Genomic DNA, 71,537 nt, shown 5'->3' with positions numbered 1-71,537 from the left:
TAGTTTTTGGTGGTCAGAGAATCGGTGATTGGGAAGAGGGGATGACCAACGCAGAGTATGGATACAAGTACTTCAAGATTTAAAATTGAATCATCTATATATTTGTTTCTAGAAGTTCTTTACTGTTGAAGGGCTTGGAGACTGACAATTTTGGAATATGTATTTTACTGCTTTGCCTGTACACCATTTATCTGCCCTGTAATTACATCTTCCGTGTGTTAAGACTTAAGAGTTAACAAGTTAGACCACGTGCTCAAAACAGTATATTTCACTCATTGTGCTTTTTCTTTTTTTAATTAAAATATAAAATGCATGAATTAAGGACAAGAAATCCAGCATGATACAGACAATCCAAATGGGTTAACAGCACAAATCCCCAAGACTTGACACTAGATCCCATAAGAGGGTACAACTGTACAAGGAAGGGCCCAAAGACAATAAGCTCAAAACCAAAATGAAGGACTAAGGCTTAGTTTGTGATTGCTGTGACTTTTAAAAAAAACTGGTGCTGCTGTGTTGTGAGAATAATCAGCTGTGAATTAAAACAGTTTCGTGTTTGGTAAATAATATTTTTAAAAGTGCTGTCACTACATAAAACAACTGCAGAGTGTTTTGATCCACAGTAGCTTCTAAAAGCAACATTTAGGTTACTTCTAAAATCTGCTGCCAGTAACATTTAGGTTACTTCTAAAATCTGCTGCCAGTGACCTATAACTTTCAATTAAAGCTGTTTTTTATTTATTTACCAAACACAATAAATCTAAAATTTTGAACAAAAGCTGATTTTTTTAAAAGCGAAGCAATCCCAAACGAGGCCTAAAGCCCATCTCATTCTCAATCTCTACAAGCTCCCTCCAACGGTGATAGTTATCTTTAGGCCTGGGAATTCCAAACCGAGATCCCGAAACCGAAACCGATCCCGTCCGATCCGAGCCAAAGCCGATCGGGTCGGTATGATGAGTCGTTTCGCCGGAATCCCGATCCGAACCATACCGAAACCTATGTAAACGGGTCGGCACCGATATGGGTCAAAAGCATACCGTATTCACGAACCGAGCCGAAACTAGATCATGACCGCCGGAGCTCCGCTGCCCGTGGCGGTTCTGTCTCGGATTGAGTCGTTGGGATTCGTGGTGAGCCATGGGTACGGGTTGACGGAGACGGCGGGGGTGGTGGTGTCGTGCGCGTGGAAGCCCGGGTGGAATAAGTTGCCAGCGCTTGGGGATGAAAGATGGAGATGGAGATTAAGAAGGTTGGTCTTAGGCTTCAGATCCAACTCCAAAAACAAAACAAAAAAAAGCTACCTGAATCGAATGCGCTTCAGATCATTTCCTCCTTGGAGCAGAGAAACAAAAGTGATGAGCACACCAGGCTCCACTTGCGCTTCCCATTCCTTAGGCTCATCATCCTCCATCAACACCACAGACTCAGTCCTCCCACTCACCGACGCCGGCGTCCTTTCGCCCCTCGAAAGCGCCTTCAACCTGCTGTCCATCTGCTTTCAGAGGCGGGTCTGTGATGTTGGGTTATCTGAAAGACCCAAAAGGCACAGCCAGTTGCATGAAAGATGGTTGGTTTTACACCGGCGAACTGTTGAAACCGATTGGTACCGAAACTGTACCTAATCGATCGGTTTCGGGACCAATCGGTATCCCTGACAAAATTCCGGCATCCCGAACCGATCCAAGCCGACTATAAAGTCGGTATCGGTCTCGGTATAAGCTCATTCCTGAGCCGAGCCAAACCGATCCCAGGCCTAGTTATCTTCATAGCTAAAAGTAGCTAAAATTAAAATACTCCAACAGAATACATGAATCCCAAGTTAAATTTAAGTTTTAGTTAAATTCTCTCTACTCTCTAGCTAAATATAGCTAAGTTTCAAATTTTCTTTTTTTAAAAAATTAAGTATTATGTTAGAGATGTCCTTAGCCTGATTTGCGTACCACCAATAGAGGAGAGTTGACAAGCTTCGTCGGTGTCATTCGATGGATTTTTGGATACAATACCCGTTTCTTTTTCTCAGCCCGAAAGAGGTTTGAATTATTGTAAGAGTGTAAAGAAGATCTCAGTCTCTCGCCAGTAACAAGGCTTCAACTCTATGGTTGTTGTGATGATTGACAAATAGATCGGGAACATATACAACCGCTCAAGAAAAAGAAGAGAGGAAAATGCAATTGACCATCCAAAAGAGAGCTTGGGTGGTGGAGGAAGACAGTGAAAAAGAATGTGGTTTTCATCTGGTGAAGATAATGGGAGAAAGTAAAAATTGGATTGGAGAAAGTAGTAAACAGAAAAGAAACAATTGTGATATGTGCTTGAATAGGGAAACCACCCTCCTTTGCAAACTGTTGATTAAAATCTTATCGGACAGAGAATGCTAGGTGGGGGATGAATGCTATTTTTTTTCTTTCTTCTTCTAGATAGAGACATGAGGTTCTCTCTCTCTCTCTCTCTTTTTTTTTTTTTTTTTTTTTGAAAGGATTTGATTTAATTAGATATCAAAGCCATAAGAAACAGGCCAGAGTCTAACAGAACTTACATAAGAAAACCCGGGACAAACCGGATAACCTATCTAAGCCACTCTAAACTCATTAAAATCTAAAGGGACGCTCGCTGAACAGCAAGCCTAAAACTAAGCAAGAGTAGTCTCGCTCTCCAAGGAAGAAATATTCATCTAGTCTAATCTGCCAGTACGCAATTGTAGTACAAATATCAACTAGAAACGTCTTAGAAAAGCTTATAGAAATTACCCCTACTTCAAAAGGCTTGAGTCCAGAATGTCTAGAAGCTTGGAGGACTTAAGAAAGCGCGAGTCCCTTCCCCGTAGGGTTGGAACTAGCACCATCTGCAGCCTCCTCAGTAGCCAACAACCTCGGCATCAGGTTGCTCCTTGAGCTCTTCTTGAGGGTCTGTAGCATATTGGTGTCTTTTTCAGATTTAAGCCACAGAGGCCCACTCCTTGCCTTCAGCCCAGTCCCTGCCTTTGGCCCATTTCTTGGCCTAGGCCCAGTCTTTGCCCCAGAAGCAGGCCCAGTCCAGCTCGGAGTCAACCCTAGGTCAAGACTAGGGCTTCCCTCCATTTTTTCCGGACCGTCTTCTTTCTTGCGACGTACCGCCGCCCTGATCTCCAGTATAATGACCGGCTCAGTCATCACCGTCCCTCCTGCCGCCTCCAAGAAGTGCGGCACAGTCCCAGAGCCAGAAGCCACCGAACTCCCCAGCAGCCCCGACTTGAGCCCAATCTCAGTGCGCTGACGCCGCCATACCAACGCAGATCCTAGTCGCCCAGAAATCTGCCGGCGTCGATACCAACGACGTGGCTTCGACCCGATCCGGCCATCCACATTCGTAAAACCACCCTCAGTCGAGTCTTGACTCAACCGGAGCCTTGGAAAAGCTTGGTCAAGGTTCCAGCGCCGTTTCAGAAAAGGCCACGGCCTCTTCAAGCCCACGCCGCCGTCCACCCGCCTCTGTCTGGTCTGGAGAACATGGCGCTCCCCGCCATCGTCGCGAAACCTAAGTTTCGCCTGCTCGGGTCGCTCCGGAAGTTTCGGAGGCCCTCTCATCAGTTTGCCGTTGTGTATTCTCTCTCTCTCTTATATCTAACTGATCTTTCAAAAGAAATCTAATTGAATTTAAGGAACTATGGGGAACATTTTTGTTTTTGTCTAAATCCATACCATTTTTATTTTAAAAAAAAAATCCATACCATTTATGACATGTTATGTGAAACAATGAAATTCGTGCATCAAGTTGAACTCATGAAGACGGGTGGGGTGACTAATTCACGTTGGTTAAAAGGACTTACGCACATACAAGCACATGCATGATGGCTAGTAATATAGAAATGGCAGAATCTTTTAAATTTTGATTGTTTTCTTACTTATTATATATGAAGAATATTAACTTCTGTAAAAATAACAGATAAATGACTTTCCGAAGAATACATTTTACAGGGTTTCTGTAAACTTGAAGGGAAAAAACAGAAAAGATTAAAATGTAAAATCAGTGAAAGAAAAAGAAAAAGAAAAAGAATCAAAATCAAATGGTGAGAGCGGCCTCTTTCTTTGAGTTTGATCGAGCAACCGACAATGAGATATATATATTGTTTCGTGATGGAGTGATGGGCCATCCACTCTGGGAAATGAAATTGAATTGAATTTACTTACCGCGACAGTAACTTCCTTCCCTCCGACTTTAATTATCTTCTAAGAATACTCTATTACGCTACTGTTTTCCCGTATTTTCAGTTTTTCTCCTTTTAGTTTTTATTTTACAAAAGAAAAACAAAAAAGAAACTTGAACAAAGACGCAGAGTCACCAAGGAGGAAGTAGAAACTAGAAACTAGAAACTAGAAAGAGAGAGTTGCTTTGCTTCAGCGAAGAAGAAAGAGAAAGAGAAAGAGAAATTTGAAAGCAAGAAGCATTTCCAGCCAGCCAACCAACCAATACCAATGTACTTCCTCTCCTCTCCTCTCCTGTAAGCTTTCATTGTCCTTGAACAGCTTTCTTTCGTGTCTGATCTATATTCTATTTCATCATCCATTTTTATTCAATTAAATTCATAGAGATCTGGACTGAACAAGAGGAAACGGGCATAATCGGGATTTGAATGTCTGGAGACGAGAGCTGTTATCGCTACATTTCTTTACAGAAAATTCGACCGTAAAGAAATTTGCTAGGGTTTCTTCTGCTTATCTTCCGTTCCGTTGCTCATGACTACTAAGCGCGCTTACAAATTACGTATCCTCCTCCTCCTCCTCCTCCTTGTTTTTTTTTTTTTTTGATTTAGTTTTAGTTGTGGTGATGATTGATTGCAAAATTTGAATGAATTAATGAATGCCCAGGCAGCTGTATTAGTATTAGTATTAGTATTAGTTTTAGATATGGAAGAAGAAGATTACATGGAATAGTTTGAGCCTTGACCTGGTTTGTGTCTCAGAGGAATTCGTAGCACATACTTCCGCCGTCAATTGCCTCAAGATTGGCAGGAAAACTTCCAGGGTTCTTGTTACTGGCGGAGAAGATCACAAGGTCAATCTTTGGGCCATTGGCAAACCCAATGCCTTACTCGTAAGCTCTTCACTCTTATCACTTAATTCATACTCGTCCCATTTTTCCAACAACATTGGATCTCTATCACAATTAATTAATTAATTAATATACTCTCAACCTGCAGAGTTTGTCTGGACACACCAGTGGCATTGATTCAGTAAGCTTTGATTCTTCAGAGGTCTTAGTAGCTGCAGGTGCTGCAAGTGGTACAATTAAGCTTTGGGATTTGGAGGAGGCAAAAAGTATGCTATCTTATCTTTATTCTGTCATTTATACCATTAGATTCATAACAACAATAGACCACCAGGGTCTACATTTTTATTTTATGTTGTAAAATGGTCTTTTAGATTTCATTTTATGTTTTGATTAGTTGCTTTTGCAATATGTCTTTTGTCTAGTTGTTCGCACCCTTACTGGTCACAGATCCAATTGTATATCTGTCGACTTCCATCCTTTTGGAGAGTTCTTTGCATCTGGCTCCCTGGACACAAATTTAAAAATATGGGATATCAGGAAGAAGGGGTGTATTCACACATACAAAGGCCACACACGAGGAGTCAATGCTATCAGGTTTACCCCAGATGGACGTTGGGTTGTTTCTGGTGGAGAGGACAACACTGTGAAGGTTAGATTTTTTTTCTTTTTCTTCATTTAAGATATGAAAAAGATCAGATTCTATCTTCGTGGAACATAAGTACATAACACATGTCAATTGTCAGATAATCTGTAAATAGAGAACTAAATAAAAAATGTTTTCTCTTTTTTTACAAGTATATAAATCCACATCTTATATTTAACAGTTGTGGGATCTGACTGCTGGAAAGCTCCTGCATGATTTTAAATGTCATGAGGGCCAGATACAATGCATAGACTTTCATCCCCATGAATTCCTGCTAGCAACAGGTTAGTGATACTATTTCTTCTCGGCTAATCGGTTCTGTAGTTTTTCTGGCATTATTGGCTAAATATTGCAGTGTCATTATTTCCTTTGTCAACGGAATTGGGTTAGTATCTTTGTATACTGATACTACCTAGAATTAGTGGATTATTAGTTATATGTTAAAGCATCATTTTGTCATCCTGTAGCTGAACATATTCTAAGTTTTATCTCTTATCTTACTTGCAGCTAGTATACAACTATTACTGTTTATTTTGTGGTTTAAGTTATGCATGTAGACCTTTTAGAAAATCATGACGCATTCCTGTGTTCTGTTATGAGGTGAGAAGATGTCTTAGACTCCAGAAGGGTAGGCAATTTAATTAAAGTTGACTTCATCCATCGGACTGTTTTATTCTCTATTTTCTTGTTACTCTTAAAGTTTCTTAGTAGATGTACTGTTTCCCAAGTTATAAGCTCAATCTTTCTGAAGCTAAGGCTGAATTTGGAGAACAGTACAACATTAGCTTCTTGCTAGTTCCCACTCTTTAGCATCAATGCAGAAGAGTATCTGACTTGCCTTATATTTTCATATGTTCTTTATATATTCAAAACATTCAGATATGCCTCTGAAGTAGTAACGTGCCTCATCCCTTTCTACATAAATTCTTAATCCTTTCTGCTTTAGTTCTATAATTGTTCATGTAATTAGAAAATCAGTATTATACTCTTCGACATAGATTTGTTTGCCTTAAGATTTCCATAGCAGGGCTTAAAGTGGTGTATAAATTTGGATCCACTAGCTTTTATAATGGTCTGCTTTTTAATGCTCAGTGTAATCTATTATCAACTGAAAAATTTATGTGGATTTAAAAGAACATGTTTGCCCTGGTGTTTTTGAGGTGCATCTAAACACCATCCAAGTGCGTTTTCTTGCTTGTATCCTATTTGAATGGGATCTTGATTAACACCCAAAGTTCCCAGAAATGCTGAGTTACTCCTCAAAATGTGTGCTTTAAAAAAAAAATGTTTATAGCATGCTGCTCAACTCATACAATGTAGTAATGTACTTATGACATCTGCTTCTGCTATGACCTGGAAAAAAAAAAGAAAAAAAAAAGCCATCTGCTTGTGCATCACGCTCTAAAAATGAGTTATCAATTAAAAGTGCACATCTCAAATATATTACTCTCAAAGATAACTCACTTCTTTTTTCTTCATCTTTGCTTTCAGGTTCGGCAGATAGGACAGTTAAATTTTGGGATCTTGAAACCTTTGAGCTAATTGGCTCTGCTGGACCTGAGGTACTTATATGTCCCACTCAGCACTGCTCTTGGTTCTTAACTAATATAACTAAAGTTCCATAGCAGTGTCTTAAATTCTTTTGGACTTTATTTCTTCAACTGTAATATCTGTTTAACTTCTGAGCTTCTAAATCAGACAACTGGAGTGCGTTCGTTGACTTTTAGTCCGGATGGGAGGGCCCTACTCTGTGGATTGCATGAAAGTTTGAAGGTAAGCTCGTGCAATCCTTTATACCAATTATAAGCCATAAAATATGCATACCTACATTTTTATTATGTAGGTATTCTCGTGGGAACCAATAAGATGCCATGATGCCGTGGATGTGGGATGGTCGCGATTGTCAGATCTTAATGTTCATGAGGGGAAGCTTCTTGGATGCTCCTACAATCAGAGTTGTGTCGGAGTGTGGGTTGTAGACATCTCGGTATTTCTCAGTTCATCTTTGTCCTCACTTGGGGATTTTCTTGCTTGTACCTGGTGGTAGTAGATATCCATTTAAAACTGATGTGTTTATTGGCAGCGCATTGAGCCATATGCAATCGGTAATGCTAGCAGATTGAATGGGCACTCGGAATCAAAACCATTGTCTGGTGGTAATCTGTCAGTACTCAATGAGAACGCTGCTAGATCTAGTTTGGGCCGGCTCTCTGTTTCCCAAAGTTCAGATTCTCTAGTGAAGGAAACAAAATCTCTTGGAAGGTTATCAGTTTCCCAAAATTCAGATCCCGCCAAGGAGCCAAAATTTTTGACATGTAGGCAGCTTTGTAACCCCTTAACTTTTTAATTTCTTGTTGGAATATTTCTGTGTAATTATTGTATTTGAAATTCACATATCTGTTTTATCACAAATTTCCTCATGGCTCTTTTACAATTATGTTTGCTATTAATTCACTCTGATGTTTAGACTTTTTTATGCATCATTGTCGGTCCTGTATGAAGCCACTGGAAGTGTTCCTGGTACTCCTCAAAGGATCAGTCTGAACTCCAGTCCAAAAACTGTTGTCGCTAGTTCAGTGTCAGTTCCTAGTGCAACAACCCTGAAAAGGAATTCTGTCAAGACCAGTGTTCCGACCTTTAACAAGTCGGATGTCATACCTGTAATTGTGCCTAGAACTAGTGTCAGGTCAGAGCTGACAGCCGAGTCTAGAAAAGAAGCCAGTGTTGCTGGAAGAACAATGCCATTCTCTTCGCAGTCAAAGACGAATGATTTCCGAAAGTTTTCCAATACCAGAGAAGAAGTGGATAAGCCAACTGTCTCTATAGTGTCTGAATCAACTACTTCTAAGGCTACTGAGTTAAGCAGTACTGTGGATAGGAGCGGTTTCTCAACAGTTATAAGCTCAAGCCAAGGAATAGATACCGAAAAAAACATGAAGGATGACAGATGCATTGGACCTGGGAAGCAGGAAACAAGTTCACTGATGGAGCCAACTGCTAGCTACCAGCATGAAAGTTGTATGTATCTAATCTCTAGTCCTACACTTTCCACTCATAGTTTTTCTAAAAGAGAAACATTGACGATGTTTATATTCCTGACTATACCCCATAGCTACAATAAGATGTTTTTAGTCTCAATTGGAACACAGGATTGCCCTTATTTTTCATGCATCAACTACTTCATTTGTTAATTGTTTGTTGGACTGAGAATGACATGTAGCATATGTACATCTACCACAGGCCATAGGACGAAACCTAACAAATCAAATATAACTCATGAACCTGAAAGATGACAGATTTGTTGGACATGAGAATTTTTTATTACAGAATTCTAGATTGGGAATTCTAAGACTTGTACTACAATATATAAGGTGTTGAGCCTCTCTATCTATTGCCAATTGGTTTTAAGAGTGAGTAACCCATAACCCATGTGTTCGGCACCTCACTTATTTAGTTCTTCCACATGTTTGACTCAGTCATATCAATCGGGAGGGAGGGAGAATATAGATTCTATTTTTGGAATTTTACACCTTGCGACATTTGGTCATAGGCCTCTCCACACGTGGCCAATTAATTTTGCATCGGGTTCTCTTCAACAAGAATGTTGCGTGTACAGTTGTTTATAGGCTGGTGTGGTGGTAGCCTGGTAGTAATGTCAGTTCATTTAATTTCATTCCTCGGGTCTCACCAGGGTAGTTTGTTATTGAGTGATTACTGGGGTATATATGAAAGTTTATCTATTTCTTATCTGAATATTACTTATGAATTTGTTTTTACATTTAGCTCCTTTTCTTTCCTCCTTTCATCTTTGCTTTTTTCTTACTTAGCTGAAACTCGAGGGCATAAGGTGATGAGAGATGCATACTCTGCTGAAGGTCAAAGGGGAGGTATAGCTCTTTTCAGTCATGCTTCATTTCTATGACTAGTGTATTGAAGTATGACCCAAGTTATATATGGTGTATCTAGGTAGAATGAGGTCAATTGCTGTAAATTTTGAGAGAAGAGATAGATATTCTAACTATGAGGGACCTACCTCCGATTCTACCATGGTAACAGCATCTGCAATGAACCCTTTGAATGCGGTATGGCTACATTTCATATATCTGTCATACTTTTTTGTGCACCTTTCTTTCATTACATCCTTTATATAAAGCATTTAAGAAAATGGTTCATGATTGTTATTTTCTTTTTAAGGATGGCATCTGCCATACGTTAAATTTAATTGCAAATTCATTGCCCATTTCTCGAAGTACCTTTTCCTTTCCCATAAGATTATTTTGAGCACTGATGATATACCATAAACCGGCCTATGATAGAAATTTTAATTTATATAATTTTTTATTTATTTTTTGATTGAAGTTTAAGCAGAGAGGCTATCCTACATCTACTGAAAAAGAAACGGTATCTGCTAGTGATGAGGATGCTATTGCAGATCTTTTGGAAAAACATGACCAATTTGTTAGCTCCATGCAATCTCGTTCAGCCAAGTTACAGGTTATCTTTATTGATTTTGGGATGCTTAAGATTTTGTGCTGTGCTATTTTTCTCGTCTTTCTTTATAGGGCCTTTAGGCATCTTTGAATTGATGTGTAGCTCAGTGCAGCAATTTTTGTTAAGTGGGGTAGTCAATTGTGCTTTGATGAACTTCTTGTCCCTTATTTATTGGATTCCATCTTTCTTTCTTGTAACAAGTTCTAATTTCCTATATCAAAGAAGCACATGAGTTGTATTTCAATATTTCTTTTCTTTTTTATAATTAGGTTTGTTTGAGCTTTTCCTGTTTGCATCATTCTGGCTACGAAGATGCAATCTCTTTTAAATTGTGGTAGAAGTTATAGAAATGTTTTTGATGCTAGTGTTAAAGATGAGAGAAATGGAGGGGATGAAAGCAGTGTAGGGTTTGAAATTAATTGTACTACTCTTTGAAGTGTTGCTTAGTCACAACAGTATTTTTAGACAGAATATGCCTAATTAATTAGTAACCAGTAAATTGCTGAAAGTGGTGAGTAATTATTTGCAGGCAGTCTATAGATATTGGCAGAGAAATGATGTTAAGGGGGTAATTGGTGCGATGGAGAAGATGTCGGATCATGCTGTAAGTAATTTCTGTCGTATTGTCTGAATTTGTTTATTTATTTTCTGTTTCTAAACTCTAGAAATTAGAATGCGGAACATATGGCCTTTTAATGTTAATTTTTACTGAATTTAATTTTTTTTTTTTTTTTTGTGCTGTTAATCCAGGTCATTGCTGATGTAATTAGCATTATGGCGGACAAAATTGACATTGTCACCCTGGATGTATGCACTTGTCTTCTGCCACTCCTCACTGGCCTTCTAGAAAGCAACATGGACAGGTAAGAACTGATAGGATTCTCCTTCCTTTTTTTTCTTCAGTTTTGTTGCTCCTAAGCAGTTTAAAGCAGGAGTTTTATGTAAGCAACATGGATAGGTAATTGATTGCATTCTCCTTCCTATTTTTCTATAGTTTTGTTGCTGCAGCACTTTAAAGCAGCAGATGTATGTTTGTTTACTTGCTGCATGAAACATCAAAAGTCCACAACAAAAACAAAAATATTAATTTTTTAAATTGGCGATCTTTGCTACCTTCTAGCATAACTTTTGTATTTCTTAAGTTGAAGTTATGGTTTCCCCAACCCCAGTGCTTGCGCAGAAAATACCCTTGATGATTTGTTGTTGTGTCTTGTTAATTTGATACGCATCTTCTTGGCATTTTCTCAGCACACACTTCCGGGATTGTGGTGCTTATTTCTTATAATTTTATAAGTTTTGACCTTCATTCATTTTTTTGTCAACCTACATTGTTTGGAGACATGCAGATTTTTTATTTTTGTCATTTACTTATCACTTGGAATTCCATGTGGTTTTCCAGTGCTGTACGGGCACCATATTTGTCTGGCCGAATATTGACACGTGACACACCATGTGATTAAAATCATGTCATGTGATAAATTTGTTTGTAAGATTTAAAAAGTTAAGATAGTACCTCGTTGCAAGTGAAATTTCACCTTACGAGAACAATAGCGGTTGCCATTGTTGAATTTTTTGTTTAGGTTTTCTTTCAACTGCAAGTTTTCTTCTCATTATATGACTAACTGATCGTATCCAGGCATTTAGGCATTTCTTTAGAAATGCTGCTCAAGCTGGTTAGAATATTTGGTTCTGTTATCTATTCAACATTATCAGCATCATCATCTGTTGGTGTAGATATTGAAGCCGAGCAAAGGTATGCTTTGCCTTGCTCTGATGTATATTTTTCTTTACAGTTCTTATATTCTTTTTTATCATCTTTACCTTTATGTATTTAGATTTTAAGCACTAATCAAAGGTACATTTATTGGCTATTATAGGCTGGAGCGTTGCAACATGTGTTTCATGGAGCTTGAAAAGGTCAAATGCTGTTTGCCTGCTCTTACCAGGTGCCCTTTTTGTAGTTTTGTGGGCTTGGACCACTTCTTTTCTTTTCTTTTTTTCTCATTTTCTTTGCAACTACTCTTTGCTTTGCATTCTACTTCATTTGCCGGAGATGCCAATATCCTTTTGTTCATTCTTTTGCCCATAGAAGAGGAGGATCAATTGCAAAGTCTGCACAAGAGTTGAATTTAGCTCTTCAAGAAGTTTCATGACTGAGAGTACTACATAGTTAATTTATGCTGTTTTCGAGGGGGTTGCATTTTGGAGCAATGAACCCATCTTCTTTCAACACCTGATGATTCGATCCTTTGTCTTGCCTGGCCCTGGCTTGGGCACACCCTTGCTGTACATTAGTGCTAACTACAAGCTGGCTCTAACTATTCACTAAAAAAACGAGAGGCTAATTGACAAGTCACCCTGCATCCTGTTTGCGCAATTTGCAAATACCATTCCATTTCTGCTCGTGGAGAAGAGACTACCGATCCATTCCTCGCTATTTACAAGTCCGCTAAGTTAAATTGTATTTTTTGGCCACCTTTGTCTTTCAGTGTAAAATATTTATGTCCTAATGCGATAGATCTGTGGGCAGTGTAAGATATTTCTGTCGGAGGTATTGTATAAAACCTTCTGGTGTTCACTGTTCAAGGCTTTGAATTTGATTTTTTGAAGGCCTTTTTTGCTTTATATATAGATACTAGCCGCTTGACACGCGTGCATGGGAATCTAATGGATTAATTGTTGAAATCATTGAATGAAGTCGTATATTGGTAAAAGTCTTCAAATTTTAAAAATAAAGTTCTCTTTAGAACGGGCCTTATATAGATATAGAGAAGCACGCATGGCTCTTCTAGTGAGGCCATGAGGGATCTCTTTTTTTAGGTCTTATTGATCATGTTAATAAGATTTAAACTTGTTACCACAATATTAATTATACATTTAAATAGGGAATGCAAGTAAAAGGAAAAAAAAATAGAAAAAACAAAATTTGTGGAACAAATAGGTTTGTAATTATACTATGTACCCCTAAACAAATCGTACAAGTTAAGCATGAATATTAGAAACAACAAAGCGAGTCAAATTTCGGTTTTCATATAGTAGAGTGGAATGAGTTGAAACCCTAGTTTTAGGGATTCACGCAAATTAGCGGCGCTTGATTGACCGTGTTTGACGCCGGTCTAGGTCAGACGAGGCTCTGGGTGTCATTCTCGGTGCGTGAAGTGAGGTTGAGGAAGCTGACTAGTTGTTCTCTTATTTTGATTTGATGAGTTTGGGATCTTGGGTTGTGGTGGCTTGTGGAGGTGGTCAATTATTTTTGGACCCCTCATTACGGCAATTAACTCCGTAGTTAGTATGGTGATAAATATCAATCATGAAAGCGATGCTTATTGCGGCCTTAACTACGACAATAACTTCGCGCAATAAATACGACTATGAATACGCAATGAATGATGGAACATTTACGACAGTTATTCATTACGCATTCATAGTCGTATTTATTGTGATAAATATCGGTCATGAAAGCGATGATTATTGCGGCTCTGACTACGATAATAAATACGTGCAATAAATACGACTATGAATGCGCAATGAATGACCGTCGTCAAATGTTCCATGATTAACCGCCGGTAATGCAACAATAATTATCGTCATAAATGTGTACGTAAATGCAGCCATAAAAGCGAAAATAATGATGGCTTGTCCCCCAAGTAAGTCGTCGCCTATATAAAGGAGGATTGTCATCCAGGTAAACCATCTCATTCCAACTCTTTCTACTCTACTCAACTAAGAAACGTACAAACTTAAGCATTGGAGGGTTTTCTGCAGGTACCCCCCTCCCCCCTCATCTTGGAGCTGACGGTCAAACTTCTGAGTCAACGCTCAAAGGAAGATTCTCGATCATTCCTAGTCAGCTCCCGCTCCAATCCGCATTCATTGGCGAGTCGAATTCCCCTTTGGATTTTTTCGTCGCCAACAAGTGGCGCTGTCTGTGGGAACCACTTTTCCCTAAAAAGTGATGGCGGGAGCTGCACCTCAAGAAATCTCATTTCTGTCACTAAGGACTCGGAGTGACGGATTAAAAGCCCCAAAGAGTCCGGGTAACGTTGACTAGCGTTCTTTCCTTTAGCAATCATTTTTATGATTTTCACTTCTTTTTGCATTCAAAATATATTTGTGGCTGGGTTTACTGAAATGTATGTGTAAGGTTGGTGGCAAAAGTAAATACCTAAGGCTGGTGGCCAAAAAGAATATAACGTTATTTATTAGATTCAAAGGGAAATGAGGGTAATTCCATGTTTCATGCTGAAAATGACTCTTCACCTTGAGGAAAGAATCGAGGTGGCAGGGCCCAAAGAAAGATTCAATAGCGGCCAGGGACCAAGGAAAGAATCGGGGCGGCTAGGGCTCGGGGAAATATTCGAGGCAAGATTCGACGCAGCCAGAGATCTGAAAATTTCCTCTAGGATGAGTGTCCAAAGAGAAAATTTGGGGGCATTGTGGGAGTGGTCAATTATTTTTGGATCCCTCATTAAGGCAATTAACTCCGTAGTTAGTATGGTGATAAATATTGGTCATGAAAGGGATGATTATTGCGGCCTTAACTACGATATTAACTACGTGCAATAAATATGATTATGAATGCGCAATGAATGACCGTCGTAAATGTGTCATGATTAACCACCGTTAATGCAAGAATAATTGTTGTCATAAATGTGTAAGTAAATGCAGCCATAAAAGCGGAAATAATGGCGGCTTATCCCCCAAGTAAGTCGTCGCCTATATAAAGGAGGCTTGTTGTCCATGTAAGCCATCTCATTCCAACTCTTTCTACTCCACTCGACTAAGAAACATATTGACTTAGGCATCAGAGGGTTTTCTGCAGGTACCCCTCTTATCTTCGAGCCGATGGTCAAACTTTCGAGTCAATACTCAAAGGAAGATTCTCGATTGTTCCTGGTCAGCTCCCACTCCAGTCCGCATTCATTGGAGAGTCGAATTCCCCTTTGGAATTTTTCGTCGCCAACATGGATATTGATCATTAGGTTGGTTTTGTGAGTGATAGGATCATTCACTATTCCTTCTAGGCTTTCTCTTCTTTAGCCCACTAGTATGTATCGCGTTTAGCCCAAGTGTTGGACCCGTTTTGTTCTAGATGATTAGCTGTCAACAGTGTTCAGAACATAACATACTTTTGTAATCATATATATGTTATCTTTGGAACTCTGTTCCGGGTATGAATGAAAATGATGTATTTTTAGCTTTTCCTCTGTTTTTCCTTTGCTCTTGGTAAACTGACTTTACCAACTGGTATCAGAGCATGGCTCGAACCATGCAAGCTTCCGCTCCCTCCTCCACCCCAGTCACCTCCGCCTTTGTTCCACCACCACCCCTTCCACCATTTACCCATCTAGCCTCTTCATCTTATCAGCCCACTGATGACTCAGAACCTTTACAATGAGCAAAATTTCATAATTCCTTAGCTCTTCTTCAAGAGGAATTTCACCAAGCAATTGACACAGTCAACCATAACCATACATCCTTTCAAAATCACATTACTGCACAACTTGCCGCTTTGCAAAGCACTATGGTGCAAGGTTTTACTAGACAACCCCAACCCATTCATTCTGCATCTCCCTCCACTCCAGCTTCAACTCTATCTTTTTCCTTACTTCTACCACCTTATACACCGGCCAACATTCCGCCTATAACGTTTGGTTCCATTTCAACACCAACCACTGCCTGGCAAGGTTTGAATTCTTCTACTCAATTTCCATCTCTCACCTCTTCGGTATTTGCACTTCTCGAGTCCTCTCCACATACACCTCCCCCATTGCAATCTGCACCACCACATTACTCCACCATTACATCATTCCCACACCTCACCCAACCATCATCCCATTTTCCACTACCAATAACGTTCCCCGAACCTAAGCTCACCACACATATCAGTACGACCCCCAATTCTTCAAACCCCAAAAATCGACTTACCTTGATTTACAGGTGATGATGCTGTCGGTTGGATCTCCATGGCCGAAAGGTATTTGCGAACCTAGCGAATACCACCATCGGAAAAGGTGGCCATTGCAGCTTCACATTTCGGGCCCGATGCTTGTTTTTGGATGAATTTGTTTGAACAACGACATCCATTGATTACTTGGGAGCAGTTTGTACCTGCTTTCTTGACCCATTTCGGCGCCGGTGCGAATCATGATTTCAAGATAGCACTCTCACACCTGCAGCAGACCTCCACGGTGGAACTCTTCATCACCGCCTTCATCAAATTGTCCTACAGAGCCCCAGACTGGAACGATGATCATCTTCTTCCCATGTTTTTGGGCTGCCTGAAACCGACACTCTGCCATGATGTCACGACCTTCAACCCTCTCACATTAACCGAGGCACAACGGCTAGCAAGGTGCTGTGAGGCTAAGCTTTCTGAATACCAATCGACCTCCGAACTCGGTCCCAATCGAGTTTTTCAGCCAAATTAGTGGTCCCAGTCCTCTCGCTACAACAGCACCACACCATACTCAACCACTTCCCCAATTCCTTACCGTGCCAACCATACCCTGTCTTCACCTACTAGCACCCAAACATCTACCCCACACCAAACACAACTCAACAAAACTCCACCCCATCGCAATCACATAATCCTTTCAACCTCGGAACAACGTGAGAGAAGAGCAAAAGGTTTGTGCTTTAATTGTGATGAGCAGTACACCCCCACCCACTCATGTAAGCAACCATTCCTAGCCATATTGGAAGCATCTACTGTCATAACCACTAAAGAATCCTCTGACACTCTGGATTTTCATGATTGCCCACCCATCTTAGATGAAACCAATCCCGAAACAGAGGAAGCCTACCCACTTCTAGCCATTACCCATACTGGAATTAGGGAGATGATGCGACTTACCGAGTCAATTGATAATGCCTCCATCAAGGTGTTCATCGATTGTGGCTCGACAGGCAACTTCCTTCATCCTGCCATCGCTCACCAACTCCAATTACCATTATCGAGCACAGTGGGGAGTCAATTCCACTCGGCCTCCGGCGAACCACTCCGCCATGCGGGTATCGTTCATAACGTGAAGGTCTCGATCCAAGATTACTCTTCACTAGCTTCTTTCTTCTCTTACCCGTGGCAGGTTGCGATATGGTATTGGGAGCCCAATGGCTCAATACTTTGGGCTTAATAGCTTGGCACTTTCAAGAAAAAATCATGGGCTTCTTCACAGATGGACACTTTCATGTGCTAAAAGGCCTCACAAACACTCACCAATCAGCCCAAACCCATGAGCTTTTTGCCCTCATTTCATCTGCCAAATGGGATCCCACAGCCCAAACACTCACACCAATAAGCCAACCCCAATCTGAACCTCACCCACCCCCCATTCAAACCCTACTAAACTCATTCCATGACATCTTCTCACAACCAATGGATTTACCTCCGGTAAGAATCATTGATCATCGCATCAACCTTCTTCTTAACACCAATCCAATCAATGTACGTCCCTACCGTTACCCCCATTCTCAAAAGGCCGAGCTTGAGAAACAAGTAGCCGACATGTTAGCGAGTGGATTGATCCGCCCTAGCTCTAGCCCATTTTCTTCCCCGGTCCTCTTGGTCAAAAAGAAAGAGGGCACATGGAGATTTTGTGTCAACTATTGCTCCTTAAATGTGGCGACCATCAAGGATCACTTTCTTATTTCGGTTGTAGATGAATTATTGGATGAGTTACATGGAGCTACATATTTTACTAAACTTGACCTAAGGTCCGACTACCACCAAGTGAGAATGCTCGAATAAGATATCCCAAAAACGGCTTTTAGAACACATAAAGGCCACTTCGAGTTTGTTGTGATGCCATTTGGGCTTACAAATGCACCGTCCACCTTCCAAGCTCTAATGAATCAAGTCTTCAAACCATTGTTACGCAAATGTGTGTTAGTTTTTTTCGACGACATTTTGGTTTATAGCAAAGACTTGTAATCGCATATGGTGCACCTTGTGGAAGTATTTGAATTGCTTCGCAAGAATTCCTACAGCTCAAATTGTCTAAATGCAGGTTTGCTACAGCCCAAGTCAACTATTTGGGCCACGTGATTTCAGCTCATGGGGTTGTTGTTGACCCAACAAAAATCTAAGCCATCAAAGCTTGGCCCAAACCCACAACGTTGAAAGGTCTTCACAGCTTCCTTGGTATCACTGGCTATTACCGTCGCTTTATTCAGAATTACGGCATCACAGCCAAACCGCTAACTGAGCTACTCAAGACAGACAATTTCAAGTGCACACCGGCAGCGGAAACAGCCTTCAAGGAATTGAAACACGCTTTGATGACAGCACCGGTGTTGGCCTTACCAGATTTTTCAATCCCCTTTATCGTCGAAACCGACGCCTGTGGACTGGGTATAGGCGCCGTCCTTTCCCAACGCAAACATCCGATTGCTTTCCTCAGTAAGCCTTTCTCTCCTCGCAATCAATTGCTCTCTATATATGATAAGGAGATGCTGGCAATCATGCAGGCCATCGACAAATGGCGTCCCTATCTCTTGGGCCATCAGTTCACCATCATCACTGATCACCAAACACTCTAGCACCTCTTGGATCAACGCATCTCAACTCCTTCTCAATACAAGTGGCTGGCTAAACTGATGGGCAATCGGTGTACAATTGAGTACAGACCGGGAAAATTGATTACAATACCGGACTTGTTGTCTCGCCGCCATGAACTATGTTCAATTCAGTCAATCTCAACCCTAGCGTTCGATGGTTTGGCACACATCGCACAAGCCTATCTTAAAGACCCTGATACTCACACCATCATCGCCCAATTACAGTAGAACCTTCCCAGCAAGAAAGGCTTCACCTTGCATAACAGTCATCTGCTATATAAAGGCAAGTTCTTTGTCCCTGCATCCTCTGATTGGCGTACAAAACTACTATATGAGTTTCATTCGTCTCTCCAAGCTGGACACTCAAGTTATTTGCGCACATACCATCGCCTCTCACGTAATTTTGCGTGGTCCGGTATGCGCAAAGCAATCAAATTGTTCACTGCTGAGTGTGATCATTGTCAAAGACAAAAGTATGAGACCATCAATCCTCCTGGTATGTTACAGCCACTTCCCATTCTCGACAACAATTGGCTCGACATCTCAATGGATTTTGTGGACAGTTTACCAATTTCAAAAGGCCATAATGCGGTGTTGGTTGTTGTAGACCGGTTATCCAAATACAGTCATTTCATCCAGGTATCGCATCCTTATACTGCCACTCGAATTGCTGAAGTTTTTATGAAGAAGATCTTTAGGCTCCATGGCATGCCCAAATCCATTGTAAGTGATCGAGACCTCATCTTCATTAGCTACTTTTGGGAAGCATTCTTCAAATTGCAGGGCACCACACTTTATCGAAGCTCAGCATATCATCCCCAAACGGATGGCCAGACCGAAGTGGTCAACCGATCACTCGAACACTACTTGAGATGTTTTGTAACTGATAAAGCGACATCTTGGAGTTATCTGCTTCATTGGGCAGAGTGGTGGTACAACTCCACATATCACTCTACCATTAAGATGACACCATTTCAGGCAGTATATGGCACACCACCACCGTCAGTTGCAGCCTACCTCCTAGGTTCTACTTCCGTAAATGTTGTCAACTGTGCCTTAAAGAGTTGTGATGATCTCATTCAATTGCTTAAGTTACATATGCATCAAGCTAAGAATCGTATGAAGAAATATGCGGACCGTACACGTACAGAGAGGGAGTTCAACATAGGCGATTGGGTGTTCTTAAAGCTGCACCCTTATAGGCAGCGATCCTTGCTCAAGCATCCTTCTCATAAACTCAAACCAAGATACTATGGTCCTTTCCTAGTTCAAACTAGAATTGGTATGGTTGCTTACTGCTTGGCACTTCCCCATTCTTGCTGGCTGCATCCAGTTTTTCATGTATCACTTCTCAAGAAGCGCGTTGGTGAGGGCACACCGCTTACTACAACACTATCGGAATTTGATGACAAAGGTGAACTGCTATGGCAACCGGAGCGTGTGTTAGACATGGCAGTTGTGAAGAAAAACAAAAGGAATGTCACCCAATGGCTCGTTCAGTGGCTTGGCCTCCCTCCTGCAGATGCCACTTGGGAGGATGCTCACACCATCAAAACTCGCTTCCCTGCATTTGGTGCCTGAGGTCAGACCCCTTCTCAAGGGGGAGGAATTGATAGGATCATTCACTATTCCTTCCAGGCTTTCTCTTCTTTAGTCCACTAATATGTATCGGGTTTAGCCCAAATGTTGGACCCGTTTTGTTCTAGATGATTAGCTGTCAACAGTGTTAAGAACATAACATACTTTTGTAATCATATATATGTTATCTCTGGAACTCTGTTCTGGGTATGAATGAAAATGATGTATTTTTAGCTTTTCCTCTGTTTTTCCTTTGCTTTTGGTAAACTGACTTTACCAGTGAGTGGTGTCGATCAGATTTTCTTGATCTGCGAAGTAGATTTGATTTGGTGTCGACATTATGGTTTATTGATCAATGCTCGACTGTTGAAGGGAGTTGGTACAATTCTGTCATATGGTGCAATCACTTCTGATCGAGGCAGATTCCTTGGTTTTGTTTTGGTCAGGTGGTTTAGTGGTAGTGGAGATGGCTGACTGAGGTGGTTGTCCTCCGAACTTGGTGACGGTGATGCGTACACAAGAGGCGATGCAAGTGATGACTTTCAGGGCTATTGCGTTTGGGCCTCGAGATATGGGCTTGGGCCGTGTGGCATGGGTGCATCGTTTGGGCCCATGTGAGTAGGTCTGGTTCTTTTAAGAATTGTGTGAGGTCGGAAGGTGTCTTGCCAACCTCATTTATTACTTAATACTTTGGGCTGGCGTGGCCCAAGGGTTTGACCTACTTGGGCGGTTTTTGGGCATTTTTATGGTATCTAAAGGCTAGTCTTGATTTGAGATTCCTATAGAGTTGGTAATTATCTTGAGTTTGACTGGTGCTGTTCAAGCAGCTTATGGATAAAGAGTTGACACCTATTTGTTTGCCGGGAACCACAATCAAATGTAGGCAATTGGAGGGCTAGTCGATAATTTTTTTCTAAAAGACACAGAATTATTCTTTGTTTATAGATTCGCTTTTAAAAGCGAGCTCAAATGGATTTGTAATGAGTTTGCAGTGCTTAGATAGAAACTTAATTGCATGTTATGTCGCCAATTTTTTTGTCTTTTTAAGTATTTGTAAATTGTGACCTTTTGGCTGTTGATTTAATAATATCAACTTCTCCTTAAAAAAAAAAAGGACAATACAAGTAACATTTCAGCTTATTTAGCAAGAAATAATTCCCAAACTATGTAACATAATTTAATTAAGTGGCAAATCTCTATCTTGTCCACTGATGCACTCGTTATCTACCCTGGTGCGCCGGCATTCTGATCTCTTGCGCGCTCATTCTCCAACTACATGGTATTTCTCTGTGCGGTCTGATCTGCTTACAATCTGGCTGCTGCGGTGTGACTCACTGACTCTAACACTCTGCTGCAAAATGGGGTAAGCTTATTGAAGAAATCGAGACTCTGCTGCAAAATGGGGTAAGCTTATTGAAGAAATCGAGTTTCGGAAACATTCAGAAGAGAGCGTAACCAATTTGTTACATATGAATTGTTCGAGCTTGACTCTCTTGTTAAGAGCTGAGACGTAAGCGTAATATGGACACTTTACATTTTTATAAAAATTTTAAGAAAATACCTTTTCAAGTGTTGCTGGGTGCCATGCTTGCAGAGAAGCGTTTGCATTCCCACGTTCTTTGTACCTCGTCAGCCTCTTTCGGCACCATTATAAAATTTATCGAGTCTCCTCTATCTTCCATAAAATAAATTTTGACTCGGATACACTTTCTATAACTGTGTTGAAAAATTGAAAGCAAAGGAAAAAGACAGATGATGCAATAATGAAATACATCTCCGGGTTCGTGCATAAAGTTAAAAAGAAGGGATTAAATTACTGACCTCGTCAACTTATGACCCAATTTCTGGGTTGAGACTTGGGGCAGAGAAAGAGAGAGATGGAGACTCGGTGAAGCAATCTGACCATATTATTGAGTGTCGGATCGATCGATGATAGCCAAGGGAATAGTCTATTCTCTGTATTCTAGCTTGATCGAGAAAGAAAGCACCGGACTCCGATCATGCCATTGCCATACTCTCCCTGGGACGTGCCTCTGCTTTCTGATCCCAACAAATATTCCAACTTCCAGTGCTTTCTTCAAGCTGTTACTCCCTCAGTCCCTACTCGACAACTTCCCAAGGTATGTAATTCTAACTTTCCGATTATTATTATTAGGTACCTATCTTTATTTTTATCAAAACATCTGCAGTCGTTTGCGTAGATGGTTGTACTTCAATTATACATCTATTTGGGAATTATGAAATGCCTAAAAGCGTTTTTTAAATTTAGTAAAAACATAATTTTTTTTTTTTTTTGATGAAATATGACAACTCTTTTCTTGATAAGTGGAATCATACATAACAATTTACTCATGTGGGGTTGACAAAAAAATCACTACCTAAACAATTCAACCTTTTTAAGAACAATGGAGCACATTCAAAAAAAATTCTAATTCACCCATGAATAATCAAAGAGGCACAGACAAACGGAACACCCTTAGCGTCATATTTCAAGCAGAAAAAGAGGAAGGTGCATTAGCTAGTAGCATAATGTCACTTCCCTCATTTACCTCTTCCATAGCTTTGGCAAAAGCTTCCTCAAACTCACCAATAGCCTTAGATATTGCTGCAGATGCATCTGCTTTCTCCACCAAGGCCAGCGCCTTGGACTCCACTTCCCCTTTAGGGAACCTTGTCTTGAGAGGCTTGGGACTCTTTGTCTTATATTTGTTCTTACTACCTTTCGGGCGTCCTCTCTTCTTTGTGGAAGAGATATGGATCACCCCATTAAATGATGAGGTACTTGACAAATGCATCTCTAAACAATCCCAAAATGTGTAATATAATAATGGATTAAATTCAGTTTACCCCCTTGAGGTTTGGGGGTATTTTTATGTTAGTCCATGTCCTCTCAATTTAATCAGTTTACCTCTCGAATTCTTCAATTTTCCTCAACCGTGTCCAATGTCTCATTTTCCGTCCAATTTGGACGTTAAGTCTGACAAAGAAGACCACTTTAGGGGCTAAACTTGTCATTTCATGCCAAAAAAAAAAAACACCATGACCATATTTGACCCCCTCTCTCTTCGCCCTCCTCCTCTTCCTTCTTCTTCTTCTTCCCCATTAACCCTAAATCAACACTTAAACAATAAGGCCAGTTTCCAACTTTATATCTAAAACCCATTCTAAAGAACCAAATCAAGTCACCAACAAAGACCCATTTGATTTCTCACAATTCACAAGCGGAAAAACCCAGAATTGCTTTTGCTTAAAGTTCACATGTAAAAACAAAATATTTTTGCAATATACAGATCCAAAATCATCAGAGAAATTCAAAACCAATCAGAATACTTAATCAGATAACCAATTAAGCAAAAAAAAAAAAGAAAAAAAAAAAGAGAATCAACCTAGCAGGGCTTGGTTATCTGATCAAGTATTCTGATTCCTCCTCTTCTTCCATTAAATTCCACTTGCTTCACTCTGTCACCATCATCCACCACCAAGCCTAATCCATATCCATCTCTGCGACGAACAAGAAGAACAAGAAGACGAGGCTGAGTGCAGAAACATGAAATAGCTACACAAGCAATCAAGCGTGAATCACAGGAGAGCTGAAGAGATCCCAACCTCCCTAGCCTCCTCCTACTCCACCAAAGCCTTTAAGCAACCCACATCTCTCCCCAGATCCATCAACTACATCTTTAAAAAGCAACACCTCTTCTTCATCCTCATTGGCATTCTCGTCGGCTCCACCTTCTTCATCCTCCAGCCCACTCTCTCCCTAAACCCAGATCAAGTAGTATTCTGATTCCTCCTCTTCTTCCATTAAATTCCACTTGCTTCACTCTGTCACCATCATCCACCACTAAGCCTAATCCATCTCCATCTCTGCGACGAACAAGAAGAACAAGAAGACGAGGTTGAGTGCAGAAACATGAAATAGCTACACAAGCAATCAAGCGTGAATCAGAGGAGAGACGAAGAGATCCCAACCTCCCTAGCCTCCTCCTACTCCACCAAAGCCTTTAAGCAACCCAAATCTCTCCCCAGATCCATCAACTACATCTTTAAAAAGCAACACCTCCTCTTCATCCTCGTTGGCATTCTCGTCGGCTCCACCTTCTTCATCCTCCAGCCCACTCTCTCCTGCCTCTCCCTTCTGAGCCCAATCCCTGCATCCCTAGATCCTTCTCCTCCGTTCACGACAGAATCAACACCGCCTCCTTCTCCACCGACCTCCCCCACAACGCCGGCAGGGTCCCCGCCAGCCTTGGCAAGTGCAGGCTTAAGATCGTCTTCACCGGTGGCGCCAACTTCATTGGGTCTCACCTCGTCAATAAGTTACTCTCTAGAGAGAACGATGTGATTGTCATCGACAATTTGTTCACCTGGAGGAAGGAGAATGTGGTGCACCATTGAGAAGAGGTGGAGGAGTAGGTGGTGGTGTGATTAGAGAGTAGCCCATGAAGGCTGAGGTGAGTTAGATTCTGGGTTCAAGTTTGCATCTTTGGGATTTGGGGATATGAGACACAGAGAGTCTGAGAGTCTGAGCTAGCCACAGAGAGAAGATGGTGGGCAGGTATGGGTTCGTGGAGGCTAGGAGAAAAATTGGATTTAAGGGAGGCGGTGATTTTGGTAGCCGGAGATCGAAGAAGAAGAAGATTGGGTCGAAGAAGAAGAAGAAGGAGGGCGGAGAGAGAGGGGATTGAATATGGTACTCGTGGTTTTTTTTTTTTTTTGCATGAAATGACAATTTCAGCCCTTAAAATGGGCTTTTTCGTCAGATTTAACGTCCAAATTGGATGGAAAATGAGACATTGGACACGATTGAGGAAAATTGAAGAGTTCGAGGTGTAAACTGATTAAATTGAGAGGACAATGACTAACATGAAAATACCCCCAAACTTCAGGGGGTAAACTGAATTTAATCCTATAATAATATATGGAATCCTAGCATATTCTTGCACTATTCCATGTTTTGTATTTTGTTGTATGATACCCTATGTGTATTTTTTATGTTTTATTTATTTTAGGATATTATTTAAGTTTTGTAATACTATTTTTATCCTAAACTAAACTTACTTTTTGAGACATAAATGTTTTTATTTAGGTATATATTTTCAATAAGACAAAATTACGTGGCATTGTTTACATTTGGAGGAGTGTCATTGAAATGTTCAATAAATTTTTGCTCGACTTTTTCCCAAGTGCTACTACCTTTTTAACTAGTACCCTTCACAAAAATTTTGTAGATTTTGATATACACAAGCCGTGTATCTAGAAATATATATTCTATAACTGTTACTCAGAAATAATGAGTTGGATTTAAAATAAGAGCTGGTGCGACTGCTTTTAAGTCTTGATTGATGAAACTGTTGAATACAATGGGGGAATATAGTGCTTAAACCCCAATTTACAGTACACCTCAAGAGGACATCTCGAATAATAGCAAGAGTCTCCACTATTACTATGTATCCAAACATGTATCAACTAACAAAAAGTGTCATATCGACTACTCAATTTACTTACAATAACGGTGGCATATCAAAAAGTTAAAGCAATGCCATAAAATCAATAAAGCAGCTTTCCTAATATGTTGGTGATTGGAAAGAAATCCGACGACACGATGTTTCATCCTGCCACTAGGAGGTTGCGTCCATTTTACTATAGAAATAGTGCGTGATTCAGTAGGGCAGACAAGGCACTGACAATGCACACATAGGCAAACAGGCTGACTTGTCCTACTATAGTAAAGCAGGGACTTATTGCTAACATAATGAAGCAAACTAAAAACAACAAATAAAACTTAAATACATGTAGGGGTGAGCAGTTTGTACAGAAAATGCAGTTACCGCCCTGAACTGCATCGAACTGAAACGGTGTCGTTTTATGCCCACATCGCATTGAATTGCATAAAAACAGTTCGGTTGCGGTTTCAAGTCATAAACCACCCGATTTAAACCAACCCGCACCGAATTTATTTTAATTACATTTTTTTATTTATTTTTTATTTTTATTTCTCCACTGATGGAACTGTTGGTTTGTAATATATAATAAATCCATTTCTATTTAGGTTTGCAGTTTGCAAGTTGCTATGTTTGCTTGATATTGATATATATATATATATATATATATATATATATATATATATATATATATATATATATGTGGGTTTGTTAAGTGTTCAAATATGGTATTTCTGCTAGTTTCTTGATATTTGGGTGACGTTTGCAGATTTGTGTGGACTCTAAATGCATTGAAAATTTGTTTATGCCTTATTGAAGTTGTTTGGTAAAAATAAACCTGACTTTGGGCCTCATTTTCTAGTTGAAATAAATAAATCGGTCCACACCGAACCCGACCTGCACGGCACAGAAAAATGGTGTAACCGAAACAATCGGTCAAACCCTTTTGCAATGCGATTGCGGTTTGAAATATAGCCCAATCGAAAAAAACGGTTTGGGCCTCAAACCGAGCCGAGGCAAACCGCACCGCGCCCACCCCTACTAACAGACCCCCAACAAGGGCCCAAAGGCATAGGCCCAAACCAATCTTTATTCTCCCCTGTAATGAAGGTTTGCAGTCCTCCCGTGTGCCACCATTGGATCTGAATCGCCGTCCTATCATCACGCTGCAACTAGCATATGAAATCCGACTGATGACGGCGACCTGACCAATAAGCACACCATATCCAAATCGGATCCGAATCGCACCTTAGGTCGGGTAATCAACCACTCGTCAGAACTCCTAGACTCCCTCATAACGACGAGAGAGAAAGTTGCAAAAAGTTTCCATACCAGCGGCCACCGAACCCCTCAGCTATGAGTGGCTGCCAACATTCGATCTGTACCTACGCTCATCCGCCACGCGAGTAAACCTGATTAGAAACAATCTACACAACCCGCCACATGTAGCCCAACGCCTCCAATCCATTCGTGCATATACCAATCGACCCCTCTAGCGATCCTAGCAACCCTACATGCCTGTTCGACGACGACGTCACAAGAATGCAGCAGTTATTTTTTGCAATTTGTAACACAGGCCTTCGAAACACCAAGTACTTTTCTATTCTTATTTAGTAAATAGCTTTTACTTTTGAGTTAAGATTTAGTATTAATGTGGAGCTATAATTATGGTGTAATTTTTGGTTATTTCGGTAGTCTAAGGAATGCTCGCTTTTAAGCAAACTATTCTAATTTTAACTAAGAAAAAATCGGCATCTAGCCTCACCTACCAGCACGCAGTTGTGGTAAACACGAAGCCAGCACACAATTGTGGTAGAGACGGAAACTAAAAACATCTTATGGTTAGAACCTGCCTTATCTTCAACAATCTCAAACTTCTTAAGTAGATTAGTCCTTATAATCTTTAAGCGCATTTGATTAATAAGTAATATAATTTAGTAGAGAAAATATTTTATTTATTCATTTGAATGTTTGATAACAATATTTTCAAGTTAAAAATTTTGACTCCTTACTCTTCGGTTTGAATTTATAAGCGTGGTTTAGTTTGCGGAAAATAAATTTCTTTTGAGAAAGGAAAACTAAGTGAAACAACTTGCAATCTCTTGATGAAACCCTAGGTTTCGTGTAAGCGGCGACGACAAACTCGGGCATTGCTCCAACCAAGCTGGTGGCGTTCTCAGCGCCGTGTCTCAGAGGGCGGCTCTTGGGCTAGGATTCTGGTTTCTCACTCGCGATTGTGTCAAAGAAGAGGAAAAGAGGCTTTACGGTAGCGCGGTGGTCAGGGGCTATTTGTTGCGGTTGATCTGTCGCTACTTTTTCTCAGTGGCAACGACGGTGTTTTGATGGAAGAGCTTTTGTTGTAATAGGTTGGCCTGGTGGCGGGGCCCGCCACGGAAAACTGGAAAAGATGTTTATGGTAATGCTATCAGGGCAGGAGGGTGGATCTGGGCTTAGTCTTTGGGCATGGCTCAAGAGTGACCCATTTGCTTTGGTCTGACCCAGTTTAGGTGGTGAGGAAAAGGGTTCGGCCTTTAGGCCTTTGGGCTTATAGGCTTAATTTCTTATCTTGCCAGTTTCTTTTTTATTTTTTTGTAGGTTTCTTTCGGCATACCTTGGACTTTTTGAGGATATGTGTGTGGCAGGCTCAATACGATTAAGGTAGACGGTTTTAGACGGATGTACTAGTTTTATTGTTTGAGTCATGCATGTTCAATTAGGTCAAGGTCTTTAGTTGGTTAATTTAGTAGGCATTGAATAAATGTGCATGCAAATCTAGAATGAATTGTACTAGCTTGAGTGAGTAGTTCTATTAGGCCGACTAGGCAAAAAGCACTAGTTGATGCTTAGGAGTGGTAGCTCTGGTGATTGTACCCTTCTGGTAGTGACCTAGTAAGTGATAGACTCAACTGGGGACAGAAGGGATTTGGGAGGAATTCAAAAGATAAGCATTTTCATTTCATGCCTCAAATGGTTGAGCTGGTACAGCTTTTAACTGAGATAGACATTGTCTCAAGTTTACAAAAAGACAAATGACTAGGACCACAATCCATGTCATCTGGGCCAGTAGGCCTTTGGGCTAATCCCAATACATAATCCTACTTCTATTGATAATAAGCAATGCTAGACTTAAGGGTTAGGGATGGTCCTAACAGTAAGGTTGCAATGAATATATAATTATATATTCATTTTCTTCTTTTAAAAAATTGAAAATACATTAGTTTTCCGTAAGAGTGTGTTTGGATGAGGGAAAATATGATGGAATTTAATTGAAAGTGAGGATTTCATAATTCCTACCAGCTAATTCCCTCGTTTGGCATTATCAAACTGGAAATTTTAAATTTCTCTGTGGAAAAAAACGAAGGAATTCATCATTTAAATTCCCCACTTCAATTTCCACCAAAATAGGTGTCATTTACGAATTCCCTTGCAGTATTCAATTTTCATTTCCAAAACAAGGTTTTTTTCTATTTTATTTTTTTATTTGTTTTAAACTTTATTAATTTATTACACATTTCAAATCCTAAATGGATACAACCAAACAACAGAAATTGCAATTAATGGAATTTTAGATTGATGGAGTTAAAGATTCCATCATTTATAAATTCCTATGGATTTCATAATTTTCTCATCCAAACGCACCGTAAATAGATTTTAGTATCTCCTACTTATAAAAGACAAATTATACAAACCCCTATTCAAAAAAAAAAAAAGAGAGAGAGAGAGATTATATCAGATCAGATAATATCGGGTTAAAGTATCAAAATTGCTTGAGTAGTCGAGTGACTGGAGTCTTAAGATAGATTTTTCTTTATCGAAATAGGTCAGCCATTTCATTAAGTTCAGCAAGTAGTACAAAAACGAAACACCTCTATGAGGTCGACATAAAAAATCGTTTCTTAGAACCTCCTGAAATCCCTATTCTAAAAGAAATAGATGTTAAAATCGATTTAAGTATGATATTCACGATATATTTTCTTTAAAATGAAAAAAATAGAAAAGATTATTTAGAATAACAAATATCACATCAAAAACTCATAATTACAATAATTAGTTTTCCGTGAGTCTAATTTATAAGCTCTCACTTAAAAAGCGAGAACTTTTTCTATTTAAAAGGAAAGAGAAAACTTCTGGATTATTTTTGCCTAATTATCTGTTTTTCTGTTTAATTTTATATTTTAGTCTACTCTGAATGAAAGACGATTTTGCTTAATTTGTTTTGACTATACAGCCTGATCAGCCAAGGCAAAATGGGTTTCGGCAGATCTTCTCCCTAAGTGACCTCTGGAGAGTTTACAATGAGTGGAGTTGCTTTGGCGCTGGCGTCCCTATTCTCTTGAACAGCGGCGATAGTGTCTTGCAATACTATTCTCCATCCTTATCAGCTCTCCAAATATATACTAGGAAACCCAATGATCAATCCAGGTAATTATTGTTCGTCTCTGTCTCTGGTTAATTGATTATGTACACCGATTTGTTCTGGTTTTCAAGGTTGGGGATCGGCTGCACAGCTAAACCAGAGAGTGACTGTTGGAGTGACGATAGTGACAGCGATAAGAAATCTGTTTCTTTTAGCAATACTACTGCCAGCACATATGCTACTTCAGATGATTCTGTTTCTACCAGTGACCATGAGATTGAGGCCGATTGCCTTCACCACCTGTATTGCCACTACAACGAAACATCTAGTCCTCATGATAGAGTTCCTTTGACCCTCAAGGCAAATACCCCTCTATTTTAACACAAACACTTTTTTTTTTTTTGTTTCAAACTTGTATCACTCTTTTTTTTCCTACAATCACATTCAACTTTTTATAATGTTTATTGATCATATATGCAACGAAATGCTTGATCAGATCAATGAATTAGCTCAAATTTATCCTGGTTTGATGAAGTTTCAAAGCTTGGAGCTCTCTCCTTATAGCTGGATGGCTGTTGCTTGGTATGTACGATTTATTGTTTTTGTTACTTTTCATTTTCAACTGATCATTCCAGAATTAATCAATATAGAGTATATTGCTGTTTTTGTGCACCATTACAATGTTTCTTAATAGCTTCTATTTCCACCTTGCCATTCTTGGTCTTAAACTCAATAAAAAAGAGATTTTCAAGAAGTTGTTCCATAACTATAATCCATGTTGAGATGAATGTAAATCGCCTTTGTAAAGAAAGAAAGAAAGAAAAAAGCGGATTAAGTAAAAAGAAATTAATAAAAGATAAAACTGAAATAGATTTTTCCATATACTACAAATACTGGAGTCAACTGGAGTTATTCGTTATCACTGCAGTTCATAAAAAAAAAAGTTCATTCAATTTTTGTGCCTCAAGTTAGTACATTGCAAGTTCAACTTGCTTAGGAGTCGTCTTTAATGTACAACGAATATTCTTACATGATTTCCGTAATTTGTAACATGAAGTATGTCTCATCATTGTTGATTTCCTTTGACATTTTGTTTTGAGAGACAAATCCAAGAAGTTTTACAAATGGTTCTTCACTGTTTATTAGGTATCCTATCTATCAAATTCCAGTTACAAGGAATGTGAAGGAATTATCTGCATGTTTCATCACTTATCACACATTATCATCTTTTCAAGGTATAATGGCTACTATTTCTTCGTCTCCCTTGTTTGGTAGCTATTGATTTTAATTTCTATGAACCTTTGTTTACTTTCCTTGTTGTGCATTTTTATTTTAACTTTTCGCCTTACAATCTACCATGTTTATGGGGTTATATAATCTTTGGTTCCTTGAAGTTATGTGAGACATCATTCTTCTCCCGTTAATTTAATCAATCAATTTTTAGCATTTCTTCATTTCATGAGTTACACTGCCAATCAAGAGTTGCTCGATGGGGTAGCTAAATTTGAAGTACAGTGCTAAAAAACTGGAATATATATGTGTGTGTGTGTGTTACAAACTCATTTAACCATCCAAATTCAGTTTCTAAAGTACTATAAATGGCAATATAATGCACAAAGAGATTGTTGGATATCTAAAATGTATTTACAAACAGTATATCAGAATAAAATAAAAACTAGTAATCCAACGTTTAGCCTGCAGAACCGAATGTTCAATCCTACATTCATAGAAATTAGCAACCCAATCACTGGTTTCTCCTTTGATGAGAAATCTCGTCCAGAGTGTGTATTTTCCGATTACCACAGACCCATCTTTAATGTCTTTTTACTTGGGAAACCCTCCTTTGATATATATATATATATATATATATATATATATATATATATATAGGATTTTTCTCAGGTGCGGACGTCCGTACCGAAATTTCGGTACGGATTTCCGGTTTTCACCAACTTTCCGATCACATATTTTGATCTTAACCGTTCAGTTTTTAGGTCCTAATGTATAGATCATCTCTGCAAAATTTCAGCCAATTTGGTGATCGTTAAGGCATCCAAAACTGCAATTTACACGAACGAACCGAATCTGTCGAACCGGAACCGTTCGTGTACATTGTTGTAATTTGCAGTTTTGGATGCCTTAACGATCACCAAATTGGCTGAAATTTTGCAGAGGTGATCTATACATTAGGACCTAAAAATTGAACGGTTAAGATGTGAAAATGTGATCGGAAAGTGGGTGAAAACCGGAAATCCGTACCGTCCGCACGGTACGAACGTCCGCACCGTAGCCGGACTGATATATATATATATATATATATATATATATATATATATATATATATATATATGATAGTGTTCTAGCACATTATGTTGCGCGACAGTAAATGTCACATTACAGATTAAAAGATGAATCCATCTAATCAATGGTACAAATTGACGATTAGGCAACATAGCATGCCAGACTGTTTGGAAGAGACAATTCCGCTACAAGATTTAGTTTCTCATAATGTTTCTTTCACATTAAGGAAATTAACATCCACACAAGAATATGATGTGATATGGTTCTACTGAAACTTGTCTGCATTCATGATTGAGAGACTATCCATCAGTATGTAGCGCACAAAAATTATTTAAGATAAAAGGATAACGGCAAACCCAAACTTTGAAAGGAACCCTGTTTGTGTGTTCGATTTACCTATTTCTCAGAGCTCAGATAAAAAGATTTCTTGGCCGCTCCTTCATGTTCTTAGGATCTAATACAGATCTTGTCCCTATTTTTATGTGTTGACTTTGCTCTTAAGTGTGTACAACATTCTCTTATATTGTTACAAATTTGTCTCTTATAACTGTTGGTGTTGACGAAGGTTCATGTATTTATAGAATTTCAGAAACAAATTCATTTCGTCAAAACCTTCTTAATGCATGTGCTGACAAAGATATTAAATGAAAATTACCTAACATGCAAACCTTACTCCAGAAACTGACCAAGTTAACATAAGAAATGATTTTGAACCAAAATGCGATACAAGTTGTGTGGTAATAGGACACGTTAAAATGGTCTTTAAATTATCTATCAGTTCCAAATTGTGCTATGCTGATTTATAGAGTGATTTACAGTAGACCTTAGGGCCTGATATAAACAGTAAATTGTAAATTTATAGAAACACAAATATTTTCTTACTCATAGTTGATCTTCCCAAACTGTTGGATGGACATATGTAATGAGTAAATGCTAAGAGCTATCTTTCTCTCAGTAAAGACTAGAGGATAAGTAGATGAATATTAGGCAGAAAATGGCTAGTTAGCCAATTAAGGAAGATGCAAGAATGTAAACATTCTCTCAGTGTTGGTCTAACTGAATCAGTGCAAACTAGTTTCTATGATATATATGTCATGAACTCATGATCTTACTCAAAAGTTTTAATCTGTTCATCTAATCAACTAGGATAATAAGGCTCGCGTATTACCTACCACTGACAACGGTAACTTCTTATAAGTTGGCGATAAGGATCGAAGGTAATTGGTGTGTTTGAAAATCAATGGTGCGAGGTGTCCAGTACGAATTGTATGAGCATATTTTCATTTCTAATGAAGCTAGATTAGTTGAGTTTCTTTATTCGGGGTATTGTTTGTACTTGAAAAGGTGGGTTTATGTAGGTAATGGCTCTTGTGACAGGCATGCCTGGGGATGGTCATTATGTGTACTTGTTGAGTTATTAATGAAGTGATATGTTCTCTCCAAAAGTGTCCAAATAAAGAAAATGATGTTTGGATTGTATTTATTTTACTCAGTTAAAGGGTTTCTCTAGCACAAGTTCTCTTTTCATCTGATTTGGTTATATGTGATATTTGTATATAATCTCGATTAGAATGCGTGTAATCTTCTCCGTGATTGGATTTTTGTAATTTTGTTTGTAGCATATGATGCAAATTTATTGGCAACAGTTTCAGATGCTCATAACATGGGAGGTTTACCAGGTCTATTGTGTCCTTGTAGGATGCAAGGTGTGCCCTCGAGAGTTTACCAACATAAGATAGCTTGTTAATGTCTACAGTAATTGAAGTATAAAGCATTGATTAAATGATTGTTAGAATTTTAATGAAAAAATTGTTGAATAAGTGATGTATATGTTTTCTGTAATTATCTCTTCCACATTCGATTCCCTTATGGATAGCACTCTCTTTTCTTGATACCGTTTAAAGCTTCAGCAACTGAAAGACCCTTTTTCTTTAACTACAAGATCTGTTGTGATATCTGCACTTGCATACATCCTGTTGTTGTATAATTCTGTGCCTGTTAGGTGTAGCTTTGCTTATGGTTGTGCATTATCTGTGTGTTTTAAGGGGCATCTCTTCTGTTTCCTGAATTTATGTACTTTCACATAAATTCGTGTTTCTTTATTAATCCAGAGGGGGAAAATGGCTTATTAAATCTGTCAATGAGTGTTATTTGCCAGTTCCCTATCTTTCACATGCGTACTAGAAACATGTTATATGCTAATTTTTCTTAATAATGAGTGTGTTATCATTGGTAGAGGCAATAAAGTGATAAATAATATACTTGAAAATGATGTGTATATTTGTGAGTTTTCTGATATGATCAACTTTCAGTGTAATGGTTGAAACTAAACCTTTCCTTTTCTTTTAATGGTTCTTAGGCCTCCATAGTACCATATCAGAGAATAATGATAAGTTTCAATGCATTGATACATTGGGAAAGGATCATGGAGGCAAGACGCTAGAAAGAGATGAAAGCAAAGGTGAAATGGCTCTTCCTCCTTTTGCAGCGGCCACCTATAAGATGCATGGCGAACTTTGGACAACTCCTGAGACTTCGGATAAGGAAAAGATTGGCTTTTATCTGAACGCTGCAAATTCCTGGTTGCATCGCAAATTCCAGCATCATGACTTTAATTTCTTCATATCTCGTAGGTAACTGATTGGGATGTTGAATTCTGGGATAAGATCCGGTAATGTAATTTTCGGAGTAAAACAGAAATTTGATTGCTTTTGGGACGCCATGGAAGCCAGGTTCGTAGTAGTAACCGAGTGGTGAGGTGGATTGGTGTTGTGTGTCAACCTATTATCCGTGTTTGCATATACAAATCCAAAGATGCAGGCCGTCAAACCCTATATTCGTCCGACTGCGCAATAGTCTACTACCACGTATGTAGTGGTTACTCTGTTTGTCACTTTGCTTACAAAACAATGGGCATTTTTTTTTTTTGGGGCAAAGAAAACAATGGGCATTTTGGGTGTAGAACTTTGGTTTCCTTGAATGTGATAGGTGAGACAAGTCCATGTAATAACTAATAACAAAGCCGCTCCACTAAAAATTTTATTCTAAAAATAACTTCAGAAACAAACGTGTATATGTTGTTATTGGTAGTTAATTAAAGTGACGACTCGGTATAAATTATCTAACTCGGTCACTAATATCGGTTACGTTAGTGAGTTAATAATACACTTACTAAGTTAGTATTCAGACCGAAGTTCAGAGGGTATTCTAATAAAGTTAGACTAATATCCTATCACAAGCGTACGAACTAAAAGACCTCTTAAACTTGCTGGCCACAAATTGGTGGGAGTTTAGACTTGAACGCTAGACATGAGAATTCCATGCTAGGCTGCTCAATTAACCTTATCACTATAGGTGATGATTCAATTATAATTTTTAAATCAACAATTTAATAATTCCTATTAAAAAAATATAGTTAAAATTTTAATTATCCAACACTTGATTTGAAAATCTTAATCGAGTGCTCAGCTCTCCAGATATTATAGATTATATAAGATAAATACTATCCTTTATTTACCTAAAAAAAAAAAGATTAATACTATCCTTTGGACAAGAGGAAAAAAAAGAAAAAGAAAAAGAAAAAAAAGCAATGGCGGATCCTAGAATATCAGTTCTGAACTTGCAATTCATTTCCCGAGTGAATAATTAAGAAAAAGGAAAAACTGATAGGGCCCGACTCCGACGAAAGAAGAAGAAGAAGAAGAAAGAGGGCTCTGATTGATTGAGTTGATTTCTGAAAGATCTCCATCTCCACGGCCGTTGAGTATGAGTTATGACCGGCGGCTCAGCTCAGCTCGTAAGTCCTCACCTTCTTCTTGTTTTCCGGTGTTCGTTTCTCTTTCCCGATTTATCCATTGTCGTTGTTGTATATAATTGTAATAAGACAATAGGATGAGTCGTAGTCCGAGTTGTAGAAATGGCGATTTGTCCTCGATCAGTTCAACCTTTTATATATATATATATATATATATATATATATATATTTTTAGAAAATTACATGGGGCCTTAAGCCCAAGCTCGATCAGTTCAATTTTGAATGGAGAATTAACATATAATTCGAAACAATAAATATGCAGGCTGGTTGATCTAGTCATTTTTATGCCGCAATTACTGCGTAATATTAGAATTGGAATCGGAACCTCATTCCAAGCTGCTGCTGCTGCTTCTGCTTCTTCTTCTTCTTCTTCTTTTGTATAGTTCGCAATTCATAACAATAACTGAGAGCAAGAGCAAAAGCAAAAGCAAAAGCAAGCAGAAGATAGAAATAATATGCAGAAGAGTGGGAGTGTTTCCAAGAATAGTTTGAGAGTGACGACCCCTCAGCAGTCCCTTAGGCGACTGGGCTTGTGCTCCCAAATAGCTACTGCTACTGGTGGCCAGCACTCCTCCCCAATTGTCTTCCCTGAGAAACAGAAACGACACAAGATCAAGGCTTCTAAGACTCCTACTCCTGCCTCTGCTGATGATCCCAATTCTCTCAAGACCTTCGAGCACAGGATTGACATTCCAGCTTCTGCTGCTGGAGATGAAAAGTCTGATTTGTTGGGTTATGCCGTCTTCTCTGGAAAGTTAGTTTTGGACAAGAGTAAAACCACTCTCGTAAACACCACTTCTACTGATCCACAACAACAAACCTCCTCCTCTACCAACCAGGAAGCTGTTGATGCTAAGCTTACAAGCAAGGCCTTAATTTGGGGTTCTCACATGCTGCATCTGGATGATGTTATCTCGGTAAGCACTCCCTCATAAAACATGGACCAGAGTTACATGTTCACGAGTCTCTTTTCTCTACGCAGTGAAGTAGGAAACAGTAATCTTCTTCTTTGACTGTTTCTACAGGTTTCATACAATGTTGGGCTCAGACATTTTACCGTGCATTCTTATCCCTTAAAAAAGGGTTCTTTTGGCCTTTCTTGTTTCATGAAACCTCGAAGAAGTCGCAAGGACTTTCGATTCTTGGCTTCTAGCATAGAAGACGCCGTTCAATGGGTTGGTGGGTTTGCTGATCAGCAGTGTTATGTGAATTGCTTGCCTCATCCATTACTATCTTCTAAGAAGCAGGCTTCGTCAGAATTACTTCCCATTGATACTCCTCCTGAATTAATTTTCAAATGTAAGAGCCCACCAAAAATGCTTGTCATATTGAATCCACAATCTGGACGTGGCCGTTCGAGTAAGGTTTTTGACAGCATCGTTGAACCTATATTTAAGGTAAGATGTATTTCTTGTATCCTACTTGCTACCTATTAATTGTACTGCCTTTCATTACTCACAATCTGGGCATATATGTCTTGCTACATGCTATCTGTTTATAACGATGGATTATGCCTTGTAAACAGAACTCGCTGCATGTCACACATGATTGTCTAAGGCTTATTCATCTCAATTTGTTTGTAATGTTTTAGCTAACAGATCATTTAGGATTGAGATTGCTATTTTCATCTATATATATATATGTGTGTGTGTGTTTGTGTGGGCGCGCGCGCGCCTGATTGCCCTTCCTTTCAATCGTAGTGTTCTCCTTGTCAACATGGTTTGTTTGCTCATCCTTGCATCTAGTCTAGTGGTGTTTTATGTCAAATGGTAGTTTAAAGTAAAAGGAGTTTATTTACTAAGGAACACTCTTCTTTGCTTCTAATCTAGTGGTGTTTTATGTTAAGATTGTAGTTTAAAATAAAAGGACTATCAGTTTATCTGGTTTCATAGCTTATCTGGTGTGTGTTAGCTTATCTTGTTTGTTCACCACTGGATTAGATCCAAATTCCTTTGTGACCTGGTGGCCTGGAGAAAGGTTCCTTTTTTGTTTTAATATATAAGTATAGAAAGTTACTAGCTGATGCAACACACACATATCAGATTCAAAAAGCAAACTGTCGTCCTTTTCTTAGATTTATCACATGAACGTACAAACCTGATTTTGTGAATTGCGGCTTCTGGGGTATATATGCTTTCTGTTCGTTTGAACATTTTACCTATAATTTATAACTCATAGACAAATTGCCTAGTTAGTTCTGCTCTGGATGCTACTGATAACTCCCACACCCACACACACACTGACACTCCATACCCACACCCACCCACCCACCCACACACACACACACACACACTGTCTTGGTAACCTTCATGGAGGATGTCAAACTTAGTATTATGCATCTTATAAGCAAAATGTAGTTTCATGGATAACCTCAATGTTTATTCTAGGTAAAAAAAGTATATTATATATTTTTTTTCCTCTCTATTTTGACCTTCATGGTTGAAATGGCTGGCCACTTTGATCTATTAATGATCTCTTTCAGAGTTTCTCTATATATCCATGTTCATCTCTGAGCTGTAAACTGTGACAGCTTGCAGGTTTCAAAGTGGAGGTAGTCAAAACAACATCGGCAGGTCATGCTAAGAAACTTGCATCTAGTGTTGACATTAGCAGTTGTCCTGATGGTACTACTTGATAATGCAGTATCCGATCACACCTTTTGCTTTTCCTTGTACATTTTGATTTTCTTCATCTTTTCAGCTTATGTTTATTTATGTCACAATGTTTTGTTTCTTTTCAGGAATCATATGTGTTGGGGGCGATGGAATTATTAATGAGGTACATCGTCTGGCTCTCTGTTTTCCTGTTTCCAAGTATAATACAAATTCATGATTCTTCTTAAAAAAAAAAAAAAGTATTGTACAAGACAATGATTATTTGTTTTGCTTGTATGAAGATTACTTCATGAACCGTAGATGTAACTGCAAGCATATAACAGTCTAAGATTGGGTGCTTGTTTTGGATATTAGAGCCATATTCTCTCTCTCTCTCTCTATATATATATATATATATATATATATATATATATATATATATATATATATATATATATTAGATTGTCCTATACAGTAGCTGTCTGTGTTTTAATATGAGAATTTAACTGAAAAGAAAGTGACTTTGAAATATGAATGCAAGACAAGTCTAGAGAAATTAATGGGAGATACTGTTCAGCACTTCAGATTATTATTATTTTTTCTTCAGATTATTCACTTCTTTGATAAGTACCATAATGCTGTTCTAAAGTGTTCCAAGATGGAGAATAAATTTGACATATTCCTTTTCTTTTGGGTTGAGAAGAAAGGTTTTATTTTTTATAGTGTTGATAAAAAAATTGTTCTCTAGCCAGCTTGACATCTGTGGTTATAGCAGGGGCATTCTTGTAAAAAATTCCCTTCAAACAAACAAACAATTTTATTCATCAATACTATCATAAATAGAACATTTTATTAGGTTCATAACAATTTCATAATCAATACTATAACAAGCTTTCTCTTCCTCGTAGAAAGACAATAATACAATTTCCAATTAAGGTCCTTGCGGATGGGTTCATCCATATATTATACAAAAATAACTTTTATATATAAATATATATATATATATATATATATATATATGTATATTTTTTTGGTGTATACAGTTTGGTTGTGAAGTAGGGGTATGCACTTCAGACATGCGTTTTACAGGTGGACAATGCTAAATATACTACATTTAAACCACATAATGTTGCAGATAATATGACATTATATCTTAGTCTAACACCATGTGGCCTATTGTCGATTGTTAACTGCCACATCATGTGGGTTAAGTGTGGTACACTAAAATGTGGCACCCCTAAACCAAAAGTGGCAAAACCTTGACTGGATGAATTTTTTCCATGTTTAACTTGATTGGTTGAAACACTTGCTGTAAGTTGATTATAGCGTGTCTGATAAACTCACAAAGGCAGTCCCATTTCTCCCCAAACCTTTCCCCAATTTTAAATTTGGGGAAAAATTACCTTCAAGTTCCAACCCTTCCCCAAACTCTCCTGAAATTTGAGATTTCCTTTAAACTTTCCCCAAATCAAGTTAGATGTATACAGCTTCCAAATCTTTATATAGAGCAAAATTAAGTTTTGGAGGGCTACACCATTTTCATTATGGACTCATTTTTATATTTACTTTTTTAATACAGGAACTAGTGGAACAAAAATTAATGGTAAATGCGTTCCACATATTAGCCTTAGTGCTGAAAAGGTTGAGAAAGGAATAGGCCATCAAAATCCTATTGATTACATGTGCACTACGAACTTGCCAATTCTTATCTAAGATTGTCTGAGCTGAAACTTGTTATACTTAAATTGAAGCAAATATATATATATATATATATATATATATATATATATATATATATATATATATATATTTTTTTTTTTTTTTTGCTGAAAAGTTCCAGATAAGTTCTTTTGAATTGGATGCTCTAGTTAGAGACTGCCTTATTTTTCAATAGTTGCTCTTTACAGTTCTTGTTGTTGATCGGATTTTATGCTCGAGGTAATTTATGGCAGAAAATACTTGGGTCGTCTCAACTGAATTATGTCTTAACAGCATTCATATCTTCCATCCACATAATCATGTTCACTTGTTTTTATTGATTGACATATTGCACGATAATTTGGTATAATAAAGTTGGTTTGTACATGGGTGAGGACCCAAGGTTCTTCCATTTATAACCTGGATCATTTCTTGTAATTTGGATATTCATTTAGTAGCATTATATTATCCATCATAATATCCGTCAAAACCACAGAAATGTGAATCCTCTACTCTTACTTGAGTTATTTCTCTGTGTGTAAGTTTCAATCCTCATTTTTATATTTGGAGTTGGATGATTTTGAATGTCGCAGAAAACTAATGTCATATTTTAATAATTTTGAGTGGGCTATTCGTCTGTTGTGTTCATGCTGTTTCCCTTGTTTATCGAACAATTTAACTGACCTTGAGTTGGGCACAGGTTCTAAATGGTTTACTTAGTAGAGACAACCAAAAAGAAGGAATTTCCATACCAATTGGAATTATACCTGCTGGATCCGATAATTCCTTAGTTTGGACGGTTCTTGGAGTTAGGGATCCAGTTTCTGCTGCAATGGCTATTGTCAAGGTAATGTGATCACTACATTTATAAACAAAAGCTAGATGAAATTCAATTACAGTTGAGATGATACAAAAGGAGTTTTTCATCAAAAAGAGACGAACTTCCCATCTTAAACTATTATCAAGTGAATAGTTTGCATGAGTAACAAAACTATTCTGCATGCTAACTAAGATTGAAATGACATCGTAAGGCATAGATCATTTTTCTGTCTTACCTCTACTATCATATATACCCTTTCTATATAAATAAGTTTATAGCAGGTTTGAAATAAAGGCTAAAGTACTATTTGTATTACTTTTTCTCTCATATCCTACTCTCTCTCTTTTTATAAGTTCCATTGCTCTGCACAAACTCCCATAACAGTACAGATGCATCGCTGGTGTGTGATGTTTGTAGTGGGTTACTAAAAGACTGAAGCGACTGGTAAAAAGGACATAAAATATCAATTCAAGTTCAGTGAAGATGTATATCATGAGAGTCTGTTTGAAGATTGGAGATTAAACCAAAATTACTTTCTCTCTGGAACAAGAGTATCAAACTTTCTAATGATGTGGAGTATACTGAAACTTTGGCTTTCTGTTTGCATCGGACTGATTCACATAGACAGGTGCAAGTGCGTGAGTGTGTAGGGGAGGAAAGAAAGGGAGGGTGGATCAGCGTCTGATTGTGCAGTCTGTGTTTACGTCAAACTTTTGGTTTTTGGATGTGAATATTAAATTCTTAAAAGAAAATAGAATTGGTCAGAGCAGTGGACAAATCCACTAAAGTAAGAATTTTACAGCAGAAACACCAAGCTACCAACAAGAAACTTTAAGAAATAGACAACAACATCTCTCCAATCTGAAGAGATGTCAAAGAAGAACTATTTCTAGACTCCCTAGAAAATGAAGCCAATAGAGAGGCCAAAAATAGAACCATCTCCCACAAATTTCCCAGCGCCTCCCCCTTTCCATCCTTAAAAGCTCATCTGTTCATCGAAATACCTAAAACATATCCATCACGGCACTTTTTCTTAAAAACATCGTTCTTCCTTAAAAGAACTTCTGGATTTTGCACATCATGCATAGTCTCTTGAATAGTCTTGCTAAAGGTCAAAAGCAACTGGAAGTATGGGTGCTTCCCGCTTTTGGCTTCGGCTTTGCACATCATACACCAACGAGGAGAAAGACAAAAGGAAGGCCTTCTCCTCTGAACCATATCACAGGTACTAGTCTTCCCATGAGCAATAATCCATGGTAACACTCATACCTTAGGAGATCCTTTGACTTTCCAGTTGCAGTAGAGGGGAGGATGTTCACTCTGAGAAGCTGTAGTGGAGGCGTAATGGTATAATGTGACTGAGAAAGGTCAAAAGAAAATTGGAAGTTAAACAGGTGGTTCCCGCTCTTGGCTTTGGCTTTGCACATCATAGACCAGCGAGGAGAAAGACAAAAGTAAGATCTTCTCATCTGAACCATATAACAGGTACTAGTCTTCCCATGAGCGATAATCCATGGTAACACTTATACCTTAGGAGGTCCTTTGACTTTCCAGTTGCAGTAGAGGGGAATATGGTCACAAAGAGAAGCTGTACTGGAGGTGTAATAGTATAATGTGACTGAGAAGAAGATTCCTGTCTGAGGTGTGACAAATAAGATCTGTGTATCATGAGTATGGCATTTTTAAAATATTCTGGTCCATGATATTGGATGCAGTCTATTGGAATTAACGAAGCATACCTTGTAGATTTGGGGATTTATTTGCGAGTGTAAATTGCATGCCAACTCTAGATATAGGTGTGAATTGGATAATATTCCAACGTCATAATATCGCTTGTGTAGTTTACAGTTCCTGGCCTTTGATTTGGATGAATTGCAGTTTTGCAGTGTGTGGGAGTATGTGCACTTTAAGAAGCTCTAGTTCGAGTATGCCTCTCAATAGGGGATCCCATCTTTCTAGATCTTGGATGAGGCAGAGCACAGGGGGCATAGGCGTGTGTTTGTGTTCTACTCTTTTGCAATCAATTGCTTCCCAATTAGTTCAGCCTCTTCCCAACTAGGTCAGACCGATACAATTCACTCTGTTGTGTGTGTCTACGTGGGGGGAAGTTCTTTAACATTGCAATAGATTTGTTACCAACTAGATGAGCGCGAGACTGATACAACTTAATTTATGAGGATGTAAATGCTGGTTTGGAAACACTTGGTTCTAAAACACTACTTAAACGGACTCTTATAACCCATATGATTTTACCTTCTGTACCTGTGCCGATTTAGAAATAACAGGGGTAATGGTATGGCTACTGGACATCCAAAAACATTGAAGACGCAAGAAGTTCCAAGACTTGGGAACATCCAAATTTGATTCCATATTTTCTTGTGCTACGCCTTGCTCCATTTTAAGATTTCATTAACATATTTATTTATTATGTGAGTTATGAATGACCTTTCAGCTACATTCTTCTCAATAAGGTCCTGGAAATGTCTGTTTCGTTAAGTTGAACTGTTATGGTTTTATGTTTCTTTCAGGGTGGTCTTACTGCTACAGATGTTTTTGCTGTTGAGTGGATTCAGACGGGTGTTATCCACTTTGGGATGACAGTCTCTTATTATGGTTTTGTGAGTGATGGTAATTCCTGATACTTTGGATTAAAATCTGTCTTGATTTTTAGTATCGTGAACTTATATGTCATCTCTATATTTTATCAGCATATAGGCGGATCATTATTAATTAATGTAATACTCTCATGCTACTTAGTGGTTCGTTGGTTTAATCAATTCCTATTTGGATTAGTAAACTCAGTTTGATTGCTCGGACTGTTTGGGTTTTTGGTTTCCTGTGAAAAATAGGCATAGTGATACTCAATCTCCAAATCCAATAGTTCTGGATTTTTAGGAATTTGTCAAAATGTTTGGAGTTATCTTCCCAATAGAGTTTATAGTTTGTCCTGTCTCCGTCCCCTCCTGTTAGAGTTTCTTTACGATACCCGATATTGAAGCATTAGGAAAATTTCAAGATGATTGGAGTCATCTTGAGTTCATGTTGTGTTGATGATCTTTTCTTAGTTGCTTTCAATGCCTGTACAGTGCTCTAAAATGTTTTAATCATGTGCATAATGTTTACCAACCTTCCAGTGGATTTGAAATCTCTAACCATTCATTGATATTGCATGCTAGTATTATTTTTGTTTCTATATTTGTAGACGGCGTGTGTGTGTATATAGAGGGCCCTTCCACTAAGGGATCCCTTTTTTTAGCCAAGAAAAGGGATCCTTCATTGGAAGGGCCCTATATATATATATATATATTGTATCAACTTGATAGTTTGTAATTTAAGTGATACTTTCATTACATTGGTTATAACATCAAATCTAATTGTTTGGTCGATACTTGGGGAACAGTAGTTTGGTCCAGATTTATTAATCATCATATATGTGTAGGTTGATATGTGGCCTTGAATTAATTGCAGTGTTGGAGCTGTCTGAGAAATATCAGAAGCGCTTTGGTCCTCTGCGTTATTTTGTTGCTGGATTTCTTAAATTCTTATGCCTGCCGAAGTACAGCTATGAAGTTGAGTACCTTCCAGCATCAAAAGAGGATCTAGAAGGAAAACTCTCAGCTGAAATTGATGTGTCAGACTTGTACACAGACATTATGAGGAGATCAAATACCGATGGTATTCCAAGAGCTTCTAGTTTATCAAGTATTGACTCCATTATGACTCCTAGTCGAATGTCTGGAGGTGACTTGGATACAACCTGCAGTAGCACTCATGCTAGCATTGAACCATCTGAGTACGTGCGTGGCCTAGATCCTAGAGCAAAAAGACTGTCAATTGGAAGGACCAATATAACTGCAGAACCGGAAGTGATTCATCCTCAGCTGCCCCTGTCAACAACACCAAACTGGCCAAGGACCCGGTCAAAGTCAAGGACAGATAGAGGATGGACTGGATTGACAGCCACACATGATGCCTCTAGATCTTCTTGGGGAAACACTGGAACAAATGATAAAGAGGATATATCATCCACGCTATCCGATCCAGGCCCAATTTGGGATGCTGAGCCAAAGTGGGATACTGAACCTAATTGGGATGCGGAAAATCCTATTGAATTGCCAGGGCCATCAGATGACGTAGAAGCAGGAACAAAGGAAGTTGTGCCCAGGTATGAAGATAAATGGGTTGTGACCAAGGGTCAGTTGCTTGGCATTCTTGTTTGCAATCATGCATGCAGAACTGTTCAGAGTTCCCAAGTGGTGGCACCAAAAGCTGAGCATGATGACAACACCTTGGATTTGCTCCTAGTTCATGGAAGTGGGCGATTAAGGCTGTTGAGGTTTTTCATGCTTCTGCAGATGGGTAGACACCTTTCACTGCCATACGTGGAAAATGTCAAGGTATGGACATTTAGTCCAATGCTTTTTTGCACTTGAGGTTTGGATAACTTTATTCATTTTGACCATGAAGCTGCATTTTGACTGCACACTAGTTGATCATGTTTTGTTGGTGGTAAAAGTTATAAGCTTGCACTTTAGTTTCTCTCTTGGTGACAGTGTTCAGGGGTTGGGAATGGGGAGATCATAGGGAATTTATGTGTTTTTTCTGGTGTAAGAGCTTATTTTAGAACAAAAAAACTACATTAAATTGTAGAAGGGGCCATCTAATTTGGTCTCCTATTGCAGGTAAAGTCGGTGAAGATCAAGGCATCAGGAAAGCACACCCATAACGGTTGTGGCATTGATGGGGAGCTTTTTCCACTTAATGGGCAAGTCATTTCTTCGTTGCTTCCAGAACAGTGCAGACTTATTGGTCGCTCCTATAACCATCACGTCTGACTACTATGTATCTTGCTAGGGACAGCTGTTCTCCTTTCTCACCCATGAAATATGCAAGAGTATCCAAATACCAAATAGAAGACCACCTGCACTATTGTCTGTTTGACCCTTGGCCGTTTTACCTTTAAACAGCTGAGGCGCCTGTAAATTTTTTGTTCGGCTCTGTTTGTGTTGTTGTTTATTGGTGTTTTCTTGTTTCAATTGAGAATTATGTAATGTTGTCCCTTGTTTGCTATATCTGGTGCGAGCTGCTTGTGTATTTACGATTCTGGTACTCGTCTCCCTGTGACCATCTTCATATGATTTTTGTTTTGTAACAATTGATCATCAGCCCTCATTTCTCTAGATATATTGATTCTTGTTGTGATGCCATATGTATTTTTTCTCCTTTTATTTTTTGGCGGTTAAATGCCAGAAACATGTATACTTAGTATAGCTTTAACCAATGTTGTTAATGGAAGAATCACAATTTTGGGGAGTAAGAGTAATAATCTATGCAAAAGACAAATCAAGCTAAAATGGCTGAAGCAAACATTATAGACCATTCGTTTCGTTTGAAACGATTGGGGAAAATCAGACTGTGGTACTCGCTTAGACACCTGTTGGGATCTGTCTGGTGAAATAGATATCACTTTGCTTTCAGACTTATTTGGCTGTTGTGCAGATTCATTGTTAGCTGAATTATATTTTTAGGGAAAAGAAAAAAGAAAAATGTTATGGTGAAGGAAGATACCAAAAAAATAAATCACATCAAAGAAAACTTGAGGAGGAAAGTATCTAAATAAATGTGTATTTTTGGGGTCGGGGTTGGAGATTGAACATAGAAATAAGAAAGCAAAGAAGACTGGAGAGAGAGAGAGAGCAGATAAGAAGATAGAGACGATGAGTATAGGAGGAGGAACAGTAGGGTTATTAAGCTCAGCCACAGCCACAGCCACAGCCACAACCACAGCCACAGCCATAGGCAGAGCTGCCTCGAGTACACCAGCAGATGCGGGGCAAAGGAATTCACGATTCCCTTGTTGCTGGGCAGCGGCAGGGGCAAAGCTCACTCGCGCTCACTACCCAACAACTCTAACTCCAACTCCAACTCCAAGGAGGAAAAGTAGAATGATTGTTTGCGAAGTCGCTATCGGATCCGATTTTTCTCCATCAACATCATCAGAGGTAGAAGCGGCCGCCTCCTCAAAGATCGGCGCTAGGGTCAAGGTAACCGTGCCTCTCAAGGTGTACCACGTGCCCAGAGTTCCCGAGGTCGACATCACTGGCATGGAAGGTGAACTCAAGCAGTACGTTGGCCTCTGGAAGGGCAAACGGATTTCTGCCAATCTCCCTTATAAAGTACAGTTCTTTGTCGACGTCGAAGGCCGTGGCCCTGTTAAATTCTTTGCGCATCTCAAGGAGGACGAGTTCGAATACCTTTGATCATCATGGATTGGCTTCCATATATCATCTATCACAGGCTATTTACCTCTTCCTCATTTTCTATCAAATAATAATAGCCGGGTTCGTTTCTCAACTGCACTAGCATTGTATTTTATTTGTATCTATTTCACATGGATCAAATTGTCTTGTCATCATTATTACTTTTGCTAATGTATTGCACATTTCTCTTGACCATCTTCACCAATATCTATCTAGTTCATCTCGTTACTTTGATCAATATTTTAACATAATTTAGCATTGATGAGTGGATCAAGATTCATACAGGTTCGTTAGTATGCATGCTTTTAGATTCTTTGAAATTATCTGGCTACTGGGCGAAATGGGCTTCTAAACTGCAGTGATTGCCGAAGAAATGTGCATGGAGGATAGATAATTGAGTGTGTGGGATGTTGTTCCTTAGTGGTTTGGATACTTTTGTTGGACATTAGTTAAGATAATTGATCAAATATAGAACTATATATATGATGGGATGTGCCCTAAGCTAGTTTTCTAATACACATACACTGGGATTTTATCTTATATGTTCAGGGCGGTTACCGGAATTCAATTTTCAATCCCAAACATACAAGTTCGTGTTACTGTTGAGATTCTATTTTCAGCAGGGACATATACAAACCTATCCTTGCCTAGAACAATCTATTCAGGACTACATGCTAACTTGGGCATCTCGTTGTATGGATCCATGCTTTTCATGCATATTCTTTTCCTAGTGTTGGATTTCCTGCACCGAAGGCAGAGTTTTGTTACTAAAACAGATATGTCGGCTATTTTTCTGTTTTTCAACCGTGGTTTTTATGACTCTATGATTCTCTACTTTGGTCGCTTCCTAGAATTTTAACTGGATTCAGGTTTCTTATCTTGTGTATCCATTAGAACTATCTGTGTATGAGTCTGTAGCCGGATTTGTAAGCCCAGAAATCTGAGTATGAGTTTGCTTAGAGAGTGAGGGTAGAAGACTCTGTTCAAAGAAGATTGCCACCTTGGTGATTATGCACATCCATGTTCCGTTTTTCAATATGTTTCATGCTTTTCAAGAAGAAACTAGATGTTTGTTTTGGTTTTGTTGCATTGTGGGCGTTTGTGTAATTAAAGCTCATTACTATATAAATTTTTCCAGAGATAAAGAGGCAAATTTGGGCCTACACCAATTGATCAGGATAATTGATGAAAAAACAGGACTTTATCTGTTGCTATATGCAGGATAAATTGATGATGTCCAGGATGGTTAGCAGAATTCAATGTTCAATCCAAAATATTGAAGGTCTGTCACAGTTTAAGATTCTATCTTCAGATGCTCTGACCTGACATAGAATATATGCATGTTCAGATGATAATGATATTTTAGCAAACTTGTGTAAATCATTGTATGGAGTTATATTGCATATCTGTTTTCCCACCGCTTTTTATGGATTCTCGCCATCTACTTTCGTCCATTGGAACAGTATGTATTATCTGTTGTATCATACTTGGCTAGACTGAAACTCACTCATACCTAGTGTTCTATGTCAAGGCTGGCTCATTTGGCCAATCGGCCCATTTCCTGCTGTCCAGATATGATGTTTCAACATAAGATAGAGAGCTGACTTTTGTATATCCATACTTGTAAAGTGAAACAATTAGATCAACCCGCAGTTAACCTCATTCATCCAAACCATCTTAGAGTTCATAATCTCAAAGTATTAGAAAAGATAAAGTGTTGTAGAGAATTGGAAAAATTGTATATCTCTTGTATTCATCTCACCATGAGGTTTATATAGAGTTACATCATGTATACAAAAGGCAATACATAATAGCTATACTAATCAATCGCACATTACAAGTATGTCAATCGCATACATTACGAGTCTGTCAATCGCACATTACAAGTATGTCAATCACACACATTACGAGTCTGTCAATCGCATACATCAAGCAATACCTATTGCATGAATAGTCATTATCATTTACAACACTCCCCCTTGGATATTCCATGTCAATAGTGTTGCCTCTGCTATGCGCTTCTAAGTTGCCTCGTCAAAAACCTTGCCAAGTAATAAAAACCCTGTGGGAAAAAACAACCTTGGTTGAAGGAGAAAAAAGAGCACAACGCGCGTGAATGTGGAGTAGTCGACATCCTTCAACACTCTCCCTTGTGCCGCTCAAACTTGGTGATGACGCTTTGATTGTTGCCTCGTTAAAAACCTTGCCAAGTAATAAAAACCCAGTGGGACAAAAATAACCCTGGTCGAAGGACAAAAAGAGCACAACACGTCATTCACTCTTCGAGATCGAACATGTAGACATCATGCCTCCCCCTGATGTCGACATCTCCCCCTGATTGCTACAATCATGGGAGTTCGGATAACTTTCTCAATCTGAGGCTCTTCACATGTTTCTTAAAGGTGGATTTTGGTAACGACTTAGTAAATAAGTCCGCTACATTATCCTCAGATCGGATTTGATTCACTTCAATCTTTAGAAGTGATCAATGTTGTTGCTGATTGTAAAAGAACTTAGGCGATATATGTTTGGTGTTGTTGCCCTTGATGAAACCTAATTTCATTTGCTCAATACAAGCTGCATTATCTTCATAAATGCAAGTAGGTTCATCTGTGGTAGACTTCAAACCACAAGTTCCTCGAATATGTCTAATCACAGACCTTAGCCATATGCATTCTCGCACGGCTTCATGTAGAGCAATAATCTCTGCATGATTTGAGAAAGTAGCAATAAGGGTCTGTTTTGTAGACCTCTAAGATATCGCAGTGCTTCCCATGGTAAAGACATAACCCGTTTGGGAGCAACATTTGTGAGGGTCAGAGAGATACCCTGCATTAGCAAAACCCATCAAGACATCGTTGTCATTTTGATGGAGTGGAGGAGGAGTAGGACGCCGGCCACCATGGATAGTGGTGTCGACGGCTACATTACGGAAATTGGCGTTTTTCCTTATGGGGTCCGATCCCAAATTCCCGTCATTTCTTTTCTCTTTGTAGGGATAGAACAAACTCATATCTATCGTACATTTTAAGTAACGGCCTTTATACCAGTCCAATGGCGTTGCGTTGGCGCGGGGCTATATCGAGCCAACAAGTTCATAACAATTGAGGTGTCCGGTCTTGTATTGTGCTAAGTACAATAATGCGCCTATTGTACATAAGTAAGCACTTCTGCTATTAACACGTCTTCGTCATCATCCCTGGGACGAAACGGATTCCTTTTAGGGCCAAGACTACAGACGACCATGGGAGTGCATTTTTGACTTTATCAAAATGCCAAGCATTTATTGACACAGTATACAAGTTCTAAATCTAGACAAAACCGTGTTCTCCCAAGGTCCTTCATCTCAAACTCGGATTTCAGGTGTTCAGCGGTTTCCCTTTGTTTGGCTCCAATTTTGCTGCAGCTGGTCAACAGTCTCTTTTCTGCGCGGGCGTGCCAGCACCGTTCGGGTGCGGTCGTCGGGGGTGTCCCTTGACCTGACTTCTTTCAAGCAATTGTGGATGAGGAGAGCACCAACCTCGTCGTGGGATTCTTTGTGCCTCGTGGTGAGGACTTTTGCTGAGCTTCTTGAAAATCACAATCGATACTCAATATTGTAGATCGAGCAGAGCGACATCACCGGGAAGTATTGAGATCTTGCTAAAGCGTGACTTTAGCTTGGCTGGGTTGCTAGGGCGTTACCCTTGCTTGGCTGGTTCTGTAACCGTTGTGGTCGCGACACTACCGTCGGCTCCCGAGGAGACTAGGACCGAAGCACGTTGACAGAGGATTTGGTGGCACTGAAAGTCGGCTTCTGAGAAGACTAGGACTAGTAGTGTGATCACCGATAAGAGAAAGAGAAGGAGAGGAGTTGCTCTTAGAGAGGTTTGCTCTAGAGAGAACTTAGATCATCTTAGAGATGTTTTGATGTATGAATGAGTGAATTGTTCTATGTTGTAGCCTCTATTTATAGGCTACCAAGCAACACTATTTGGCCTTAAACAACTCATAATGGGTTAGGTTTTAGCACTTAAACATTAATGGAATGTTAGGTTTGAATACTTAAACACTTAATGGAATTTGTTAGGTTTAAGTCATTTTCTGCTCCCTTATCCTTCCATTTTTATCTCCACTAAGAACTCAGATTCAACCTTCGATTTCTTCATATGAAATGATCCACCATGAATGTAGATTGTTGTGGTAAAATTTCAGAATTTATTTCCATGTGGTTGGGCCGGAAATGCTGCTGGACCTCTTACAGGTCCAGTTTCCAAGTTTTGCTTCTGCAGAAAATTGGACTGTTTGTTTGAAGGTTTTCCACTCCGAACGAGCTTTGACACTCTTCATAAGAAATGATCAATGGGATGTCTAGAATTAATCTGGAAAGTTTCAACTCATTTGGAGTTCGGATGGTTAGTCCGCCATCCCTCATTTCTTGTCTAGCTCGCTTTCTCCTAGCCGAAGTAGGAAAATGTGCTAAAGTTGATTTTTCATTTCCATGTTTGGTAGGCCTTATTTAGCCTCTTAATAATATATTTTTGAACTTATCGAAAATATATATGTGAGCCACTGATTTTGGCTCAATTTCTCCAAGACACGCTTTGTCAAACCAAAATGCTCATTTTGGGTCCAAACATTGCCCCCCAGACCTCGAAGTCAAAGGTCTTCGTCTTGACTGAAGAGGTCTTGAATCAGCACTGCTCTTATAACATCGTTGCTCCAAAGCCACTTTTATTGGCTTGACTGAAATTACTTGAACAGTGGTTCCATATAGGCCTCTAAATAGGCCATAAAGCTTGAATGCCACAATCTGAATTGCCTTTGTCATGAACTGACGCTTACTTTGCCAACTTTATTGCCCCCCATGTATCTGATGTCTGGTATGCAGTGAATTTGCTAAACTTGGGCGGGTTGTAGAAGATCAGAACTTTAGCGTGCCCCCCATGCGAAGGAGACTGCTTTTGATTGTGAATGAGGATCCTTCTCTTCCTTGGTGGTAACTTCGCCATAGTAACTCTCTGTTGGGAATGCGACTGCTGCAGAAGGAGCCCAACTCGATGAACCTTTGGCTGCTTCTGAAGAAATGGGCCGCAACCTGGCCCGTGTCAGAGAATGGGCCTCTTAGGCCGAATCTGGTGTCATTGCGGCGAATTTCCGCGTGGAGGAATTTGGCTTGAATTTGAGCTTTGTGAGCCAATCTCTGTAGGCCCCCTCGAAAACCGTTCGGTCTCCTCACATGCTATTAATCCTCTCTTTTCCGAGATTTAAGGCATTAATCACTCGTTGAAAAACAACGGTCATGAAAAAATAATCTCGTGAATAGAACAGTTACCTTCTTGGAAACCGTTCTCGATTTACTGACATCGGTTTTGAAATTGAGCTTCATCCAAGGGTAGGGATTTGCCTGAAGTCCCTATAAATAGTTGTATTTAGGGAAGGGAATACTCACAACAACTTTTCTGGAATATTCAAGAAATGGCCTTTCAGTCCTTGCTTCTTTTTCTCCTTCTTCACAAATCTTCCCCTCATGAAATGACCTTTAGCCTCTAAATTTTAGGCTTTATGGCGTAATCTTAAACCTGGGTTAGGCCTTATGGCGTAATCTTAGGCAACCCCTTGTTTCTCCTTCTGGAATCCTGCAACAACAATGCCAGGCTTCAGATTGGTTTAGAAACGCGAGGGGGCTCCGAGTGTGGGATCCACGATCATGTGAGATCATCTTCATCATAATCCTTCACGCGGAGCAAATCGGGGAAGGGAGGAAAGCCAAATTGAGGTTCGTCTTTCCTCCTCTGTTTTCTTCCTTCTGGACCCGGCCCGTGTTGTGCCCTCCAAATGGAAGGGGCTTTGGTTCTCACCTCCTTCTCCCCCTTTCTCTTCTTGATAGAATCTTGGAGGGATGAGAAGGGCTGGACTCTTTGAAGGAATGGGTTCAAGCCACAGAATGGCTGTTCCTATACTTCACGTCCAACTAATGGTGGTTACCAAGGCTAGAGGGGGTGCAGAGACTCAAGCTGATATTCGGTTCCTTCACTCTCTGCCCCTCCAGGAGATAATGGCGCGGCTCAACCCGGCGTTGGATTCCATAGCTGCTTCCAATTAAGGGGGCTTGGAGGCTCCATTTTCTTTCACTGGAGTCTCCCCTTCTCATGGATAATGGCGTTGGCCAAGCCTATGTTGTATTCCTTTGCCGCTTCCATGTAAAGGGGCGCGGCTCAACCCGACGTTGGATTCCATAGCTGCTTCCACTTGAGAAAAGATTCAGAAGATAATCCGAAGATTCCTGTTTTGTATTCTAGCCACTTTTGGCTTTGTAATGAATGTACTGCTTTTGGCCGCAAAGCCACTTTATGAATACAATAATATTTTCTTATCCTGATATCCAAATATTCGTGAGAAGCCAATAATTGTGTCTCGCAAGGCCCCAAATATAGGCCCCTATAGTTGTATATTGAAAATAATATGAACTTTTTAAAATATGCTCCGCGTCAAAAAGAGACTCGCGGTGAGGGTTTTGAGAAAATATGTATCTTTTGGATCCACTTGCTGGCTCCCAACTCAAAACTCTTAGCGCCAATAATTCCTTCTTTTCCGAGATTTAAGGCACTAATCACTCGTTGAAAAACAACAGTCGTGAAAAATAATCACGTGAAAAGAACAGTTACCTCCTCGAAAACCGTTCGGTTTCCTCAAATGCTATTAATCATTTAATAATAGCTAACTCCTCAAAAACCGCTCCTCACATGCTGCTAGTCCCTTTTTTTCCCGAGATTTGGAATCACTAATCTCGATTTACTGACATCGATTTGACTCCTCTTTGACCGTCCATCCAAGGGTGGATATTTGCATGCCTATATCTTCCTCCACATTATAAACCCAAATTTCCAATCCCGAAATCATTTCATCAACTCGAATATTTCTAACAGCAATATTTCTTAATTACTCATCATCATCACTCTTCAATTCTTGCATTCTCTCAACCCATCACTAATGGAACCACAATCCCAGCAACCAACCGAGGATGGAGGAAGCAACAAAGCAGCCGGGAGTAGTGCTAACATGCTTTGTAAGCGGAGCAGGTGGAATCCCACTACAGATCAGATAAGAATCCTCAAGGAGCTTTTCTACAATAAGGGAGTTAGGTCCCCAACTGTAGAGCAGGTTGAGAGGATCTATCTCCAGCTGAAATGGTACGGCAAGATCGAGTTCAAGAATGTCTATTTTTGGTTCGTGAACCAAAGGGCTCGGGAGAAGCAGAAGAAGAAGTCCAATTCGGATGTTCATGTGCCCATGCAAAGATCAGGGCTTGTTGGTGATGACAATGTTGCCAATTCATCTGCACCTGCTTCTGCTTCTTCTGCTGGTGTGATGATTGATGTTAACGGGCAGATGGGGAACTATGGTGGTTATGGATCTATGAACATGGAGATTGAAACCCTTCCTCTGTTCCCCATGCATGGTGAGGACATCTTTGGCAACATGAAGACTACTTCCGATGGAGGTGGCGGTCACGGTGGTGGCTCTCACATTTCCCTTGAGCTCAGCCTTTCCTGCGAGGGCAAAGCTGGAAAAAGTTTCCGGAGCCGCTGACTCGGCTTAGTAGCTTTGTAGGAACACTTAGAATTGTCCCCTAAGAGTTGTATTTTATGTTTTTTTTTTTTAAATATAGTAGCTGAATTCAATAAGACAAGATGAATCAATGTTTAGACATGCGGCCCAAGTATAGTCGCCTAGACACAAATTTTCTTTCAAATCATTTGGGCAACCTTACTGAAATGGCCAGGTGGGGGAGGGCGAACAAGAGAGGCAGAATCCATTTTGGCATGAGCTACTCCAACATAGTGGTTTAGGCCCATTTGCACGCACTTCTGGATTCAAGAACCTGTCATGAACGTTGTCCCCTTTCTAGACACCATTTCACATAGGCTATACTTACTAAGATGAGAAATGTCATAAGTGTGAAGACAGTTCAACAAGTGTTAATAAAAGCCGCCCTTAACCTTAAGAGACCTGAACTAGGCATCAATAAGGAGTTTAAGCCAATATTAACAAAAGAGACTTCACCTATTCCGTTATGATTCACAACCCCTTACCAAATTCAACTTCTTAATAGTGGTGTGTTTCCACCATTTGCCGCCTCTACAAGATCACGGGGGAGGCCATCTATGCTTCACTCCAAGCTCCGATGTATCAAAATTTGTAGGGTAAAAATCCCTCCTGTGAGAGCTTGTAGGAAAAGAACAAAGATACTTAGCGTTGAAGAATTTGGAGGAATTTGGCTCGTGAGAGGGGTAATCTTGCCCCCCAAGTATCCTTGTTGGTTGGCGAAGCATGATCTTCAATTGCAATTTTGGAGATAAGGATGTCCCAAGATCAGCTTTGTCGCCAACTACCATGTCATAGGACATGATGTTTTCAGAATAAGCCACAGATTGGCCATTATATTTAACCACTTGTTGGTAAAAATTCTCATGATCAAGAGCCTCAAAGAACTTGTACTCCTGCATATGATTATTGGAACCAATAATCAAATTGTAATTATCATCATATTCATCATAGATTGGCTCCATGTTGAGATCATACTTAGAGTCACCAAAGAGTGGTGAATTGATCTCTTCTTCAAAAATAGGCATATCAAGTATTTGTTTGCCTCTGTCCACTTTCCAGGCATCGTATTGAGACGCCTCTATGGGCTGTATAGTATCATAAACAAATTCTTTTTGCAAGAAATTTGGAGCTTGATAATTGTAAACAAGAGTTAACTTGTACTGGTGATACTCAAACTTGCAGTCGCGAAGTAAAAATTGGCCACTAGAATAATTATTCTGGCCATTCTTGCAAGGTGGGTTGCAGATGTATCCTCCATGTATATCAAAGCCACTGCTTGGCCTTGAAACACTGATGAAGAAATTCAAGTTGAATTGATGAATAAAGCCACAGATTGGCTTCTCTAGACCAAAACTTAATTGATAATTAAGTTGGCCATGATTGTGGCCACCTTCATCATGACGTCCAGTAGCATGGCCAAGGCAAAATTGATGATTGTAAGGTGGGCCATGCCTTGATTGATAATTAAGTGGATCATGCTCTTGACCCTTTGCATGGCCATGACGTCCAGTAGCAAGATCATAATTAGATTGATTATGCACCTGCTTTTGGTTATCAAGGGGGTGAACCTGGGCAATATCTTGCCCCCCATGTATCTGATCAGTAGCCACGTATATGGCTGGGTCAGTGGAGAAATCAGGTATTTGTTCAGAGACAATTTTATTGTCAGAAGAACAATTTTGTTGACCATCTTCTCCATGCACAGCCTCTGTGTAAGGCTGTGATTCAACAGAAAAGCATTTAGGTTTATCGCCACCTGTAAGCAATTCAACCTCAGAAACCACCTCTTCGCGAGCAGATTCTTGACTTTTCAATTCTCCTTGCTGTGAACCGACTTGGGTAGCCAAGATGGAACCCTCCTTGCGCAAGGTTGTGAACTCAGATGTTATGTTTGCGGCAGGTTGGGCAGTATGTTTGTCTCTGCTCGAGAAAAGTTTTTGTGACTGCTCTTTAGCTTTCTGAGCATTCTGATTCATTCGCTGCTCCAACTCGCGAATTCGTTGTTCCCTTTTTGCGATCGAAGCTGCCAGATGCTTCCCATAATTTTCACTATGCACTGTAAGGATGCGAAGCCTCTCGTCCAGGCCAGCATCTGGTGGAATGATGAGTGGTTCGAACTCGTCATCAATGAACTCGTCATCAATGTCAATATTGCCAGTGGTGGCAACATTGGCCATCTTGTCACTTTAGGAATTTCTTTTGGTAAAGATTTTCCCCTGGCATCCCAATGATGGCGAATACAAAAAGACTCTAGTGTGGTCCCACTGGGCGTGCCAAAATGTTTGGCTCCAATTTTGCTGCAGCTGGTCAACAGTCTCTTTTCTGCGCGGGCGTGCCAGCACCGTTTGGGTGCGGTCGTTGGGGGTGTCCCTTGACCTGACTTCTTTTGAGCGACTATAGACGAGGAGAGCACCAACCTCGTCGCAGGATTCTTTGTGCCTCGTGCTGGAGGACTTTGTCTTGTGTCACCAAGTCGATACTTAACGTTGTAGGTTAAGCAGAGCGAAATCACCGGGAAGTAGAGAGAAGTACTTGCTAAAGCGTGACTTTAGCTTGGCTGGGTTGCTAGGGCGTTACCCTTGCTTGGCTGGTTCCGTAACCGTTGTGGTCGCGGTACTACAGTCGGCTCCCGAGGAGACTAGGACCGAAGCATTTTGACAGAGGGTTTGGTGGCACTGATAGTCGGCTCCTGAGGAGACTAGGACTTAGAGTGTGATCACCTATAAGAGAAAGAGAAGGAAAGGAGTTGCTCTTAGAGAGGTTTGCTCTAGAGAGAACTTAGATCATCTTAGAGATGTTTTGATGTATGAATGAGTGAATTGTTCTATGTTGTAGCTTCTATTTATAGGCTACCAAGCAACACTATTTGGCCTTAAACAACTCATAATGGGTTAGGTTTTAGCACTTAAACATTAATGGAATGTTAGGTTTGAATACTTAAACACTTAATGGAATTTGTTAGGTTTAAGTCATTTTCTGCTCCCTTATCCTTCCATTTTTATCTCCACTAAGAACTCAGATTCAACCTTCGATTTCTTCATATGAAATGATCCACCATGAATGTAGATTGTTGTGGTAAAATTTCAGAATTTATTTCCATGTGGTTGGGCCGGAAATGCTGCTGGACCTCTTACAGGTCCAGTTTTCCAGTTTTGCTTCTGCAGAAAATTGGACTGATTATTTGATGGCCTTCCACTCAAAGCTAGCTCTGGCACTCTTCATAAGAAATGATTCTTGGTCTGTCTAGAATGGATCTGCAGAGTTTCAGCTCATTTCGAGTTCATTTGGTCAGTCTGCCACCCCTCCTTCCTTGTTTAGCTCGGTTTCTCCTAACCGAAGTAGGAAAATGTGCTATAGTTGACTTTTCATGCTTCCATAGTAGGCTTTATTTAGCCTCTAAATATATATATATTTCGAACTTGTCGACAATATATAGCTTGAGCCACTGACATTGGCTCAATTTCTCCAAGACGTGCCTTGTCAGGCCAAAATGCTCATTTTGGGTCCAAACAGGGCCTTGCGGCCCAAGAGGATTACTTGAGGATGTAATGGGAGGGAGTTTAAGTGGGAGGAGGGTTTTTTTTTTTATAGGTAAGGGAACCCCTCTCATTTACATTTTCTTCAATATGGGACAAAGAGTTCCCTTTTCTAGTCTTCAAAGGCATGTTGTGAAGGTAAGTTGGTAGGCCGGGAAGGTTGCTTCCCGGCGAGGTCTTGGCCGCTTCCTACTACCACGGAGTAGGCTGTATGTCGGGCTACGGCATGCATGTTGTGGTTGGGCCCCACCATGGCTTGTGGGCCCCCTAAGAAGGTGTTACTTATGCTTGGTGAGATAGCAAATTAGTCATGCTAGTGAGAGGTATCTACAGATACATACATCTACCCTTAGCACACGAACGCGATACATATATCTATCCTCTTCACCCCTCCCACCAAGCCTGATTCCTTGGAATATAAGGAGCTCCAAAAGAAGATCACTGCTACCGGCGCTGACGGGCTGGTCAAATTCTGGTTGGAAAGACTGAGGGGCGGAGTCACTCTCTGCCCCATCGTCGACCGATCTCCACCGTTGTAGCCCCGCCCCACCGCCAGCAATAGGTGCCCTTCGGTCTCTCACTTGAATGGAGACTCAGTTCCCCAGGAGCACCGACTGCTCAACCCCCCAAGTGGTGAAGGGGCTGAGCTCGCCTGAGATTAGGCTATAAAGCTTATAACCCAGGCATGAGATTAAGCTATAAAGCTCAGAAGTCTGGAAATGAAAACCGACAAAGGGAAGAAAGGATTTCATGAGCAGAAGCATAATGAAAAACAAAGAAAATGCCATGTTGAGAATGTGCTCCACTCCACACTCACCTTACCTATTTATAGGGACACTGCCAAAACCGCCCCCAGGTGACCAACGTCACACCGCTTTGATAACCTGCAATAATGACAGCATCGAAAATTGAAAAGAGTAAATACATTCAACGCATGCGGGACTATCGCCCAATGAAACGTCTCTTCCCAATAAATTTCTTATATTCCCAAAACAAAAAGAGAAAATTCCGGAAAAAAGCCAACCAACCAATGTTCCAACAAAATCCAAAGCATATACACGTCAGCAGGCCTATCGCTAGCAAAACAAAAGTACAGTAACAAAGGGAAAAACTATGTCTCGCCCTCGACACTGTGCGCCTGCTCCCCAGTCATGTCTCGCTCCCCAACGTTCTCACCCTCTGGCCCTACCTCAGCATGTCACACGAGTGTCTCCCTGCTCACTCGTGCGAGCACTCTCAGCCTCGCGGTCCCCGACGTGGCTCGCGTTGCTCTCCACGGCAGCTGACGGCTCTTGGATAACAATCCCTCCCCCGCGACCACCACTTGCGGCGCTGGCCTGTGATCTCACTGACTTTTTCACTTGCATATTGCGGACCATCTTGTCTTGGTCAATCCACCCAGCGGCGATACCATCGCGAATTGAATGCAACGCCCCATCCGAGAAGGCTTTGTTCATCTTCTCCTTAAAGTTGGACGACAGAAGATAATGATCCACAGCCATTGCCGCACCATCTTGCTTGGCAAAATGGGTCTCGGCCGCAGCCCGCAAACGAATGCAATCATCGGCGAAGGTACGTACTAGCCCGAGATCACTCCTCGTCCACCTCCTTCCTTAATCGTTTCAACTCCGCATCCTTCTCGGCAGCCTGGCGCCCAACAACCCTCAGGCGGTCAACCTCTCTTTGCAAGGCACCGAGTTACCCTTCCAATTCAACAATGCGATCAGGATAAGGAGCTAAACTCTCCAAGGCCGCCCTACGGAGCTCCAACTTGGCATCGCGGTCTTGCACTTGCCTCTCCAATTCTCGCAACCGCGCAGTGCGGACCGCCACCTTTACCTCATCCAAGGCCGCCCTACGGAGCTCCAACTCGGCATCGCGGTCTTGCAATTGCCTCTCCAATTCTCGCAACCGCTCTTCAGCAGTGCGGACCTCCACCCTTACCTCCTCCAAGGCCTTTAAACCCACCTCGGCCCACTGCAGCTTACCGGTCAGGTCTAAATTGGATTCCCTCAAGGTGGCAACGGCCTCTTCAGCCTCCTGCCGCAGAGCCTCCTCTACCGCCAGCGACCACTCCAACTCCATCCTCCTTGCAATCCCATCGTCAATCGCCCGCCTCATCTCTGCATGATCAACTTGACCACGATCCCACAAAGCCTGGAGCTCACGTGCTCGCTCCCTCTCGGCATTCAACTCACCCTGAAGCCGAGCGATTTCTCGATCAAAATGGGCAAGTAGCTCAACAGATGCCTGATAGTTCATGTTCACAGCCTGCATCCCACGCAAGATATCAACAAATAAAAAGAGGAGCAAAACAACGAAATGGAATGCATACAATGAAAGAACGATACTCACCCTCATCAACCTCTCGTGTGCATCCCGATACCCTTGGCGAGGATCATCCACGTTAACACGACCGCGGTCCCGGTGAGAGTTACGTAGATCAGCCACCATATGCATGATCAGGCTATCCGCAACACCAATCTCGCCCAGATTCCGCGAGAAACCTCCGACAACCTCATCCTGAGAGTGGCGGGAACCCTCACTCGTCGAGCGCGAGCGCATCCTCAACTCGGGATCTTTTTCCCCCATGAGTATCGATACTCACACCCACTGGGGGACTCCCTAGACGAAGTTGTGAAGCCGTTCTCTTCCTCAACCTAGTGCCATCAGTACGCGCAAGTACCTTGAGCTTCCTCTCCCTTACCCGGGTGCACGGTGACCTCCATCTCAGGCACCTGGACACCCTCATCACTTCCACCCCTCTAAGGCCTTGCAGAGTGTCACCAACCTCGGCTGCCGCCATCGAGACATCCACGACCTGGCTCATCACTTCCGCCTCCCCACTGTCAACGGCGATAACTTCTGGTGACCCCGGGCCCCCGATATTGGCACCAAAAACACCCTCAATTTGTTCTAACACAACGTCTTCCACCAGGCGACCCTTAGCACTGGTATCGCTCTAGCGGCGCTCCGCTTCTTCAAACAACTCCTCTATGGAGATCTCCACTTCCAAAGGTGGTGCCTGTTGCCCCACAGCGTCCCCGACACTCTGCACAATATCGCGGTCGCCTCTCTCCACGAGAGTACCAGGGGACTGCCCTTCGACTCGGCCATCAGCAGGCACACCTTTCTCTATCAAGACTTCCACCGCAGGCACCACTTCCCTCCGAACTCGAGGGGACTGCCCCTCTCACCCTACTGGAGTCCGCGAACGCCGCCTCGATTCACCCGCTGGCTCCCGAGGACGTCGCCTCGTCTCGGCCTCCACATCCTGGGAGCGAGATCGCGCCTCCCCCGGCTGATTCTGCTGTCCTCAGACGACACCCTCATCCGCACCTACCGGCGCCTCAACATTCATGGCCCAGCTATTCATATACTCCAACACGGTCTCGGGAAATCTCTGGTACACGTCATTGGGCAACTGCATGCTTACCCGATGCTCGGTCTCGTATACCCTCTTGTCAGCCAAATCCATATTGTAACGCCTCACCACCTCCAAGTCTTTCAGTAACTCCTCGATGATGGCGTCAGTATTCACATCGGCGTAGGGAGCGTCACTCTTGGTGGCAGACTCACTGGGCATGTCGACTACAAAAAAGCAAAAGAGGAAAAGAAATGAGCCACATCAGCAAAACGAAAGAAAGCAGAACAGAAATGAACGCGATACAAACAAAAACGCAAGCAGCCCCTCACCAGGACGCCTCCCCAGCTCAAATCTCTCGTATATCGGTAATCTACAAAGGCAGTAAAACCCCATCTTCCCCTTCAGGAAGTTGGCCAAAACCTTCATGATGCTCTTCTCCTCTACCGGGGTCAGCCGGGTATCTTGTTCCACTACGATACAAAGAAACGCTGTTAACGCTGTCCACACTAGAAACACAAAAACGCTAAGGATGTGATGACGATACTCACAAATGGGTTGAAACTGAGTCGGAGCCCGGTGCACCATATCGGGATTCTGCCACAGACCACATACGAGACACGGCTTCCCCCTCCATCGGGCTTAAATATTAGACAGCAAATCTTCAATGATCTAGCTCCTGCACGACCTGAAGTTCACGCACCGGCTATCGCTAGTCTTCGTCGAATAATGCATTTTGAACATCGAGCTGAACTCGTTGATACTCGGGCACTGCTGCCTGCTAAGTTTCCATAGCACCAACACCCCCATCATCTACCTCAGAGCGTTGGGCGATAGCTGCCCCAAGGAGATGTTCAGACAAGACAGCAGATACTGCATCTCCTCTGGTATCAGAAATGATAGCCCGCACCTCAGTTGATACTCGTAGAAGCACGCCCTACCCATCTCGAGATGACTAAACATCCACCCCTCAGGGGTCGAAATAGCACGGTATCCGGGATGCCCCACGCCACCCTCATATCAGCAATCTGCTCTTCTGTCATGCTCGACCCTGGCTGATCGATGGACGTGTTAGGAGCAACACGCAATCGACCATGCAGCAATTGGGGAATCTCCAACAACTCAAATTCCTCTACTGGAACCTCGGCACCCACGACCTCCGTAGGAGGCTCAGAACCCTCGTCGCCACCACTCAGAGCAGAACCCTCTCGCCTGCCACGACCACGATGCTCCCACACCATGCTGCGAACGATACCCAGGATAAGTCAATCGACTCTTGCCTATCGCCTTCCCTGACCCGCCCCACGGAAAATTTCAAAATCCAACATACCTCAGTTAGGAGCCATAACACGGACTCCGACCAAACCCTAAAATTCACCCCTCCCCCCCCAAAACCTAACCCAGACACACAAAGACCCAAAATTTACCGGTCACTCTTAACTCCAAACAACGAGCCCTCAACAAACCCACATTCCACCAACAACAAATTACCAGAACGAAACCTAGAAAAAGTCAGGGGCAACGTACCTGTTCACTCCTCCAGATGAAAACCACAAGCGACAAGGCCAAAACCCGAAATTCCGAACACCAAACAAAAAATTGAAACTTTCCGGACACTAAAGGCTCCAACTTTACCCACTTTTCTCCTTCAGGTTTCAGTCAAAATACAGGAACAGTAGCCGCCCCCATCTCCCTCCTCTGTCTATATATAGGGACCGTTGGACGTGCAAGGACAACGACACCAGATCCCACTACGTGTCCGACATCTCTGAGCGTACGGAAGCCACGTGGCCAGTAACTCGCCTTGCACTTCCGATACTTCTACCAAGGACAAACTCCCCACCCAAGAGAACTCTTGATCGGGGACTTGGGGGAGTTGTTGGTATACATATACCTCCCAGACACAAGTACCGGAAGCACAAGGCTCATCTAGCCATCACAAAGTAAGGAAGGAGCTCCCAGCTAGCTAGGGATCCTGATACCCCTTGGGGCGATATCGGGAACCTCAAACGTCCCACACCGAAGGAAATGAAACCAAGCTCCCTTAAACCCACTACATGAAGATCATCTCCAATGACCGAAAGAGGTAACTGTTTACTATCGCTTTCTATTATCATTATCTTATAATGATACTGACTTAGGCATTGGAGCGTTGAAGGCCGGCACACCCGGTCTTCCTTCTGACCTTTGTTTGTCTTACAGATAAGCGAGACCGATAGCGATAATGGCAGGTTGAGATACCCCATGATTTAGCTGGATTGAACCCCTCTCGAGACAGCTGAAACATAGTGTATTGCGGAGATCCAAAACACGATTTCATTTTGTTAAGTGTGAGTTAATAAAGGGTTGGGATTTTCCCATATTTCGTGTGCATTGTGGGTTGAGACTCTTATTCCTTATTGGTGTCCACTTGAGTGTGGGGTGGCAGCAAAACACTTGAATGAAAAACACATTATACTCTGAGGTGTGCTAGGCTGGTCTTGTTGTCATATGGGGGCCCTGCAAGGCGCCATGACGGACTTGAGGGGAGCAAAAAAAATTCCCTATTTGAGAATGTGTCCGTGACAATTTGGTATCAGAGCACCTGGTTGGATTACGTTAGTTGAAGCTACGTAAGCCTGGTTACTAGATTGTTGCAAATCTAAGGGTGAGGGGAAGTTGGCTAAACCCTAAGATGGGGAGGCGAAGCAGAATGCTAAGAGGGGAAGTTAACCGAACTCTAAGAGGGGGAGGTGCTGCCAAGGGAAAATCTGAGGGTAAGGGGAAGAATTAGCCTACCTTTGGGATAAGGTTAGGCGAAGTCCAGTTCTAAGAGGGGGAAGGTAGCCAATTGTAAAGAGGGAGAAGTTAGCCGACCTTAGGATAAGGTATAGGCGAAGCCGAGATCTAAGAGGGGGAAAGAAGCCAAGGAAGTCTACTTTGAAGCCTAGAGATGGTGGGTGGCAATGATACTTTGATGGAGAGAGTGGCAAGGGTAGAGGAAATCCTTGGCATGCCGATCGAAGAAGTAGAGGCAAGCTTAATTGTTCAAGTGGAACAATTGAAGCAAGAACTAGCATCAATGCGTGTTGCATTCGATGGCCACGTGCATGAGATGGAAGAGAGGATGGAGACATCCATCTATGAGATAGAAGCCCTTTTGCAAGAGGCGGAGGCAAAGTTTGAGGTTCTTGATGCCGACATTGGATTGCTAAAGCGCGCTAGCATCAATGAAGGTGGGACAAGACAAGAGGTAGTGTTCCCAAGATCAAGGTACCGGAACCAAAGTCATTCCTAGGAGCGAGGATTGCAAAGGAGTTAGAGAACTTCTTGTGGGACATGGTGTTGTACTTCAAGGCTGTTCATGTCGATGACGACGAGAAAGTGGCCATGATAAGCATGTATCTTATGGGGGATGCAAAGCAATAGTAGCACACGAGGGTCGAAGACCAAGGAAGACCTCCAATCACAGATTGGGAGACATTGAATAAGGAACTGCAAGATTAGTTCTTGCCATGCAATTCCGCATGGGTGGCACGTGAAGCATTGATAAATCTCAAGATGAAGGGGTCCATACATGAATACTGTAAGCAATTCTGTTCCTTGATGCTTGATGTGCATAACATGTATGAGGAGGACAAATTATTTTGCTTCATTGTTAGGTTACAACCTTGGGCGAGAGCAGAGGTGCAAAGGCATGATGTGCGTGATCTAGCCGCTGGCTTGGTGGTGGCAGAACGCATGTCAGATTTAAAGGGGGCTACCAGCATGCATGCAGGGGCAGTCAGCGTGCATGGGGGCACCATGGGCCTGCCTGAAAGTGTCCTAGGCCTACTTGGGGGTGCTGCCAGCACGCATGCATGGCATGCAGGTTAGAAAAATAAGAGCTTGACAAGTGGCAGAGGCCTTTTACAGCAGCCCAAGGCAGTTATTCCTCAAAGAAAACTGCCATAACTGCCCATGGAACTGCCACTTAAGAGAGAAAATTGCCCCTACGATGCTATATATGCCAAGGTAACCATTAGGCATGAGACTGCACCAAAAGAGAAGTCACTGCAGCTTTACTAGTCAAAGAAGAAAGCCCTTACAATCAAGAAGCCGAGCCGGAAGTTAATACGATGGTGTTGCGAAACGCTGCAACTGTCGATCCCACAGGTTGGGGAAACGCTAAGCATGAGATGGAAGTGCTAGAGGACAACCAAGTGCTTTGGAAGTCTTCGTGGATGTATGTATTCACGCAGCCAGCGGCCAAGTAACCTTGCTAGCCACGTTGGTTGATGCGGGGACGTTCATCGAGGACGAGGAGGAGATGCACCTCTATCTATGGAGTCATGGGCACTCCAAGGAGGAGATAGAGATCGCTGCTGTCCACATAGTGGTAAGCTAGCATAGGGGCAAGGGTGCTACTGGGCGCCACTTCGACCTTTACACAATAATCCTCCCAAGTGAGACCACAACCTTTAGGCCCTTCAAGAGGAGCAGCAAGATGCATGTTGACTATCTTGCTGCCTTGCAAACCTACGACTTTGAGTGGAAGCTCAAGTTGGGGCAGCACGAGGAGGTAAACGAGCCGGGTCCATAACAAGAGGTCATCATCATAGACGACGATTTTAGTGACATGGGCGGACCTGTGCCCATGGCCAAGGAAGATGTCACCACCAACAACAATGAAGGCCAAGGCGGAGGTGGGGCAGATCTGGGAGAGATTGAAGTTGAGATGCTTGGATCCGAGGTAAGTGGAGGTGATAAAGGTGGGGAGGTGGCCATTGAAGGCCACTCCTTGAAAAACTCGCTGGAGGAAGCGAGGCTCAACCTTAAGGAGAACAAGGTTGAGGCGTTGGTAAAGACAAAGGTAGGAGGCCTTAGTGATTCTGCAAGTGAGGCGGAGTCAGCCAACGAGGGGCAACTGGGAGGTGCCAAGAAGTCTGCTTAATTAAGGAGGGAGCATCAAGGAGGCTGACGAGGAGCAACCAAGCCAAGGATGCACATGCAGGTGCGACGATGAGGTCACGAGGACCACCAGACCCCTTTGACAACGAGGGCGTTGCCAAGATCAAGTAGGGAGGTTTGTTACACCCTTGAAGGTGCAAGGGGTGAAAGCATCGAGGTTAGGCATGTCTTGCACCGACCATGAGTGTTAAAGGGCAGCAGGGTTGCCCAAAGGAAGACAAGACAAGGAAGTCCAATGTTCTAGCAGCTAGTCTTGCTAGGAACAAGGGTGTGCAGAGTGTTAGCCTCGCCAAGGCACAGGAGGTGCTGGGCGTTAGCCTCGCTAGCCAAGCATGCAGGCAGTAGGCAAAGCCAACATTAGTACCATTAACAGGCAAAGGGTTAGCCTCGCTTGAGTTAGCCTCGTTGGGTTAGTCTCATAAAGAGCCTCGCTAAGCGTTGATGGCTGGCAGCCATCAGTAGGTAAGGAGTTAGCCTCGCCGAGATAGCCTCGCTGAGAGCCTTGCTAAGCACTGATGGCAAGCCTATGCATTGAAGTAGGCAATGCATGGCCTGTATGGCGGACTGAAAGGGGCAGCACACAGTGAGAGGTAAGGATGACAACACTGATAAGCATCTGCCAAGGCTGGGCAAGGCAGCAAGCAACAAGCACATGATGCATGCCCGAGCAAGCAAGCTGATGCAAGGGCGATGCGAGTAGCTGTTAGCATAGGTTATTAGCTTATATCCAAATGAAGTTAGAGGAAGTTACCTAGGGTAACTCCCCTTTGGATAAACGTAGGTGGTTGGGGATGTCAACCACAAGATCGAGTAGTTAATCGATCTAATCCCTAGGCGGTTGAGGGTGTCAACCGTTTCAGAAAAGCGTGCATTGCTCCACACAACTACCTAGGGAAGTTGGGGTTGTCAACTTCTAAGGGTAGGCTGCCCTCTATAAATAGTCAAGTGTGTTGAGACTCCAAACGACATCCAATTTGGGAGACACAACCAAACTTAGGAGTGTATTGTGGAGATCCAAAACACGAGTTCATTTTGTTAAGTGTGAGTTAATAAAGGGTTGGGATTTTTCCGTATTTATTGTGCATTGTGGGTTGAGACTCTTATTCCTTATTGGTGTCCACTTGAGTGTGGGGTGGCAACGAAACACTTGAGTGAAAAGCACATTATACTATGAGGTGTGCTTGGCTGGTCTTATTATCATGGGGGGGGCAACAAGGCGCCATCATAGACTTGAGGGAACCAAAAAAAATTCCCTATTCGAGAACGTGTCTGTGGTGTGGCTCGTTAACGAGCCACATTTCGCTCGCCTCCGCCAACGAAATGGTTCGTTAATACCTTCCATTTTCAGTTGTCTATACATGCAAAACGAGCTGGTAACATACCTTTCGTCAACGCGCTCTGTACAATGACAATGATCTTTATGACACATTACGATCAAGATTCTCCTCCAGGAAAGAGTAAGGAATAGGTTAAAGCAGCCCACGGCAGCCACTGATCAGGCAGTTAACCCCCGACACTTGAGCCATAAAAGATTAGGCTAACTACCTAACACCCACTACTTCAATGCTCCCCTCCTCAAACAATCATCAGGCCACACAGAGGTCTTTCTTAGTCGGGGAGTGGGGGACTCCCTAGGGGGCCTAGTAGGGGCCACCCGAAATGACAAAAGCGCTCACTCAGAGAAGTCTATGATTTAAGGAGCACTAGCACTGATTATGCCCGACATGCTGCTGAGGCCTTGCTTTAGCGGCAGTAACTCCCCAACCAAGAAATCCCTCGTTGACTGGGGACTTAGAAGACTTGTACATACATAGTACTGTCAGGCATAATCAACAAAAAGGAGGTCCGCCTTTCGTTGGTAGGTTAGCCCAGCAAGGGCGACCTACGAAAATACTACAGGCTAAGTTGTCACTTGAGCGAAGCCTCAAGCCGAAACGTATTGTGACGCGCTGTGCAAAGTGTAAAGATGGCTTCTCAGAGAGGTCCAAAAAATCAAACTGAAGCATATCAATCCCACATCGAAAACAAGACTGAGGCCAAACCTCACCTCACCTATAAAAGGTCTATTCCTCTCTCTTCATTCATTACGCATTTAATACTTACGTACCTCTGCTCTGCTAACATAAATACATTGACTGACATTAGCATCAGAGGAGCGAAGACCGCCAATTGCGGTCTCCCCTCTTGACGCTGGTGTATTTTACTTGATAAGTGTCCAACTCTCACCTCACTATATCGGCTGAGACTTCAGACTCTTTGTCCCCATTAACGGGATCTGACATCCTTCAAAATCCTAAGCATTAACAAGGTTTACGACTATCCGCCAACGACGGGGCACAACGCCCTAATGACAGTGATCTCCACGAGACATTGCAATCAAGATTGTCCCCTGAAATAGAGTAAGGGGACAGGTTAACGCAACCCATGACAGCTATTGATCGGGCAGTTAACCCTGATACTTAGGTACTAAAGATTAGGTTCGCTACCTAACGTTTGCTGCTCTAATGCAAATCCTTTCACCAAACAATTATCCAGCCAAACTGAGGTCTTTCTTAGCTGGGAATGGGGGACTCCTTGGGGGGCTTAACAGGGGCCCACCCGAAAGGGCAAAAAGCGTTTACTCAGACAATGTCTATAGTTGACGACGCCCTCGCACTGATTATACCCAATGAAGGGCCTAAGGTTACGCCTCAACGTCAATAACTCCCCAACCAAGAAATTCCTCTTTAATTGGGGACTTGTACATACAGGGAATTACCTGGCATAATTAGCATCGACTGGGAGCTGCCTCATATTATCGGAATGGCCAAGCTGGTGTGACCTCCAGGAACACCGCAGGCTAGGCTTTCACCCAAGCCAAAACTCAAGCCAAACATGTTGTAACACGCCGTCATGCGCTGCACCAATGGACAGTCTCGAAAACAGATAGTTGAAGAACATCAGTCTCACATCAGAAACAAAGTGAAGGTCACCCTTCATTTCATCTATAAAATGTATTCTCTCTCTTCATTCATTACGCATTTATTATCTGCATACCTATTGCTACTCTGTCAACATAAATACATTGACTAACTTAGGCATCGAAGGAGCAAAGACCGCCAACCACGGTTTCCCTCTTAACGCTAGTGTATTTCAATTAACAAGTTGCGGCCTTACTTACCTCACCAAATCAACCGAGACTCTAAACCTGTGTCCGCGTTAACGGGATCAAACTTCCCCTGAATCTTGAGCATTAACATCGGGGTTGAGATGCATGCCTATGCCATTAAGATAGCGAATATGATGCGCAAGTTTTCTACGTGTATGCTAGCCTTGACGCTCTTGATGGGCATGTTGTCCATATATACCTCAATAATCTTGCCTAGGTGTTCTACAAAAATTGCGTTCATCAGGCGTTGGTACGTGGCCTCTGTATTCTTTAGGCCAAAAGGTATTACATTTTAGTAGTATAAGCCCTTGTCGGTGGTGAACGTTGTGGGATTTCTGATTGGCAGAATGCATTTTGATCTGGTTGTAGTAAGAGTACGCATCCATCATGCTGAGTAGCTCATGACCTGCCTTTACGTCAACTAGTTGGTCAATGCGTGGAAGCCGGAAAGCTGTCCTTGGGGCATAGAAGACATATGAAACTCATACTGCACTAAAGAAATCTACTCAGTGCCTTGAAAAGTAAACATGTGAACTGTAAATAATACACATGAAGCATTGTGGCTTTGGAAGCTTGATAATCAAAAGTAGTATAAAATATGTATGTTTATGATATTAATATGTTTTTATGATGCCTAAACCCTAAACCCTATAAGCAATGATAAATGAAAATATTAAATCTTTTGTAAATGTGAATTTTTTTTTTTTGGGAATGAACTGAAAATGTGAAATTTGCCCAAAAACTTATGTGCTAGAGTAAGGATTTTCACTCAAATTGTACCAATTTTGAAACGAGAGTCAAAACACAATTTTCTTGAAAAAAATGACTTTTATGAGATTCATGGAAGACATTTGAAAAGGAATCAATTCAGTGCTTTGAAAAGTAAACACGTGAACTGTTAAGTTGCATGTATAAAGTATTGTGGGCTTTGAGATCGATAATCATAATTAGCATAACATATCCATATTTATAATATTTTATAGATTAGTATGGTCATTATAAGTAATCTCAAATTAATATATTTCATTTTTTGAAAAAGTGAAATTTGCCATAAAAATGGTGTGCTATAGTAATGGAATTTGGCTCAAACTATACCATTTTTGAAGTAGGAGTCAAACACAATTCTCTTGAACAATGAAGTAATAAGTTTCATAGAAGACATTTGAAACCTAACAAGCCTAGAGAACTGTACCTAACGCCTTGAAAAGCACATGTGAACTGTAAAATGACAAGTTGTAATACACAAAAGTATTGTTTTCAATCTTTGAATTCTTGAAATTAATAAGGTGGTTATTTGTACGGTTTTTTTTTTTTTTTTCATGCTTTTGTTTTGATTTGTTGGTGAAGTGAAAGTATTTTGAACTAATATTTACTTGAGAC

General features: G+C 41.1%; 5 protein-coding genes across 8 annotated transcripts in view; all 5 read left to right on the top strand.

Annotated features, from left to right (window-relative positions):
- The window catches only part of LOC133708742 (uncharacterized), a 2,745-nt gene extending 2,470 nt beyond the window's left edge, over positions 1-275 (top strand). Inside the window, exon 6 of the mRNA XM_062134251.1 lies at positions 1-275. This exon is cut by the window's left edge and continues 20 nt beyond it. Within this exon, the coding sequence (XP_061990235.1) occupies positions 1-83 (83 nt within the window). The 3' untranslated portion in view covers positions 84-275.
- A 4,017-nt stretch (positions 276-4,292) lies between these two features.
- LOC133708735 (katanin p80 WD40 repeat-containing subunit B1 homolog KTN80.4) lies at positions 4,293-12,853 on the top strand. Of its 3 annotated transcripts, none has more exons than XM_062134243.1 (19): positions 4,293-4,456; positions 4,569-4,743; positions 4,943-5,073; positions 5,180-5,297; positions 5,454-5,680; positions 5,856-5,958; positions 7,166-7,236; positions 7,373-7,447; positions 7,518-7,661; positions 7,758-7,989; positions 8,177-8,692; positions 9,502-9,561; positions 9,641-9,756; positions 10,034-10,168; positions 10,695-10,769; positions 10,916-11,028; positions 11,802-11,918; positions 12,043-12,111; positions 12,255-12,853. In XM_062134243.1, exons 2-19 carry the CDS (start codon positions 4,716-4,718, stop codon positions 12,316-12,318), a joined length of 2,394 nt encoding a protein of 797 aa, XP_061990227.1. In that variant the 5' UTR covers positions 4,293-4,456; positions 4,569-4,715; the 3' UTR covers positions 12,319-12,853. The 3 variants fall into 3 exon arrangements, with proteins under 3 accessions (XP_061990227.1, XP_061990228.1, XP_061990226.1); XM_062134244.1 differs by having other exon boundaries at positions 4,301-4,480; positions 12,258-12,853; XM_062134242.1 differs by having other exon boundaries at positions 4,302-4,480.
- A 17,109-nt stretch (positions 12,854-29,962) lies between these two features.
- Positions 29,963-35,403, top strand: LOC133708980 (uncharacterized; the record flags this gene model as incomplete). Its single annotated transcript, XM_062134573.1, has 6 exons — positions 29,963-30,168; positions 30,235-30,463; positions 30,600-30,685; positions 31,250-31,338; positions 34,764-35,037; positions 35,137-35,403. Coding segments are annotated over 6 exons (909 nt in total), but the record flags the coding sequence as incomplete, so codon positions are not given.
- Positions 35,404-35,968: 565 nt separating this feature from the next.
- On the top strand, positions 35,969-46,537 carry LOC133708736 (sphingoid long-chain bases kinase 1). 2 transcript variants are annotated; one of them, XM_062134246.1, is made up of 9 exons: positions 35,969-36,200; positions 36,602-37,135; positions 37,244-37,615; positions 38,749-38,842; positions 38,959-38,996; positions 41,211-41,357; positions 43,859-43,958; positions 44,799-45,727; positions 46,013-46,537. In XM_062134246.1, the coding sequence occupies exons 2-9, from the start codon at positions 36,674-36,676 to the stop codon at positions 46,163-46,165; spliced, it is 2,295 nt and encodes a 764-aa protein (XP_061990230.1). In that variant the 5' UTR covers positions 35,969-36,200; positions 36,602-36,673; the 3' UTR covers positions 46,166-46,537. The 2 variants fall into 2 exon arrangements, with proteins under 2 accessions (XP_061990230.1, XP_061990229.1); XM_062134245.1 differs by having other exon boundaries at positions 36,481-37,135.
- A 363-nt stretch (positions 46,538-46,900) lies between these two features.
- On the top strand, positions 46,901-47,791 carry LOC133708743 (ferredoxin-thioredoxin reductase subunit A1, chloroplastic). The gene has a single exon (XM_062134253.1). The coding sequence runs from the start codon at positions 47,048-47,050 to the stop codon at positions 47,588-47,590; it is 543 nt and encodes a 180-aa protein (XP_061990237.1). The 5' UTR covers positions 46,901-47,047; the 3' UTR covers positions 47,591-47,791.
- Positions 47,792-71,537: the final 23,746 nt, after the last annotated feature.

The sequence above is a fragment of the Rosa rugosa genome, chromosome 5, assembly GCF_958449725.1.
Source record: "Rosa rugosa chromosome 5, drRosRugo1.1, whole genome shotgun sequence".
Classification (NCBI taxonomy): Eukaryota; Viridiplantae; Streptophyta; class Magnoliopsida; order Rosales; family Rosaceae; genus Rosa; species Rosa rugosa.
The sequence above is the reverse complement of the archived record's forward strand: the minus strand, read 5'-3'. Positions and strand labels throughout refer to the sequence as shown.

What these genes read in the sequence shown, in the direction of transcription:
- LOC133708735 (XM_062134243.1), top strand. Translation starts at nt 4,716, where the DNA reads ATGACTACTAAGCGCGCTTACAAATTAC. An exon ending in GCAAACCCAATGCCTTACTC is followed by an intron (nt 5,074 to 5,179) that starts GTAAGCTCTTCA and finishes CTCAACCTGCAG; the next exon opens with AGTTTGTCTGGACACACCAG. An exon ending in CTCGTTCAGCCAAGTTACAG is followed by an intron (nt 10,169 to 10,694) that starts GTTATCTTTATT and finishes AATTATTTGCAG; the next exon opens with GCAGTCTATAGATATTGGCA.
- LOC133708736 (XM_062134246.1), top strand. Translation starts at nt 36,674, where the DNA reads ATGCAGAAGAGTGGGAGTGTTTCCAAGAATAGTTTGAGAGTGACGACC. An exon ending in ATCTGGATGATGTTATCTCG is followed by an intron (nt 37,136 to 37,243) that starts GTAAGCACTCCC and finishes CTGTTTCTACAG; the next exon opens with GTTTCATACAATGTTGGGCT. An exon ending in CATACGTGGAAAATGTCAAG is followed by an intron (nt 45,728 to 46,012) that starts GTATGGACATTT and finishes CTCCTATTGCAG; the next exon opens with GTAAAGTCGGTGAAGATCAA.
- LOC133708743 (XM_062134253.1), top strand. Translation starts at nt 47,048, where the DNA reads ATGAGTATAGGAGGAGGAACAGTAGGGTTATTAAGCTCAGCCACAGCC.